At 60.3% G+C, this 68,713-nt stretch overlaps 2 protein-coding genes across 2 annotated transcripts; both read left to right on the top strand.

Moving 5' to 3' along the window:
* The first annotated feature begins 9,170 nt into the window (after positions 1–9,170).
* Positions 9,171–16,359, top strand: FGF3 (fibroblast growth factor 3). Its single transcript, XM_032356261.1, has 3 exons — positions 9,171–9,390; positions 11,413–11,516; positions 15,638–16,359. The coding sequence occupies exons 1-3, from the start codon at positions 9,171–9,173 to the stop codon at positions 16,004–16,006; spliced, it is 693 nt and encodes a 230-aa protein (XP_032212152.1). The 3' UTR covers positions 16,007–16,359.
* A 25,444-nt stretch (positions 16,360–41,803) lies between these two features.
* On the top strand, positions 41,804–44,417 carry FGF4 (fibroblast growth factor 4). The gene is made up of 3 exons (XM_032360238.1): positions 41,804–42,140; positions 42,700–42,803; positions 43,368–44,417. Exons 1-3 carry the CDS (start codon positions 41,804–41,806, stop codon positions 43,542–43,544), a joined length of 618 nt encoding a protein of 205 aa, XP_032216129.1. The 3' UTR covers positions 43,545–44,417.
* Positions 44,418–68,713: the final 24,296 nt, after the last annotated feature.

The following is a 68,713-nucleotide window of genomic DNA, read 5'->3' as shown; positions in this document are numbered from 1 at the left end:
GGGACCAGAGCTGAAGCAGGCACCGTGCCCAGGCTGGGGGGGCACAAGAGCTGGGGAAGGCTCTGGGCTCTCTGGGTGGGACAGGGCGGCCCCCATGGTGGCACCCCGCGGGGGGGGGGTGAGGGTCACAAGGAGGCGTTCCTAGTCCAGTTCTCCCCAGAGGTGATGTGGCCGCAGGGCGGGCGGGCCAGTGTGGGGGGTTGGGTGCGGGGACTGGGAGGAGGTGGCCAACAGGGGGAGAGAGGGAGGGAGGGAACATGGAGGGGACGCTTGCCCCGGACCCGCCCCTGGCAATCCTCCCAGCAGCCTCACGAGGGCGTTGCTGCGGCCGTTTCAGAACGCGGGAAGGTTCCATTGCTACCAGCTCCTGGGTTTGGGAAGCACAGATACGGGGGCTCCTGTGGCTGGGGGCAGGGGCAGAGGAGGGGGCTCCCTGTGTCCCAGCGAGTAACCTTGGCTCTTGGCTCCAGCTCACAGCACGAGGGGTCTCTTCCTGTCCTCACAGGGCTGACCGAGGCCCCTGTGCCCTGAGGCCAGGCTGGTCTGGCGTGGGCAGCACCTGAGAGCCTCCCTCAGAGACCACCGTTCCCAGAGCTGGGCTTAGACGCGGCCCAGATGCCTACTGTCTCCAAACCAGGTGGGGACTGGGGCCCTGCCCCCTGCCCCCTGCTACAGGTGGGTGGCTAGCAGGCCCTAAGATAGGGGGGCATCGGGGAGGAAAGGGGGCTCTTTCTTGTTTTCAAAACTGTTTGGCCTCTCGCGAAAGACCACCTAGTGCGTGGTCCGTCTGTGTGACGTTTTGGAAACGGACGGATTCATGTGTGCGCTAAGTGCCTGCGGACTTGCTGGGGGCTGGGGGAGGGCATTTAGGAGAAGGGAGGGGACTGCGGATGGCTGTCGAGTTTCTCAGGGATCTTAAAACGCCCTGCCGTTGGTGGTGATGACTGCGCAAGCCTGAATTTGCGCGAACCCACGGAGCCTCGCGCCGCAGCTGGCTGCGCCGCTGGTACGTGGGCTCCGTCTCAGTAGCGAGGCTGTAGGAACAAGCCAGTCTGCATATTGTCCTTACAGAGAGCACCCCGATGCCAGCCAGAGGCAAAGCCCCCCACCTGCCCCGGCAAGGCAGGTGACCCAGCAGGCTGTCCCGTGGACCCAGCAAGGCACCCGATGGAGCGGCAGGGACCTGGGTCTCTCTTAGTCACCGGGCAAGGTGACAAGCTCGGCTCCGTGTCTGTCACAGAAAGACCGCATCGAGAAGCTGGCCAGTGGCCACCCAGGGTAGCCGAGAACATCACGGCTTCACAGATGAGGCTGTCGCCCCCTGTTGCGAGCTCTGTTTTGGGGTCTCTGTGCTCCTCGAACCCCTGGGATCCCCAGCTTCATAGCAGGGAGCACTGGCAGGAGGCCTGAGCCTTTGGGCAGGACTCCGTTTTCGTCCAAGGGTAACTGGGCCCAAAGCCCACACCCCACGCCACGGCCTGGCAACCCAGTGAGAGCACCGCGCGGCCCCACAGGTCAGGGAAGAGGCATGGGGGTCGGGGGCAGGCAATGGCGGATCTGCAGGATGGCCGGGGACCGGGCAGCTCTTTCCTAGTCCTGGACAAAGGCGGGGAGCTCTGGGGGCGCAGCCCAGCCCCCCACCCACACCCCAAAGGAGTCCCGGCCCTGGGAACAAGTGCCACGTGCGGGCCAAAGGTCAGGGGCATTTGACCTGGATTCTGATGCCGCTTTTCACCCAGAGCTAGAGCGCCCAAGTGCCGGCTAAGAACATTCCGGATTGAGGGCCCTCAGCCCCAGGGAACGTCTCCTTTGTGAAGGCCAGCCGGCCACCCATAATGAAAATGTCATTGTGGCTCGGAGACATTCTTTAGGTCTGTGTGCATGTCCCTGGGAGAGACGCACGGCACCTCGAATCACCCCGTAACGAGAGCCGGCCCGGAGCGGCCCAGCCTTCCGCCAGCCTAATGACCGCCCCGCGAGTTCAGCCCATTGTCCCATAATCTGCTGCTAAAAGGATTTCAAATCCGAGAGAGAACAAGGCTGAGGCCAATTAGCTACACTGTGCGGGCTTCCGACCGGCAGTGGCCGCGTCCGCCTGGGCCCCAAGTTCTCCTCTCAAGTCAAGTGGGGGCTTTGCTTAAGCCCGTCTGTGCATCCATCCGTCCATCCGTCCGTCCCGGGTTGGAGCGATTTCATCCTGCAGTGCCAGTGTTTTGTGGGTAAGGTTGGGGGGTGAGGGTCTAGGGCCCGGTGTCCCTGAGGAGCCCTGCCAGGCCTCCGCCCTAGTTCCTGGCCTCTGATGCTGAGGGGGGAGCTGAAGGCTTGGGGTGTCCTGAGGTGTCCACCCCAGCAATCTGCAAGGGAGTGCTTGGTCCTTCTGATTTTTTGCTCCCAGGACTGACTCGATGCATGGGAAGGACCGGGGACCTTGACAGCCAGGCAGTCAAGGTCTGACCCCAGCTCCGGGGGCCACACTCCATGGACACGCTCTTGCCTCCTGGGCCCCCCCATCTCCTGCCCTTGGTCTCTGCCGCTGTTAGTCCTGACCGTCGGGGTGCCTCGCCCCCCCCCCTGCAGGGCAGCCCCGCACTCCGACTCCTTCAACAGGTAAGTGACGGATGGATTGGCCTCCCCAGGCCCTGGTTTCCCTTACTGGCCACGTCGGGGTGTGGGTGGCGCGGTTTATTGTTTCCGGTTTGATATCCTTCCTTGTGGATGGCGTTGTGGGGGACATCCTTGGCCATATTTCTTTAGGGACTTTGTGGGATCCCTAGAGCAAGGAGACACAGTTGCAGAGTGGTCTGGTGTGTGTCCCCATTCTGCTCCGTGCAGCGGCCCCGACGACCTTCCCCGTGAGGCGGACTCCTTCCGGTCAACAGGCACCTTCGGCCCCGCGATACCCTCTGGTGAATCGTCCTTAGGCTGGGGTTTCCTCGTCTGCAGTTTTTCAGGAGTTCTGCCAATCGAACATTCCAGAAATCCCCCTCCACGCCTCCTCCGGGGGACACCCCGCCCCCTGCCAGGCAGCGGGAGGGGACGTGATACTGTTCTGCCTCCCCGTGCCCCAGCATTAGCAGGGTCCACGCGAGAACCTCCTTTCCGCCACGGTGCCACTCTGACGACCCCCAGCGTGGGGCGGAGGGTGCTGGGCTTTCGTGCATTCACTTACTCGTTCGTGTTTCTTCGTGGGCGCGGCAGTGAGGCACTGAGAAGCGTGAACCAGCCCGGCCTCCTGTGGCCCTCGCAGCCGGGTGGGTGAGAGGGGCCCGCAGCTGCCCTTCCATGAGGCAGGGACCCGAGAGGAGGGGAGACGCTCGGCCTGGCCGGAGTGAGGGGCAGCAGGGGAGGGGTGCGGGGAAGACTTCTCCAAGGAGGGTCTCTCTCAGCGGGATCGCCAAGTACAAAAGAATCGAAACCAGTCAGAGATGGGGGCAGAGCAATGGGGAAGTCGTCAGAGCCCCCGAGGAGGGGCATCGCCGTGGCTCTGGGGAACTGGGTGATGCTGCCGGTGACCGCTGAGGCCAAGGGTCAGAGAAGGAGCTGGAGAGATGGGCAGCGGCTAGACTGCACCCCAGCGGGAGCAAGGGGTGTGACCTGCACCCGGAAAGCACAGGAGGCTTGCAGGCAGCATGTCAGGGTGCCTGGTAGCTGGTGGCCATGGGGACGGGAGGCTCTCTTGCTCTGCTGACGAGGGCAGAGGTGGGTGAAGAGGGGGCACCAGCTCAGCCTCCAAGATGGGAAATGAGAAACGCTTCTCGTTCACAGAATGCGTGCCAGGCCAGCTCCTGCCTGACCTTGCTCCGCTCCGTCTATGCCCATCTGGCACCCGCCCAGGTCAGCAGCCACGAAATCAAGGGGGCACTTAGGGCTGCCACATCTTGGGGTCCCAACTTTGATTTGTGGGGTCGGTGGTGCTGGACCTGGCTCAGAATGAGAAGGGAAGCTGCATTGCCCAAAAATTGCCCATGCCCACGGGGCTGTGGTCTGCAGACCTACCCTGGACGGCACCTGCTAGAGAGGGCTGGAGGCCCTCAGACTTCCTCGGGAGAGGCTGGGAGCACCTAGGAGTCCCCACAGGTTCATGAGCATGGCCAGTCCCGGGAACACAGGTCCCTCGAAGACCCACAGTCCGGGGGCCGGGTCAGCCCCCTGCTCCAGGAGATCGCCCCTGGGACACTCGTCCGGCGCCCAGCTCCTCCGGCTTCTCTCAGCCGGGAGGACTAAGGCAGAGGCTGCAGGTCACAGACCCAGCCCCACGCCACCCCTCCCCGTCGGCAGGCCCGGGCACACCTTCTTGTTAGCATTGTTTATGGGCTGAATCATGTCCCCCAGATTCCTACGTTGAGTTGTGACCCCCAGCCACTCAGACAGACTGTATTTGGAGACAAGGTCTTTCGGTAAGTGATTAAATACAACACGCGCGCGATCGATGCACTTGCTCCTCCTCACGATTTCTTGCCTCCAGCTCGCTGTACCGGCGGCGTGTACAGAACATGACTCATGTCCCACACAAACTCCCTGTCCAGGGACTGCCCGTGTCTCTGCCGTGTCGACTGTAGGCTGTTGGTAGTTTAATATTGGAGTCAAAGTTCTGCTTGGATTTTCAAAGGCCCGGGGCGGTCGGCACTCGGAACCCCGACTTGTTCAAAGCTCAACGGTGTGCGCAGTGGGGGTTCCTGTCCCTCCTCTCGCAAACCAGGAGGCCGGGGCACACAGAGGTCGTAGACACGGGCCAGCGTCTCTGGAGGCCGTGCTCGGGGTCAGACCGGCTGCCCCATGCCAGGAGGGGTGTACGGCCCCAGGTGGCCTTTGCTGTCCTGGCGGAGGACCCGAGCTGTACCCGAGCTGTACCCGAGCTGTGCCCGAGCTGTGCCCGAGCTGTACCCGAGCTGTACCCGAGCTGTACCCGAGCTGTGCCCGAGCTGTACCCGAGCTGTGCCCGAGCTGTGCCCGAGCTGTGCCCGAGCTGTACCCGAGCTGTGCCCGAGCTGTACCCGAGCTATACGCCCGCGGGAATGCCTCTTCCTCCTTGCACGCGGGAGTTTCACGACCGGGAGGGAGGCCCAGAGCCCGTCACTGATGAAGGGGATGGCCAGACAAAGGTGGGGGGGGGGCACAGGAGGGAGCATCCCTCGGCCCTAAAAAGGAGCAAGGTCCCCACACGCATGTGGGTGCACACGGGTGCGTCTCGAAGCACCCTGAGAAACGCACGTGGGCAGACCCAGGGGGTCTATTTAGATGAAAGGTCTCCAGCAGGGAAACCCCGGGGGGACGGATGCCCAGCTCCGTGCATGAGCTAAAAGCCCCTGAGCTGTCCTTCTTTAAATGGGTGAATTGCAGGGTTTGTGAGTTATATCTCAATAGAGCGCTTTAATGTTAAAAAATAGAAATAAATAGAATTTTCAAAAGACTCGGCTTGGGTGGTAACGCTAAGCCTCCAGCCTGCAAAACCCCCTTCTGGGTCTCTCGTTTGCCTCCTTGGGGTCCCGCGGTGCCCAGGGGGTGCTCCTGGCCTGTGACGCCATTTGGAAGCTGGGCCCAGCCTGAAGTTTGTGCGAGCACGTGGGGCAGGGGGCGTCCTGTGCCCATACGTGGCCCAGGCAGTGTTCAAGCCCCCTGGGGCGCCAGGAACCCCATAACCCCTCCAGCCCAGGATTCCCGGGACATTTGGGGATCTGTGCCCCCCAACCGAGTGGGTTCCTGCCTGGCGATGGAACCCAGCCCTGCCCTTTAGAGAGAAGAGGGCAACCCGCGGCTCTTCCCGGAGTCGACCAGGCAGAGAACGGTGCTGGCTGGGGGCAGACTTTCACCTTCAAGTCTCCCCACATTGCCCCCTGGTTTCCAGCTTAGCCAGAAGCAAAAGGGGGAGACTAAGAGCAAAGATGCCTCCACCCTCCCATCCCCGCTCAGGCCCTGGACGCTGCAGCCTGCCGGGGGGATGGGAGGTAACAGCCTCTCCCCCTGGGCTCCCAGCTGCGTGGTATCCCCGAGAGGGGCTGAGCGGGACCACCTGCGGGCTTCCAGGGCCCACAGCTCCAGTCGGCCTCACTCGGGCCAGGTCCCTCCCCCACTGCCCTCGGGGAGCCTCATTAGGGTGAGGTCAGGGCCTGCCACCAGTACCACCGCTGATAGCTGCCCCCACTGGCAGACCATGTCAGAGGACTGTGCTCTGGACCTGGGGTGGGGTCCCAGGGGGTGACCCAGATACCGGGGAGGGCTGGAAGGTGATTTGGGGGAGGAGTGCCCCCAGAGCAGAGGTCTCAGGGACTGGGGGCTGGCGGCGAGGCGGGGGCTGGGACCAGGCCCGGGGGTGTCCATGCTGGGTCTGGAAGAGACCAATTAGTCAAACGGCAGCAGCGACCATTTGGAAGCAATTAACAGGGTCGCTATTACCACACAACCCCCCCCACACACACCTGGTCCGGTATTGGAGGGGGAGGGGCGGAGGTGCCCCCCTGTGGGTCAAGCTGCTGTCCCAGCACAGCCCAGCCCACCCCTGCACGACTTCGTGCATGTGACTTCCTGCCCTGCCAGGAAGACACCACGAAGCCAAGCACCCCCTCCCTCTGCCCGGCCCAGGGGGGTCTCAGGGCCTCGTACCCCAGCAGTGTCCAGTCAGGCCCAGGCCCAAGGGGGGGGCCCCGGGGGGCTTCCTGGGCCAGGAAACACTGCAGGCAGGAAGGAACCTCTTCCCCTGAAGAGGTTGGGAGAGCAAAAGCTAGAGCCTGGAGGGAGAGAGGCTGCGAGCCGTGGACCGGGGTGCAGGCACTAGCAGAAGCTGGTGCAGGGGGAGAAGACAACGGTGGGTTTCAGACCAGCTGCCTCGGGCTCCAGGGTGGACGCCAACACGAGGGCCCAGAGACGTGGAGAAAACCCTGCCCAGGGAGCTCAGTTGCTTCGGAGGAGGCACACTGACAAAAATGCGTGTTGTCATCCAGGTCCTCTGGGCGGGACCTCGGGCCGTGGGCTCCTGCTGTCCCAGCATGATGGCCGATCCTTCTGGATTCGCCCTCAAAGCCATCACGGTCTGCAGGCGAAACTATGGTCCCCTCCTGCGGGGACGTGCTCTGTGCCGATCCGGAGGGCAGGGACCTCGGTGGCGCTAATTGTACTGAGTTACACTACGTTGGAGGCATCTCATGCACAAGAAGCCAGCATCTCCGAGGGGCAGCGCTACACAGCCAAGGTCACGTGGCTAGGAAGTGGCTGAGCCGTCCACTCATTCAGAGACTACGTACTGAAGACTACGGTGTGTACTCCCAGGCCAGGTCTGGGGGTGGAACCCCAGTGAGTAAGTTCCCATCTTGGCTCTGTCCTTGGGGGCTGCCTGGAGGCTGTCCTCTGTCCTCTGTCACGCAGGGACCTTCATTCAGAGTCTGGGTCTCTAACCATCAGTGGCCTGGTCTTTAGACTGTTGGTGGACTCTGACTGGACAGTTGCTGGCCTAGAGCCACGCCCTCAGGGATGGAGGCAATGGGTGACGTCCCGTGCCCTCCCCCACCCGGGGTCCCTGGGACACTGAGCGTGCTGAGGTGAGCTCACTGAGGACGTGCTGCTCTACTTGTGTTGGACTAGGGTGTAAGCAATGTCCCAATGGGGTGTGTTAGTTCCTGCAGCTCGGAGGGGTCCCCCGGTCCCCTGCACACCTACTCCTCTCCCGGGAAGGACCAAGGTCCCAAATCCTGATGCCTGTGGATAGAACGAGGGATCCCAGCCCAACCAGCTCATCCCAGGCTTGGAGCCAAGGCTGTGGCATAGACCCCTGGCCCCCATGGGTGAGCACCTTTGCTGGAGTTGAGCCTGCGTACCTCTATGTGACCAGCTTCGGGTTGGGGGTGTGGGGAGCAAGAGAACGGACGGCGCTTGGGGCTTTTCCCGACACTATACCCACAACCCTTCTTTACTGCTGTCCCTAGGGGATAGGGCCCCCACCCCCTCCAGGGGCCACCCAGGGGCGTCTACACCACTGCGCCACCGGAGCGGAATATCCGCCCCCTTCGGCCACTTCTCCCCTCTTTCCTCTCCCTTCTCTGTGGTCACCGGACCCCTGGGCTTTTCTCAGATCATTCCCGGGCTCTCTCATCTCTGTCTGTTTCTTGCTCTGTCCCTCCCTTTCCTGCTCGCTCTCTCCTGTTCTTTCTCCCTGTCTTTCGAGCCAGTGTCTCTCGCTGTCTCGGGCTGTCTGTCTCTGTGCCCCTTTCTCTGGCTCTCCCGCACCCCTCCCACTTCCCCCAGCCCCCTCTCTGGCCGGGCTGCCGGGACAGGACCCTCCGAGGCCCGCCCGACGTGCACCAGCCTCGCCGGATCTGCCAGGTCGTGGTGCGCCTCCCGGCCCGGTCCGCCACCCCTCGAGGACGGCGTCCTGGCTCCAGCAGGGAGCCCCGGGCACAGACCCAACCCCGGGGTCCCCCACGCGCGCCCGCGCCCCGGGCCCTCCCCTCCGCCGCCCTCCGCGGCCCGCTTCATTATGCACCGCCTTTAATGGGCGTTTGTCAGCGCGACTTCCCCGCAAGTTGCTTTCGCGGACATCAGTCATCGGCGGCGTTCCCATTGTGCCGGGGGATTGATGGGGGGCGGGAGGGGGTGACAGGGCCTGGGGCGGCCGCCTCGAGGCCTCGGTCTATAATTTTCGGAGGCATAATTGGCCTGGGGGGAGGGGGCGGGGGTGGGGCGGGAAGGGACCTTTCAGAGCCGGGAGGGCGCGCGGGGGCGCGGGGCGCGCGGCGGAGCGGAGCCGCGGCTCGACGGCGCTGCGCCGGGGCAGAGTGTGCGCGGGCGGCGCCCGGCCCGAACCCCGCGCCCCGCCGGGCTCCCCGCCCCTCCCGCGCCCCCGCCTGGGGACCACGTCGGCCTTTTGTTGCCGAACCGTCTTTTCTTTCAGCGCTTTGCGCAGCAACGGAAATTTCACCCGTTCCTGGGTGAAAATTAAAGGAGGTGCCTCTCTCTCTCTCTCTCTCTCTACCTCCTCTCTCCCCCCCTTTCCTTCTCCCCCCACCCCCGCTCCCTGCCGCCCCTCCCCTCCCCTCCCCCACTTGCCGCGGAGCGGGAGTCGGCACCGCCTGGCGCGGGAGCGGACTCGGAGCGCCTCGCCTGGGCCGCGCCGCCGCCCCTTCCATGGGCGCCGCGCTCGCCTGCAGCCGCCGCCGCCGCGGGGCGGGCGCGATGCCACGATGGGCCTGATCTGGCTCCTGCTGCTCAGCCTGCTGGAGCCCGGCTGGCCCGCCGCGGGTCCCGGGGCGCGACTGCGGCGCGATGCGGGCGGCCGCGGCGGCGTCTACGAGCACCTCGGCGGAGCGCCCCGGCGCCGCAAACTGTACTGCGCCACCAAGTACCACCTCCAGCTGCACCCGAGCGGCCGCGTCAACGGCAGCCTGGAGAACAGCGCCTACAGTGAGTGCCGGGCCCCGGGGCGCGGCGGCCGGCTCCCCGGGGAGGAGCGCCCGGGACGGGCGGGCGCGCCAACGCCGCCCCGGAGAGCGGGCCGGAGGGCGCCCGCCGGGGTCCCCTGCCGTCCCGTCGCGTCGGGGAGAGCAGCGCGAGGGGCGCTGGGGGTCTCCAGTCCGAGGGGACGAGCGGTCGGCAGCCCCGGGGCTCCCCGCTCGGCTGGACTCGGGGGCCCCTGACAAGTTCAAGCCCTTTGAGTTTCTCGGACAAGAGGCGCTAGACGAGGCATCTATTATCTTCTTTATTAATATGACGACTTCTCCTTCGGCTGACCCCGGGGCGCCGCCCTGCCCGCGCCTCCGCGCTCCTTGATCGCTGCCGCCCAGGTGGCCGCCCGAGCCGTCGCCTCCACCTGGAGGACTGTGGCAGGGACAGAGCGGGGGTCCTGGGCCGCGGCCGCCGTGGGTGGAGAGCCACCCCCCGCCCCAGGCCAAACAGCAGCCCTCGCGCCTCCGCCCTGGGCCGCAAAGCTAAAGGCAGGGTGGGCGCGCCCCTTGGTGGGGGCGGGGGGGGGGGCGGAGGGGTACCGGTTAGGCCTGGGTCGGGGACACAGGTATGCTCCCGCAGCCCCACACAGCCCCGAACCGTGCTCGTGGGGTCCCGCGGGCTCCGGGGTTGGGCTCCTCCCTGCGCGGGGACCCTGGCTGGAGCTCAGCCTTCCTGAGAGCAGCGCGAAGCAAGGGGACCGAAGCAGCTCGGCTTGGTGGGCAGCAGGAGGTCGGAGCGCCGGTGCGGCAGCGTGGGAGCGTGGCCAGGTCCGGGGTCCCTCTGCGGCACCCCGCGGGTCGGAAGCGGTGCGGTGGACTGAAGGCGGTGGCGGGAAACCGCGGCTTCCTCTAGGAAAGCCACAGCTCTGGGGAGGACGTGGTGGGAGGAAGCCTCTGGATACATGCGTTGGGGACAAGCTGTGTCGCGGCTGTCCCCCTGTGCAGGATGGGGCTGCCGGAGCTCACACCCTCCTCTCAGAGCCACACCTGGTGCTCTCCATATCCAGTCTCCCCCACGGAGTCACAGAGCATGGAAATTCTCAGGGTATCCCAGGCAGGCAGCCTGGAGGCGGAGGAGGGCGCAATCCGCAGCCGCCCCTGCGGGGTATCCAGAGGCGGCGCTTCCCCGGTGCTTGGGTGGGGGCCTCCAAATCCGCCCAGCCTGCCTGGGGGGGGGGGATCTCAGGTGGCCCCGCATTTGGGCTCTGTGATCACTGCCATGCAGAAGCCAGGGCTGCACCCAGAGAGCCACCTCCCCCTCCCCCAAGACGGCCTTGCAGAGGCTCCAGTGCCCCTAGGAGCCCTTCTGGGGAGACAATGGCCCCCCCTTCAGGCCTTTGTTGGAGGACAGCTGGTGAAAAAGCACTGCTGTGTCCAGAAGGAAGGTTAGGGGAGGTTGAAACTTCCTTAAACGCAGTGAGGAGTGGGAGAGCCCAGAGCGGCTTCCTTCTGGGAGCTGCAGTGTCTCATCCCACTTCCTGCTCAGCTCCTGCATCCCGCCTGGACCCTGCCCTGGACAGTTATCTCCTGCCCAAGTCCATTGCCAGTTTGGGTGGCCCAGTGCTCTGCTCTGCGTGGACTGTGTCATCCGCCGGCTCCATCCAGGGCCGCAGCCTCGCCCGGAGAGCTCCCGCACGGCTGTGTGCAGCCCAGGCTCGCATTCCAGCTCACACACGTCCCTGCGGTCTTGGGAAAGTCACCCAGCCTCAGCTCCCTCGTCTGTCAGATCACGAAACTGGCTCTCGAGGCGGCCGACAGGCTCCAATAAGCTTCACCTCCTGCAAGGCGTTAGCACCTGGCAGTCAGGCGTAGAAGCATTGGTTGTATTAGTTCCCTCCCCCGTTTGAATTCTGCTCCTCGGAGAAGCCTTCCCCTGAGCTTCCCAAGTGTCCTCCCCCCCCACCCCCGCCCCCGAGCGGCCTGGGGGCTCAGCTTTCCGCCCTGAGCACGGGAAGTGATGGGCTTTCACAACTCTTCCCAGGTATCCTGGAGATGACGGCGGTGGAGGTGGGCGTCGTGGCCATCAAGGGGCTCTTCTCCGGGCGGTACCTGGCCATGAACAAGAGGGGGCGGCTCTACGCCTCGGTGAGTCCGCTCTCTCCTGTGGGAACGCGTGCATGGGACAGCCATCTCCCTTGGACCCCTCCTCAGGGGACAGAGGGGACGTGGACAGTATAATGCGTTGACCCAGCAGCATGGGGACCTGCAGGACCCACCACCTGGGACCAGGGTCTCAGGCCCTGGGTGTCGACACCCAGTGTCATTCCAGCGGCTTCTCTTGGAGGCGGCTGCCAGTGCGGTTGGCTGGGAGCATGGCCCACGGGGAGGACCCCACTAGGGGTGAGACTCATGTTATGTTCCCCAGTGCCGTTGGGTCAGAAAATGCCCCTCCAAACATTTTCTCTTCGCCAGCACTGCCCTTCCCTCAAGGTCGCTGACAGCACGGCAGAGATTGTCCCCACACAAATTTCCACTGGTGTAAATGGACCCGGCGAGCCTTGGAGCACAGCGTGACTGTGTGTTGGGCAAAACGTTTCTGTGGGCCCAGCAGAGTGCTCTGGAGGGAGGCGAGAGGGAAGCAGGACATGGCACGGCCGGTTGTCCCCAGGATGGAAAGGGGGGACTCTTCGTTCTTAGGCCCCGGCATAGAGGAAGGGACACAGGACTCGTGTCCCAAGCACACAGATTTGGAACCCAATCTGTATACCGCCAGGGGCCCCCCCAACAGAAGAAGGCTCCCGTGACTCTGTAGGCATTGACCATGTCCTTCCCCCCAACGGCAGGGGTGGGGGTGCCTGGGGTAAAATGCGTGTCAGCAGGAAATTTGCTGCCCCCAACTAGTCATTACGTGCAATTCGGCTGATACCTCCTCGGGCAATGAGAGGTTTTCCATCCACAAGGAACCTAGACAGCACAGCCGGAGACCGTCTCCCGGCAGCCCCCTCTCTCCATTCAGCCTGTTTGCAGGGGACACACGCCAGCCTCTCCCTGCCCGTCTGGAAGTTGGGCCAAGTGTGATCGGGCAAGAGCTGCAGGAAAACACTCCTTTCCGCTCCTTATTTTATCACAGAGTTTGTTTTTCTATTTTGCTAAAGGAAATGCAAAAATCAGAATGAACCCATTGGTTTTCTCTGACCTGGGGGCCGCTTAATAGAACCGAGGGACCCTCTGGTGCCCAGCTTCTCCTGCACGTGCTCCCGGAGTCTGCAAACACTGATTGCGGCTTATAAAGACAAGCCCTCAGGCCAGGGCTGGTCTGACTTTTTTTCTTGAGGCAGACTGTGGCTTTCCAAAAGCCTCCGTCCTGGACCCCTGATGCCTAGTGGGCAGAATGGACTTCTGATCCTGAAATGGTCTTAGACTACCTACAGACACCCCTGTCCCTTATGGAGAGGGGCCCCGGGAGGAGTTCTGCTCTTGGCAGTGAAGGGGCAGGTCTTGCTGATGCTGGAGGCCCCCCGTCCACATGGGGGAAGTTCACAGATTGGGCAGGGAGGGCTGAATCAGGAGGAGAAGTGTAAGGACTTTGACACCTCTTCTGGGGTGTGGGGTGCGGGGCGGCCCAGGGCTTTGGGGTACAGAACAAAGCGTGACCTGGGGGATCCCCATGGGTCAGAGTCTACCTGTGGCTGCTGTCACTAGCGCTAACTACGCTGGCCTGCCTGCCTCCTTCCTTCCTTCCGTCCAGCCGTCCGTCCGTCCGGCAATCATTCCTTCATTCACCAGTGCCCTCGGCATTTACCATATGTCGCACTCTCTGCTAGGCGTACGTTTTGGGATCTTACTCGGAAGTGAATCCACTATTGTTGTGGCCTCCAGGAGCTCCCCATCCCCCATACATTGGCCCCCAGGTGACTTGGCCCCAGGGGAGTTGCCCAGGCCGCCTTCTGCACCTACCTTCCACCGTCATTCCCACCGCAGCCTCTGGAACCTCGCTGCGTTCCCGGAGCAGGCTGTGCCGGTCACCCTTCCTTGCCCTGCCCAGACCAAACGCCCCCATCAGAAGGGCCCGGCTCTCCCTAATGACTCCTAAATGTCCCCTCGTTGGGCAGTTGCCTCTCAGCTTCTTACACCTTCGCCGCACCGCGCTGCCCGCAGCCAGCCGCCTTCCCTCCCTCCCTGCACACCCCCTGCCCGGTCCCCGGGGTTCAGAGCCAGCTGCGGGGGCGGTCTTGCCGGTCTCCTGCACCCCGTCCCCAGCCGGCTTCTCTGGAGCGGCTCCGAGTGCGGCAGAGCCTGAGAAGGCAGCGTGGGCTCCCCGAGGCTGAGGTGGGGCACAGGCAGGCGGACTTTCAGCAGGTGGCACAAGTAGAGGGTCCGTGGGGGGCGGGCGGCTGGGGGCGGCCCTGTGGGGCACAGCGTCTGGGGTGGGGCAGCTGGGCCGGGAGAAGCACTGGGAACTGTGGCCACTGCGAGTCTCCCCTGGGATCCCCTGGTCTGTGACCCTGGTCCTGAGCTGACACCTTCCTCCTGGTCATCTGGACTCTCTAGGAGCCCCTCCAAAGTGCAAGATCTGTGTCCCCCAAGGTCAAGGACTTCCCTATGCAGGGCCTGCATGCCTCACTCTTACAGGCTCGCAAGACTGGATCCCTTCCATTGTCCCACAACGTGAAAGCCCACTCTCTGGCATCCTGGTTCCTGGGCCTCAGCCACAGGACAGAAGGGCCTGGGACAAGAGCCTGCGCTGTCCCTGACTTCCGCACAGCTGAGCGTGGGGACCAGATGCTAATGTAGCGCCTGGCATGGGGATCTGTCCTGAGCCCACCTGCTCACCCCCAATGGCCCTTGGACCCACACCATGTACAAGGCCTTGAGCACAGATGGAACAGCCCTGTAGCTCTCTGGGATTTGGGGTCCCCCCCACCCCATGCCCTGTCTTCGTCAGCAGCACCTGTGCCGTGACCTGGGGCATTCTGGGCATCCCCCGAGGGCTGGGACAGCAGACGGGGCTGAGGTTCCAGGGAGAGGCAGCCCCCTCTTCCAGCTGAATGGGAGCCCCCCCACCCCTTCCTCTGCCCTTACGTGTCGTCGGGGAAAGAGAGGTGTGCGGTGCTCTACCATCACGTGCCCTATGGCCCTGCTAGGCCACATGCTGTCCCGTTTGTGGGTCCGGCCCCGACCAACCTGGGTGCCCCTGAGAATGGGCCCGGGGCCCTTTGGGCCACCTGCACTCAGTAGCGGCACCCCGTTTTCCCTCTGCAGATGGAGACCATGAGGATCTCAGGCTCCTTCTGCCCATTATCCCCTGGCCTCCAGCCCTGCCCCCTGGTGCCGGGTGAGGAGGGAAGCCCTGAGGGCACTTGTCTTGTGCACCTGCCTACAGCTCAGACCCAAGCCTGACCTGGGCTGGTGTAAGTCAGACTCACCACCCCTGATCTGGGGGCGCCCCACCAGGAGGTCCAGGGGGCATTGGTGCAAAGCCTGTTAAGAGTCTGTGCCTCTCTCCCTTTGGATGCCTGTCTCTGAGAAGGCAGAGACCCAGGCCCAGCCCATGCTTCCCAGTCTGTCCCAGATGCACACCAGAGTCCCCGTTCACCTCCCCGGGCAGCCGTCTCCTCTAGCCCCACTGTGTGGGGCGCCCGCACCCCTGAGCCACCCTGACAACAGCAGTGTCTGTGCCCCCAGCTTCCGGCGGGGCTCCTGGCTGCGGCTCCAGGTGCGTGGGGTGAGGACCGCGGGGGGCCAAGACGGCCCCTCTCCAAGATCAAGGCCCAGAGCCGGGACTTAAACTCCAGTGCCGTGGAGAAGCCAGGCTCACGAGAACCCCGCCATATCCCAGTGCTCATTTCTCTTTCTGGCGTACAGATTCCGAAAGCAGCCTGGGACACTGTCTGTGTCCAGATGTCCTGCTGACCTCCCCGCCTCCAGCAGAGATGCAGGGCAGGCCCCGTCTCTGCTCTGCTTGTGACAGCCACCCCTCCTTGTCCCGGGACGCCCCCACCCCCAGTCCATGCCCAGGGAAGGGGCACAGGGCTCTCCCCGGGGTCTCAGGAAGGCTTGGCAGAGCAGCTGAAGCCTTGAGCTGAACCCTGAGGGCCAAGTTCACCAGACTGCGAGGGAGGATGGTGCAGCCGAGGCACGGGCGTCCGGCAGGGGGGAGGCGGGGAGGGAGGCCTGGCGACAGGACCGTTGGTCCCCAAGACCCCAGCCCCCAGCCTCCGTGGGGGGCCTCCCCAGCGGCTGACCGAGGCCTTTCGCCCCCGCAGGAGAGCTACAACGCCGAGTGTGAGTTCGTGGAGCGGATCCACGAACTCGGCTACAACACGTACGCCTCGCGGCTCTACCGCTCCGCGCCCGGCGGCCCCGGGGCGCAGCGCCAGCCCGGCGCCGAGAGACTGTGGTATGTGTCCGTGAACGGCAAGGGCCGGCCCCGCAGGGGCTTCAAGACGCGCCGCACCCAGAAGTCCTCCTTGTTCCTGCCCCGCGTGCTGGACCACAAGGACCACGAGATGGTGCGGCTGCTGCAGAGCGGGGCCGGGCTCCGCGGCGGGCGGCCCGGATCCCCCGGCAAGGGGCCCCGGCCCCGGCGGCAGCGACCGCGGCAGAGGAAGCGGAGCCGGCGAGGCGGCGCGTAGATCACCAGGCCCGGCACAGAGAAGGCCGTCCAGGCTCCCGGCAGCAGGTGCAGAGCGACTGTGGGCCCCGCTGGCCCGGCAGCTTCCCAGGACAGCTCCCCCCTTCCCTGCCCCTCCCCTGCTTCTGCCCCGGCTGGTGTTCCGAGGCCCAGCCCTCCCCGATTCTCTCAAACGGGGTCAGATCAGAAGGCAGCCGGGCCTCCGAGGGAGGGCTGCTTCCCGTCCACACCCCCGTGGGCTTCCGCTGGCCGGGCGCCCCCCTCGCCCACGGGGAAAACCGACGGGCGCGCGGGGCTTCCAACCGCCCGGGGAGCCTCCCTGCAGCTCTGCTCTCGGACGTGTGGGCGTTTGTGTAACCGAAACATTAAAGTATTTTATTCTACTTTGTTATTTAATAGATTACAACACAGCCCGGGGAGACACTTGGCGTTTTTACTTGAAACATATTTGCCCGTGATGGGAGCAGCGTCTGTGCCAAGTCACTGTGTTAAGATGTAAGACTGTGTTCTGAGGAATCGAGCTAAAGATGAATTTTAATCCCCGGCTTGGAAAGTGGCTATTTTTTTTAAACCAATAGATGGTTAGCGTGCATCGAAAGAAGAGGCTGATGTGTGTGTGAGTGTGAGTGAGTGTGTGCGTGTGTGTGCGTGAGTGTGAGTGTTCCAGCTAGACTGTACGTATGTGTGTGTGCACACGTCGTGGGGGACAGCTGGAGAGAGAGACGGGGGGAGGGAGAGGGAGAAACTGGTTCACTCTGCTGAGAACTCCGAAAACCTCCCTCCGCCGTGCAGCGGTGTGCTGGTCCGCGGACGGTCCCGAGCGCCTGTGTCACACGCCAGGTAAGACTCTCCCCGAACTCCTTGATCCTCGAACTTGCTGCCAAAGCCTTGAGGCTTACCATCTTCGCCTAAGAAAGTGAAGGAGGCTTGGGGAGGAGACGTGACCTGCCCGGGTCCAGAGACAACGTGTGGCCAAGCTCCGTCTTGGACCGGGTGCCTTCCCTGCCCCCCGCCCCCGTGACACCTGCTCCCCCAACAGTGGTGGTGGGTGGGGTCCCCTGAGTGAGCGCTGCGGAGCATGGGCAGTGGCTCACTTTTCTTGGACTTCACAGCTGTGCAGGGGAGGGATGCCGGGGGGGGACGAAGCTGGTTCCACTGTGGCTCCTGTGTCGCCGGTGACGTCGGAACGAAGTTGCAGTGCGCGGCGGGATCCCACCCACCCAGCCTTCACTGTGACTATTGACGGATGCTCCCTAGGGGAAAAGGGAACTCTCTGGTGCCAGGGGTTAATATTTAAAACCATTTGGAGCGGAGAATGTGCTTTCTGCCACTGGCAGGCTGTGCTCGGGTCCGTCCTGACGGGTCGGCGGCCCAAGCTGCTTCCCCTCGGGCCTGGCTTAGGAGGGAGCTGCGCATTGCATTGCATCTGCTAAGGTCCACCTCCGTTAGTTAGGGGGACTTACTCGGGACCTCAGAAGGTGGCCTTATTTGGAAATGGGGTCATTACAGATGTACTCAAGTAGAGAAGAGGTCCCACTGGGGCAGGGTGGCTCCCGATCCCATAGGACTGTGTCCTTGGGAGATGGAGAAATTTGGAGACAGACTTGAACACGGGGTGTCACCCCGTGAACTTGGAAGCAGAGAGAGGGCGATAGCTTCGCAAGCTGCTGAGAACGGCGAGGATCGCTGGCAAACCAGCCGCAGCCAGCACAAGGGCGGGCATAGACTGGCCCTCCCAGCCTCCGCTCGAGGGAGCCCCGAGTCGTGGACTTGCAGCCTCCAGGACCCGGAGACGGTGAATCCCTCTTCTTTAAGCTGCCCGGGCTGTGGGACTTGGTTACAGCTGCCTCATATGGAGGATAGGAGTCTTCGATGCCTGGCAACTTGGGTGGGCCCCCAAATGAGCGGGACCCTACTGCTGTCAGTCGACAAGGAAGGGATAGACCTCCAGACCCAAGGCCTCGGCCCCCCTGGCAAGGGCTCAGGGGGGCAGCAGCTGCGAGGGGGTCCACCACCGGGCTGATGCCAGGCCCATCGAACCAGGCCTTGGGGGGTCCTGGGGTGCTAAGGTTGGGGCTGCAGAGGGTTTCAAAGGGAGACCTCCACATGCACCCCCATCCCTTTCTCCCTTTCAACCCCAGACCCTCTCCCCAGTCAGCTTAGTGTTTTCTAAGCTGTGAGAATGAGCCCAGAAGGGAAGAAGGATTGAAGATCAGTTTGAAAGCTCGTAGGTGAATGCGGTGGAATCCAGACCCCTCCCCCAGTCACTGTGTGCAGGGACTCGGGGAGGTGGTCTTGTGCCCCAGCGCACCCTGGGGCAGGGGTCCCTCGCTCTGTGTGGCACGTCCTGGGATGCTGCCCACCGCACGGGTGGGAAACAAGGCTCGGGAGGAGGCGGGATGTGTCTGAAGGGACGCAGCTCCTGGGTGGGGGCCAGTCACGGGCACTGCCTCCCGAGCTGCGGTGCCTGGTGTGGTCCCCAACAGGCCCCGGGTGCCCCCACCCCATGCAGGGAGCCAGGCCGCCCACCGACCTGGTCTCCCGAGGTTCCCTCCTTCTAGGTCTCATGTCTGCAGGACTGTGAGGCTGGTGGGGCTCTGCCCGGGGTGTGACGCTTGCCTGGGCCCCCCTGGGGTACCCCTGTCCACGCCCAGGGCTTTATCACACTGGTGGCCCACCAGGGCAGGGCTGAGCTGCTGGAGGTCTGCGTCCCCAGGGACACTGAGGAGGTCCCAGATCTTCCATGAGCCCAGCAGCTCTCGTGTCACTGCCTTGTCACCTCTTCTTGGCAGAGGCAAGGCTCCTGGGAGTCCTGTGGAGGTGGGGCGGTGCGTGGGCAGGTAGGACCCCCTGGAAAGGGAAATCGGGATGGGGGTGGGGCCTCGTGAGCCCGGCACCCTTCACGTTTTGGCCTGGACCCTCCCGTGTAGGCCCGAAGTGGGCAGAGACTGGCATCTGCAGCCCCATAGGATGCCGTCCGAGCCAGGACAGGGGACCCCAGAGGCTCCAGTGATGACAGTCTGCTGTCCTCTCCTGCCTTTGTTGTCACCTCCACCTGCCCGGCCAGGGGACAAGGGAGGGGAGGAAGCAGGGCGCAGGGATTGGAGCAGGGTCTTTGCTTTCGAGGCTCTGGGACTTTGGGTCAAGGGCGTGCAGGGGTGGGGATGTGAATGGGGCAGCTGCCGTGGAGAGCGGAAAACAGCGGCTCGAACAGTCACACGCGGAGCAGGCGCGCGACCTAGCAAGTCTGCCCCGGGGGATATGCCCGAGTGGCCTGGAAGCAAGGACGCCAACAGAGACGGGCTCACCCGCGTTCGCAGCTGTGTGTCTGCAGCTGCGTGTCTGCAGCTGCGTGTCTGCGATAATCAGAAGGCGGCGTCCCAAGGGTCCCTGACGGTTGGAGGGGCAAAGTGTGTCCACCTCAGCGGTGGAACAGTCGTCAGCCTTAAAGAAGAAAGAACGCTGACACCCGCCTCCACATGGATGACTCCGAGGACACGATGCTCCGTGACAGAAGCCAGACGCAGGACAGATGCTGGGTGACTCCATTCGCCCCAGGGAGAGGAGTCTCGTCCGGAGAGGCAGGGCGGATGGTGGGCACCGGGTCCGGGGAGGAGGAGGACGTGGAGGTGGTGTCCGATGGGGACAGAGCTTCCGTTTGGGAAGAGGGACAGTACTGGGGTAGATGGTGGTGGTGGTCACGCAAGACTGGGAAAATCCTTAAGGCCATGAACTTGCACACTTAGAAGTGGATAAAATGGTAAAAAACAAAAAAACAAAAACAAAAAACCAGCTGACAACACGGCAACACCCAGATTGCTGGAGATCCGTAGTTGGCAGCATCGAAGGTGCTAGATAAACTGGGGAGTGGCCAGCCGGTCACCTGCACCTGCGCGGAGCCGACAGGACAGGCGGCAGGTGGCCCCTGCCTGGGACAAAGGCGGTCCTGCCGTGGGAAGCCAACAGACCAAGGACCCACAGCCTGGCCTGCCGAGTCCTGGCCCTGGGCGGCTCTTTCGGGGAGAGAGCTTTGACCGAGCTTCAACTGCTCAGGGTGGGCCTTTGAACCCCTCGGCAGGTTCAGAAACCGCCCGCCTCCCCAGGGCTTGAAGGACTCAGAAAGGTGAACAAGCATGTCTGTAATTAGTGCCCACCCATTAGAGGTGACCTTGCCCGGGCCACAGTCCAGGGCCGACCCCGTCCCTCTCAGATGGCAGTAACTGGAATGCCAGGGTGACCCACACTCGTGCCTGAGCCCCCCCGGGCTGGGCTGCATGTGCATGTGCCTCCCTCCGGGGCTGCGGGGAGGGCAGCATTTGGGTGAGAAAAGAGAGCCGGTGTTGGATTTGGACCCGCTGGTTCCACCACTGCCTTGGCCACTTCTGTTGTCTCACGACTGATCATGGGAACCCAGGATTGGCCCCTGCCTCTCCCCAGCCTTGGTCCCCGTCTGCCGAATGGGCTTCCTCAACGGCCATCGGTACCCACTAAGAGACACAGTAGAGGGTTGGTCCAAAGAGCCACACAGCCCTGCGCGGACCGGGGGGAGGGTGGGCACCGCTCTCCAGCGAGGGCTGCGAGAGGCACCAAAACCAGTGCCTCACCAGGTGCTTTTCTGTTGTGTTCTTGTCTGAGGGGCTCAAAGGTGAAGAATGGATGGAAAGTTTCGTGGGGTGCACTCAGGGAGGACTGATGGCAAAGGTGGGAATTCCTGGGACACCTCATGACTTGAGCAGGCTGGGTGCAGGATAGAAATTTCATACATTCATTTATTATCACGGATAAAATAAATACATTTATCCACCTTTTGTATGTTTGCGACAATGGCGCTGTAATTCTCCATCCATCCACTGAACCCACCCATCCGTCCATCCACGAATCAACCAAGCCATCTGTCCAGCCATCCATCCAGCCATCCAGCCATCCATCCATCCAACCATCCATCTGTCCATCCATCCATCCATCCATCTATCCATCCATCCAACCATCCATCCATCCATCCAACCATCCATCTCTCCATCCATCCATCCATCCATACACCCATCTGTCATCCATCCATCCATCCATCCAACCATCCATCTGTCCATCCATCCATCCATCCATCTGTCCATCCATCCATCCATCCATCCATGGATCCATCCATCCATCCAACCATCCACCTCTCCATCCATCCATCCATCCCTCCATCCATCCAACCATCCATCTGTCCATCCATCCATCCATCCATCCATCCATCCATCCAACCATCCATCTGTCCATCCATCCATCCATCTGTCCATCCATCCATCCATCCAACCATCCATCTGTCCATCCATCCATCCATCCAACCATCCATCTGTCCATCCATCCATCCATCCATCCATCCATCCATCCATCCATCTAACCATCCATCTGTCCATCCATCCATCCATCCATCTGTCCATCCATCCATCCATCCATCCATCCATGGATCCATCCATCCATCCATCCATCCAACCATCCATCTGTCCATCCATCCATCCATCCATCCAACCATCCACCTCTCCATCCATCCATCCATCCCTCCATCCATCCAACCATCCATCTGTCCATCCATCCATCCATCCATCCATCCATCCAACCATCCATCTGTCCATCCATCCATCCAACTGTCCATCCATCCATCCATCCATCCATCTGTCCATCCATCTGTCCATCCATCCATCCATCCATCCATGGATCCATCCATCCATCCTTCCACCCACCCAGCCTTATGGAAGACAGAGGCACAGTTCTAAAGTGGCAGGTTGGGAGCAGTGACCTGGAGGAATCTGCGGGAAACTGGGGCAGTTCCGTGTTAGTGAGGACAACGAGACACCACCAGTCAGAGCCCCATTTTCAAGAACCTGTGACCAGCCAGCCACCGTCTAGCATGACAACATACTCACACACCCCCTACCTTCAGAGCTGTCCTGGGGAGTGGAAAGGTCCAGAATAAAGAGTTAAGGGCATGGTTGGAGGGGAGGGGACAGAGAAGGTGCTGGTTTCATGGAAAGGCCTGTTTGGGATCACAGCCCTTGAAGTTGGGCCAACCTGGGTCTCCTCTGAGGCTGACCCAGTCTCAGGGCTCTGTTCGTGACTTGTGAGGCCAGGACAGGTGTTCCACTCATCTGAGCTTGTTTCTACCTCTGAAATGGGGACAATAAAGACACCAGTATCACAAGGTTGTCCCAAAGAGTCAGTGCAGTGAAAGAGTGAGGGTGCCCGGCACACAGTTAGCAAGGCCTATGTCTGCGGAGATGTCCCCACTTGGGTCCGGCATGGGTTGGACAGTCATGGCAAGAGTGCGTCAGAGCTCCCCTCGGTTAAGCACAGACTCAGTGCCAGACCGTGCCAGGTGTTTTACATGTTCTCCAAACTCATCTAACAGCACAGGTAGCCCTCAGACAACCCTGGGAGGCAGGGGTTACTCTCTCCACCTTCTCGGTGAGGAGCCTGACCCCCAGAATGCATCCAGGACATAGGTAAGATGGCGAGGCTGGTCAGGCCAGACGTGGGACATCCGCCCTGGTGGTGGACACTGGAGCCTACGCCCTCATTCACCTTGCTCAGCAGCCTCAGAGAGACCCTGGCTGGGCCAGGCTGCCCGGACCAAGTAGGGTGGACCTCTGAGGTTCTCCAAGGAGGGTTGGCCCCCTCCCCTGGATCCCCTGCTTCCTCCCTCCAGCCCAGGAGGGATGTGTGAGGGGGGCACCAGCTGGGAAACCTGCCCTGCTCATTAGACGCTTAGGACTGGGCTCCTTCTTCATAACAAGACATTTCTCTCTGACCTCCCCCACTTCATGAACTCTTACCAGGCACAAACAAGTCTACCTGAAAGCTAAAAATCCTTGTCTCAGGAGAGCAGACTGAACTCCCCGGCACACAGCAAGGGTTAGTGGCTTTGTCAATAGTCATCTGTTCACCAGGGAATCCCTCAAGCCACCCCTGGCTCCTACCTCCCGTGCCCTCGCTCTTTCTCCCTTTCCTCACCCCAGCTCCTCTGCTCTGCCTATCCAAACTCTTCTCTGCCACAGGACCTTTGCATATGCTGCCCCTTCACCTGACTGGCTCTTTCTGCATCTTCACGGACCAGGATGTCACTGCCTCAGAGACCTTCTGTGACTCCCCTATCCGAAGCTGGGCGCCCCCTCGTTTTTTCTCACAGCACCTTGTTATCTGTGCTTGAATCGGACACCATCTGTAATTGTCTGTTTAATTGTACACTCACTGCAGGTGCCCACTGATCACCCACCGGAGTGGGGAGGCACCGGCCGATTTATCCACCAACTTGAGTTTGTCTCTGGTCAAGGGCCACTCACAGAGACAGTTACCCCCTGAAACTCTGGCCCCCATGAAAACCTGCACATACATGTTTACAGCAGCTCTATTCCTGGGAGCCTGAGAACGAAAAGAACCCAAGTATCCATCAGCTGGTGAATGCATAAAAAGAATGTGCTATTGCCACACGAGGAAATGGGGCTTGGCCTTAAGATGTACCGACACACGCTTCAAGATGAATGGCCTCGGAACGCACCGTATGCCGCGCGAAGGAAGTCGGACCCAAAGGCCACATACTTGGGATCCACTTATGTGAAAAGTCCAGAACTGGCAAATCCACGGAGACAGGAAGTAGGCAGATGGTGGCCAGGGCTGAGGGGAGTCGAGAAAAACAGGAAGATGGACAACGGGTACAGGGTTTCTTTTGGGGCATGGGGACATCTAACACTTGGTGGCGATGGCCCCCACCGCCGTGAAGCCAAACCCACCGAATCGTGCCCCTTATGTGGGTGAATTGTACGGTACTCAGACTATATCCCGACATGTTTGATTGTCACAGCCACTTCTGCAAGCCCTCCCGTGACAGTTGGGCTGGTCGGGCCCTCCCCAGCTTTGGGGACAAGGCCACTGGGTTGTCCGAAATGGTCTGGGGAGGGTACCCTGCCTGCAGTGCGGCAGCCCGCCGGCAGATGGCAGTAGCTTCAGCGAGGAACCCCAGGTAGGCCCCGCTGAGGACTGACCCCATGACTCTGCCCAAGCCCGGACAGCCATTGTCCCAGCTCTGCTGGTGACCTGTTGGCAACACCTGCTGGGTTACCATGGTCAGGCAGTTGGGGAGGAGTCGGTTGTCAGTTCGGGACTAACCCTGCGGAGACGACCGTAGCCATGCCCGCCCATCCCCGCGTGGCCAGGGAGGTTGCCCCTTGGGAGGGCAGAGGGCCCCCTTCCCAGGCACAAGGGCCAGGGCATGGCAAGGGGCAGGTGGCGGGCCTGAGTCCTGAGCAGAGCACACAGCAGGCACCCACTCCTGCAGACTGGATGGGAGACAGAAAGCCGCCCCCTGCTGGGCGCACAGGGAGGTCCGGGATGATGACCGGCGGGAGGGGGAGGACGAGGAAGAGCAACGGGCCTGTCACTTCGATTGTCGCTTCGATCGATCTCCATGGAGCGGGGTCCTAACTCTTCACAGGTGTCAGCTGAGGAGCCAAAGGCTCAGAGGAGGGCAGCGAGCTGCCCAAGGTCATACAGCTTCCAGGGGCTGGAGCCTGCCTTCAAAACCAGCCGCCTGGCTCAGGTGGTCTTAAGGACGGGCCCGATTTCACAGCTTTGTCTAAACCGGTGGTTCTCAAAATGGGGCCTCCCGACCTGGGATTTGGCTTGAACTGCCTTCCCGGGCCCCACTCCACACTTGCTGAATCAGAGCCCCAGGGGACAGGCCCGGCGATCTGTGTGTGAACAGCCGTCCTGGTGATACGCTGATATTCATGAGTCCTGACTGGCAGGGGTAACCCCACAGTTGCTCACACACAGGATGTTAGCTCATAAGGCACTTTGCTACGGGCTGGGTGCGTCTCACCCATCAGCATACTGAATCCTCCCAGCCACTCTGCGTGGCTGGCCGTTGTGATCCCCGTTTTACAGGTGGGGAGACTGAGGCTCAGGAGTAAAGCCCGAGTCCCTCATGACAAGGCACGAGTTTAGACAAGCTGGGTCTGAGCGGTCGCCCTGCCTGCTGCCCTGGGAACAGATAGCGGCCCTGGGAGGCACGACTTCCCTCTGCCCGACACGGCACACATCCTTTCTCTGTGGCCTAGAGGGCAGGTGGAGACCTGGGCAAAGAAGAGCTACCCCCACCCAGGTGTGTGAATCTGGGGAAAGTCACTGCCACTGAAATGTAGGTGTCATTGTCTGGGGCCCCCTGAGGCCTCCTGCTGGAAGAAGACAGCCTGGAATGGGGGGTCACAGCTCAGCAAAACCGACCAACACCTCATCTGGGGCATCCCTGGCCCTGTCGGCAGCAGCTTGAGTCCTCCGGTGCTCATCCCCCCCCACCCCCCGCCTACCTCGAGGTTGCTTTTGGAATCAAATAGATTCGGACTTTATAGCTCATCTCTCCCCAGTTGGAGCTGCTAGAGTATCTGTGTTCACTCTAAGTATTCACCTAGCTATACAGGTCAGAAAACTCAAGATAACGGTACTCTAAGCAAGATAGATAAATGTGTCTATTTCCCACATAAGAGAAGTCCAGGGTGATGAGGCTGCTCCACATTGATCAGGAGCTCCGCTTCCTCCATTTCTCTCCCTTCACTTTCATTATACGAGTTTGACCTCGTGGTACAAAATGGCTGCTTGGGTTCCAGCCATTCCATCCACATTCCACTCAACAACCGCAGAGAAGACAGGTATATCCCCACCTCACAAGACATGTCCCAGAAGCCACACGCACTAGCACAGCTTACCTCCTCCTGGCCAGACTTCAGTCACACGGGGCCTCCAAGCAGTGACACAACAGACAAAGAGAGAGACGAGGAGAAGGGGAAAAGGAGAAAGGACATTTGGGGTGTCTGCCTCTTTAGAGTGGACACCGTGATTCCTCCCGCGCCCAATTCCTTCCTCCCCTGGCGGCTTCTTCAAATGTCAGAACACAAGAGGAGAATGCTTGGCCCTTTGGATGTCCTCTCTGCGGGGAGAATGGCATTAAGATTTATTGCCAGCGCTGCCTGAGGCCACCTGCTAGAGGTCAGAGGCCCTGCTTGTCTCACATGGGAGCGTCCCTAACCAGGGCCCAAGAGATGTGTGGAGGCTTTTCCAATGGGACCTTGAGCGGCTGTTGTCAGAGGCCCCTCCCTGGGCAGGGGCAGGGCAGGGCAGGGCAAGGGCCGGTACCCTCACCTGTCACTCCCACCCTCCCCCAGGGGTGGGGCCATTTACAGGGAGGCCAGCCAGGCCAGCACCCTCCTCAAAACCACAACCTCAACGGAGGAGCAAGGTGGGGTCTCTGGCCCAGCCACGCAGGCTGGAAGTTCTGATCAGCAGCCCGGTCCTCCCGTGAGACAGGCGACAGGTCTCCGGAGCTGGGCTTTCAGCCGTGCCTGAGGTGACGCTGGCATGGCGGCCACAAGGCGGTGGTCCAGAGACCTGTCCAGAGACTGGTCTCTGGACAGCCCTCGGTGAGCCGGGGGCCGGTGCTGGACACGCACAGCTGGGTTTGACCCAAGCCAGGCCCCGTTTGGGCTCTCTCTGCCGTCCAGTGGCTTCTCCCCCTGCAGAGGGAGGCAGGCAGCCCTCCCCCTCCCCAACCCTGGACATTACTGCGTTGTGACTCCAGAGGGGCTGGGGTGGGCATAGGGGGAGGTGGGGCTAGGGTGGGCTGGGAACGGGGTTCAAGTCCTGCCGGCGGAGGCTCATGGCCCCAAGCGATGACCCCACACGTGCTCTCTTGCTCAGGCCTCATGGTTGTCCTCAGAGGGACCCAATTTGCTGGTGAGGAAACAGCTCAGAGAGGTGAAGCCATCCGCTAAGGTCACACAGCACGGCGTCCTACTGGTCAGAGCAAGGGCCCCGCAGTCAGACAGGCCCGAGTGCAAATCAGACTCCATCCGACACCTCTGCATGGGTGGGGCAGTAGCTATGCTCCTCTGAGCCTGGCTCTCCCTGTAAAATAGGGGGGCCCATCTGCGCCCCAGCCCCTGGCAGAGAACCCTGTAACCCAAGCAGTTCGAGGAGCTCACGTGGGGTCCTCGGACCGCTAAGGCGGGCCAGCTGTGGAGGTCCCGGGCTCCGGCGGCCCCCACCACACGACGGCCCGGGAGAGGCCAGGGAGGCTCCTGGAGAGGGAGGCCATGCTAAGCGTCTGGGGTCCTGCAGGAGGCTGTTGAGCAGGATGAGGTGGGAACTCCAGTCCTGGTCAGAGAGGTGAGCCCTGTCCTTGGGAAAAGCACCACAGTCCAGTGCCAGTCCCCCTCACTGAGCCCTCTCCCTTTCTCCGTCCTCCTGGACACAGCTCAGTCCTCCAGGCCGGGGCCGCGGGCCCATGCGCTGTGGCCGCCTCCAGCAGCAGATGGTGCTGTCTCATTGAGAGTGGGGAGGGCCTGCTTGGTGCCACCCACGCTCCCAGCCGCCCCTCTCTCTCTGCGTTTATAGACCCCACTAACCTCCCCGAAATGCCAGTCCTGTGCTGGCCGTGGCAGAGACTGGAGAGTGGGCCAGTCCCCCAGCTGGGCTGGCGCAGCCCACCCTGGGGAAGCCCTCTTACCATGTATGAGGAACAAATGGCTACTTTCCAATGGTGTGAGCGCTGCCCGTTTCACAAAGCAAGCTGTGAGGCGGGCTAGAGAGGGGTGTGGGGGCGCAGGGGACACTTGATGGAGAAGATCCGTCTGGGGAGGTGACGCCCAAGTAGAGACCTGAGTGATGAGGAGACGCCCTGAAGAGAGGGTGGCCAGCAAGCGCAAAGGCCCTGTGGTGCAGAGAGGCCTGGCCCAGAACCCCACCAACCACGCCCCCCTGAGAGGCCACGTGTGGCCTGGCTGGAGGTCACCAGACAGGTGCTGGCAGGCTCTGTATTTTGTTTCTAAGTGTGGTCAGGGGCTAAGTCTGGGGGTCTGGTTCTGAGGCGGGGCAGAGGCCCCTCTCTGCCTCCAGGGGGCTTTGCCCTTGGCCCACCTTGAAGAAGAGACACCGCCACTCCCAAAGGACAGCCTGTGCCACTCCTGCCCCCAAGGTATGTGATCGCCCAGCTCAGACCCTTCCTTGATCTCCCACAAAGCTGAGCGATGTAAAAATCAATAGAGGCTTTGCCCATTAACGCAGCCAACCCCCGCCCCCAGCACCCACCTGCTGGAAAGCTCCTCACCAAGTACTTCAAAGTAACAGACCCACGTGGAAAACAAAACAAACCAAAACAAAAACCCAGAGGTGTTTCGATGGGGGTGGTCATCTTAGGAAAGGGTTCATGCTCACGATTGCTAAAGTCACTCAGATTTCTAGGAAAACTATCAAGACCCCAGGAGACAAGGGGGCATTGAGGAATGCCGTTCCTGGAGCCGTCGTCGGCCCTGGCCATCCTCAAACCCTGCAAAACCCTGAAGGTCACTGAGACAAAGTAAGGCTGAGAAACCGCTGTGGCCAAGAGGAGCGGAAGAAGACGCGGTGACCAACCGTGCTGGGGTCCTGGATGGGATCCTGGGTCGGAAGAGGGCGGGAGAGAAGGAGGAGGAAACGGGAGGAAAGCCGACATCCGTCGGCAACAGCGCATCATGACTGGTTTGCTGATTGTCACGGAGTTCCCACACGGAGGCCAGATGCCGACAGGGGAGACCAGGTTGGGGTCCACAGGGACATTGTGTAACTTTTCCCCAAACCTAAAGCTATTATAAAGTTAAAAGTTTAAAACAAATAAAAGAAAAATCCAGTTTCAATGCTTCCCTGTCAAGGGGGCAAGGAAAAACCAAAACCAAAACAGGGGGAAAAAAACCCACCCAGTCCTACTGAGGATGCGGCCAAAGGGACAGTCACCCTCTAATGCCACCCGCGCACAGGCCCCTACTTTCAAGGACAGTAAACTGAAAGCCCCAAATTCTCAGCCTGAATCCAGAGATTTGATTTCTGGAGATCACATCCCAAATACAGAGCAAAAATGTTTACCCACAAAGATGTTCACCACAGTATTGTTTATAATAGAAAAGGAAAAAAAAACCCCAAACCCTCAGAAACCACCTAATATTAGAAACAGGGCAGAATGGTTGAGTCAACCACAGTCTGTCCACAGAAGTCAGCAAGTTTACGAAGATCAGATCGTGGTGTGGGAAAACGGGATATATTTATTAAGTGAAAACAAATCGTATTTGCAGGATGATTCATTCATTCATCTGTTCGTGGAGCAAATAAATATTTATTGAGGCTTTGGTGGTGCTAGAGGGCCCTACCCACGAGAGCTCGGGTGTCGTGGGAGAAGCAGACCGCCAAGCCAGCAATTATCACCTCCGGGGCTGAAGGCGCCCATGCAGGTGACCGTGCGGGGATCGTGCTGGACCCGGGGTCGGGGAATGGGTCTCTAATCACACAGGGTTTGGAAGACGAGCTGCCTTTGAAGCAGGCGGTCAGCCCCACAGATGTGGAGCAAGCACAGAGAGGACACAGTCCAGTGAGAGTGGCTGGTCATCCCACCGGGCAGCCACCGTGTAGGGAGCTGAGGTCCGGAGGAACAGCCGAGGCCACCCGGCCTTGTCCATCAGCATAGCGAGCTCTGGAGGGGCCAAGAGGCAGTGACCAGATCAGATTGCTTTACGAGCGTCTCTGGGGAGCCACTGCCTGAGCTCTGGGCCCTCGCTGCCTCGCCTGCATTGTGATGGACCCACGCACCGTGACCTGCGCCCTGGGCCACAGGAAGTGCCCCACCCCCCACCCAGACCTATCAGGGCCTGCATCTCATGGGGCCTTTCCGCTGTCACATTCCTGACCTGGGTGATCAGGATGGACAGAGGCTGGGTCCCTTCTGAGCGCCACGGTCACTGCTCCTGGTGTGTCCACACCCCCTGCCCCCTGGGACCACAATGGCCCGTGAGAAACCAAACATCCCAGGGCTGACTTAATGGCCATCATCTGGTTCCTGGGAAGCGCATAGTCACACAGTCAGGAGCCCAGGGTGTGACCGAGGACAGCAAGGAGCCTGATTTGCCCAGAGCATCTGTTTTAAAGAGGAAGCCCCCCAGGTCCCCCTCTGTCCCCGTGTGGCACCTGCTGCCAGTACACACCCACGCCAGCCAGGGACGAGACACAGGCCCTGTCCAGCCTCACATGGGGCTCTCACCCTCCTCGCCTGGATCCTTGTGGAATCCCCACCGTGAGGGAAAGAGGGGGCTGAGGCTCAGAGAAGGTAAGTGACTTGCCCACAGTCACACAGCAGAGGATTAGAGGGCAGAGGTCTCCGCAGAGGTCTCCCCATCAACACCGGCTGGGCCCGGGTCTGCTGTCCGCACCAGGGCAGCCGGGAAGTGAATCATGGCGGCTCGCCTGTGCCTGATCCCGTTGCCTCCATTGCTTCCTGTGCCCCCCAGAACTGCTCCTGGGCGACCTGCTTGCGGTGAGCAAAATGCCTGCGGCCTGTGCTCAGTTATCAGGCACAGCTCTCATGATGGTTGCATGGACTTAGTGTTCCTGAGCTCTGGAAGTTTCTGAGGACGGAGATGGTGCGTTTTCCTTGAGGGCAGCCGCGGGAGCTGCCCAGACAGTACGCCTGCCCCCCAACCCCGTCCTCTCCACCCGTCCTGTCCCCTGCGAGGGGCCCCGGCCGGACCCCCACCTGTTTGCACAAACACAGTGAGTCTTCCAGGCTCGTGGCCACACCGGCACGCTGGCCTGCTGTCTGGGGTGGTCCCGAGCTCCTCTGGCAGAGGGGAGGGGCCGGGACGGAGGCCAACAGCCCCCAGCCTGAGGTGCTTCCCCTGGGCTCCTTCCAGGACTGTGCACCCAGCCCGGCCCATCGCAGCAAGCGTCGGGACCGACAGAGGACTCCCAGGATCGGGAGACCCCGTGACCCAGCTCCCAGTCCCAAGGCCTCATCTCCTCCTCAGCAGCCACACCACCTCCCTTCAGCTCCCCCACGGTGGAGGCAGGCCCCAGGCCAGCCTTTGGGTTGAGCCGGTCAAGGACAAATGCCAAGGCCAGGCCTGAGCCCGGGGGTCCGGGCAGCCCATGCAGACCTGGGGCCGCCCCAGCATGGGGGGGAGGAGACAGGGCTGGCCACCATCCGAGGCTCAGAAACCAATGTGAGTCCGGATGAGGCCTTCCCTGTAGCCCCCACACTTGGCCCTGTGCTAGGAGCCGGGACTCCCACCTTCGCCAGAGAGCTCCCATTTAAAAAAAAATATTTTATTTAGAGACCCCTGGGTGGCTCAGTGGTTTAAGCCTTTGCCTTCAGTTCAGGTCATGATCTCAGGGTCCTGGGATCAAGCCCCGCATCTGGCTCTCTGCTCAGCGAGGAGCCTGCTTCCCCCCACCCCCCGCCTGCCTGTCTCTCTGCCTGCTTGTGATCTCTCGATCTCTCTCTCTGTCAAATTAATAAATAAAATCTCTCTGCCTGCCTCTCTGCCTACTTGTAAAAATATATTTTATTTATTTGCACCCAGGCCTGCCACCAGGTTCAGTGCCCCGGCAGTGGGGGTGGCGGGAGTTAGCGCTGGAGCAGAAGGGAGGAGCCGCACGTGGCTGGCTGGCGTTTGGGGTAGCAGGTGGCGGGATACATACCTGAGCCACAGCGCAACCTGCCATCTCTGTCGGCCGCAGCCCCGCCTTCAGTAAAATGGGAAGTAGCACCCGGTTATTGTTGGAATTCCTTTCTGGTGTCTTTCCCCAAAGGTCCCCCAGGTAGTGGTTGCATATGACATGAAGGACCGCGAACGTTTGAGCGCACGAACACGTCGCGCCACTGGCCGCAGGAACAAAGGGAAACGGCGGGCGCTACAGTCCGGGAACGGGGCTCCGGGAGGGCGCCCCGAACTCAGGGCGTTTCTCAGACACATTTCCGGGTAGGAGACTCTTCTCCCTGGATGTCCGTCCCCGGGGTGACTGTGCATGGGAGTCGGCTGGGCCGCCACAGCCACGGCTCCCCCCGCACCCGGGCTCTCGCGCCGCCTCCTGCGCTGGCCTCTGTGATTGCACGGAGGAAGCGGCGCAGTCACAATGACAGAGGCCAGCGCGTATGTGCCGCCGAGACACCTCAGAGCACCGGCCAGATTTTATTTTGGTTCCAGCCCCATGCCTGCCCGGCGGCATTTCGGGCCCTCGAGCCGGGGTCTGGTTTTACTTGAATGAGCTGCTGGGGAGAAGTCCCGGCCCCTCTGACCTGGTTCTCAGGGAATGACCTCTGGCTGGGAGCATCTATTTTAAAGGAGGCTGCCATTTGGTCTTCGCCAAAATAGTTGAAAGGAGACCCCAGAATAGCAGGCCGGGTCTGCCCCGGCTTAGAAGCCGCATCTCGGGCTTACAGGCAGGCGCGTGGGACGTCAACAAGCAGGCGGCAGCGGCAGTAAAGGGCCTCTCGTCACCAAGGCCAGGGGCTCAGGAATGGCCTTCGAGCCGCTCGGAGGGCCAGGGCCCCTGGGCTCGCAGCGGTGACTGGAAGGCCCCCCGGGGTGACGTCAGATGGGGGCGCGGCTCAGCACCGCCTGCTGCTTTAGGAGTTCACCTGGGTCATTGTCCCACTGTGACCCATTTCACAGATGGGAGGAGAGGGTGGGAACCTGCCCAGGTTCCGACAGCTGGAGGCAGGGCTGGGGCTGGGCAGTGCGCAGCCTCTCAGGACGCACCTGAGCCCTCTAGGCTCCGCCATCAGGGGCAGCAGTCGTAACAGTGACGGTGGGAGCAGAAACCCTCAGTTACCTCCTGCAGATGCTGCCTCCTGCCGTCCCTGAGCCCGGGAGGGCGCCGGGGCAGGCGTGGGGGACACAGTCAGTGAGGCCGACCGGCAGGAAAGCTGCCTCGGGCGTCTGACAAGAGGTGGCCTCTGGAAGGGCTTGTCCAAGACACACGTGACTCGGAGCGGGTGTCCTTCACCCACACTGATGGCAGAACGGGTACCCCCTCCGTGGGAGGCACAACTCAGTGTCCCCTCCGGGCCTCGGGTCCCTTGTTGGTAAATGGGTTTGGTAATACCCACGAGCCAGCAGCCAGGGTGCTCCCGGGGCCGCGGCGCGTGCTGGGTGAGGGCGGGGCCAGGGAGGGGCCACAAGCCCCCACTTGCCCGGAGCCCTCCGGCTGGGCACCTTTCGTCCCAGTGCCACAGTCACGAGCTGCTCCTTTCTTCTTCCTTATTTTAAAAATATTTTATTTATCTATTTGAAAGGGAGAGGGCAGGGGGAGAGCAGAGGGAGAGGGAAGCCAGACTCTGCTGAGCTCAGAGACCAAGACTCTCCCCGGACCCTGAGATCACCCCCTGAGCGGAAATCAAGTCAGAGGCTCAACCGAGGAGCCGCTCGGGCTCTGTGAGATTCTGTCTCTGTCCCGAAAGGCTGGGGCGGAGCTGTCCTACAGCCGTGATGGGGTTGGACTGCAGAGGGTAAGCAAAGCTTCCCGGAAAGGTCAAGGTTGCACTGAGGTCAGAAAGGTGACCAGCTGGGCTCCCTCCCTGAGCCACACCTGGGACCCAAGCCCCTGTGTCCTCTGGTCTCGCGAATGAAGACGACCTGCTCCAAATGAGCGTTCTCCTAGGACAGCCCCCGCCCACAGAAGGCAGCGGGTCAACTCCCTCCCAGCGCCTCCCCCACTTCACAAGAGCCAGGCTACTGGGTACCCCTCCCAGACCTCACCTCAGGGCCCGAAACAAAGGGACAAGGTGAAGACTGGTGACACTGTTCTAGCTCTCCCACACCTGGGAGCAGCCCCTGCCAGGGTCCAAGGCCACCGCAGGGACAGTGGGCACTAGGGAGGTGGGGACGCAGCCGTCTTGGGGAGCACAGGGTGGCAGGCAGGCTGCTGTCAGGCTGTGACCTGTCCCCTGAATCCCACACCGTTGACAGAGATGCATTTCTCCCTCAAGAGAGGTCCGGGACGGCGAGCAAAGGTGGTGGCAGCCCCCAAGGTCAGGTCAGCAGGCACGAGCTCCTGGGAGGGCTCGGGCCCCTTTACCTGCTCGAGGATGTGCTCATTCATCTGCCCCCTCTCTCAGAGCCGGAAGTCAGAACTAGAGAGTGTCCTGCAGGGACACATCGAACCTGCCTGTGGGAACTGGAAAATGCAGTCCGATGTCTCCCAGCTATGGTCGGCAGGGTCTTCCCACCCCGAGGACCGCCCAGCCAGGCTGTTACACGGTGGTGGTTTCTGTATGTCCGAGGAACCAAGGCTGTAGGTCCCAGGTTTGGAAAGAATTGTGTGTAAAACACACAGCATGTTAGAAGACTTTCACCCCTGTGCGCAGCCAAGCCGGACGGAAGTCACCCCCGAGTCCTCCCCACCTTCTGCTTCCGCCCTGTACGGGGTCTGACCCTGGGCCTCCCAGGAAAAGACTAAAGGGCACAAGTCATCCTCATTTCAAGGTCTGGATGAAAAAGCCTTTGGAGAGTCTGTCTAGAAGCTGAAAACGTCCAGCTCCCGGGACTGGTAATAAACCCTTTGCTGACTCCGCACGCTTCTGTATCCTTGTTGTCAACAATTTTATTTCATTTTATTTCACTTTTTCGCCATCAACAAAGCTTAAAAAGGATCTAGTTGTGGTGTTGGTGGGCAGTGGGAAAAACCATTCTGAAGCTAAATGCATGTGATTTTGAACTTATGCTTCGGCAGGCGCTTAAGTCCCCGAGTGACTTCACGGGAACGGAGCCGCCGTCGCACGGGCTTCTGTGAACGAGGCTCCTTGGCAGCAGTCGTGACAGTGACGGTGGGAGCAGAAACCCTCAGTTACCTCCTGCAGATGCTGCCTCCTGCCGTCCCTGAGCCCGGGAGGGCGCCGGGGCAGGCGTGGGGGACACAGTCAGCAGGGCTGGGAGATAGGATAGGACTGGAGGCCGAGCCCCCACCAGCCCAGCGGCAAGCGATAAGGATCATGTGAAATCATTGAAAACAAACAAACAAAACCCATCCCCCCTCAAATTAAAAATTCATTTCTGATGGGATTTTATTTGTGCTTTTTCTTTTCTTTCTTTTTTTTTTTTTTTTAAGATTTTATTCATTTATTTGAGAGTGAGCAAGAGAGAGAACAGGAGCAGGGGCAGAGCGAAAGGGAGAAGCAGGCTCCCCGCCGAGCAGACAGCCCGATGCGGGGCTCCATCCCAGGACCCTGGGATCATGACCTGAGCCGAAGGCAGACGCTTAACCCACTGAGCCACCCAGGCGCCCCTTATTTGGGCTCTTCACCTATCCATCACCTGGCATTATATTCATAGTTTAGACCAACAATGTATTTTATTTTTATTTTTTTTAAAGATTTTATTTATTTATTTGTCAGAGAGAAGGAGAGAGAGAGAGCACACAAGCAGCGGGAGAGGCAGCCTGAGGGAGAAGCAGGCTCCCTGCCGAGCAAGGAGCCCGATGCGGGACTCAATCCCAGGACACCGGGATCATGACCGGAGCCGAAGGCAGCAGCTTAACCCACTGAGCCCCCCAGGTGTCCCTAGACCAACAATGTATTAATAATATTTGTGATGAAAACAAAAGCCGGAACAAAAGAGCTCACGGAAATGCATGTCTAAAACATCTCAATCCATAGAAATCATTTGGTTCCAGGCAATCTTGATCGGGTGATCAAAAAGATTTTCAAGGATAAAACGGCCCTAAACCGGGGTAGAATTGGTGGGGAATAGAGTGGAAACGTGAAAGCCAAGAATAAAATTATAATTTTTGGCTTTTGGAGTCGAGTTGTTCACATTTATTTCAAAATAAAAGATGGCCGCTATCAAATTATTGCAGGTTTTAGACGCTAATGAATGTGTTTTTAAAAGAGTAACCAAAGTATTTTATTTAAAAATGTCAATTTTGGGGGGCGCCTGGGGACTCAGTGGGTTAAGCCTCTGACTTCCGCTCAGGTCATGATCTCAGGGTCCTGGGATCGAGCCCCGCATCTGCTCAGCGGGGAGCCTGCTTCCTCCTCTCTCTCTGCCTGCCTCTCTGCCTACTTGTGATCTCTGCCTGTCAAATAAAGAAATAAAATTTAAAAAAAAATTTTTTTAAGACAATTTCTTAAGCTATACTCTTTACGATACACTTTGGATTTCAACTTAACAAACCACAGGGAGGCAGCTCCCTCGCCAGCCAGGGTGTGCCGCAGCCAGGTCGGGGTGGGGTGCAGATTAGAAAGGGGGCTGGGCTTTCCTGGCCCCCTCCCCCCGGAGGGCCCCTCCCTGACCTCCTGTCCCCGTTGACCAAAAAACAAAGCTCCCCAGAGAAAATGGCAGTTTTCCAACCAAGGTCAATGGAAATCTAAAATTGAGGTGGGGGCTGGATGTATTGGGTCCTTCGGGGTGGGGCGTCTCTGGCTCCTAAGTAGACAGATTTGTCCTATGTAGGTGACAAGACAAAGTTCAGAACTGCCTGGGAGTCAAGGACACCTGACTTCTGTCTGAACAGAGCCGAGGGCAGGGCAGCCCCCGAACCAAGGTCTGACTTTGCCCCAAGATCCCCCGCAGCAAAAGGTGCAGCCTCCACGCGTGGGACCGTCCTGTCCCAGGCCCATGCAGACACCTGTCCTCTGGCTCCCCCCAGATCCGGAGTGGGATGAGAGGAGCCCCAGCCCTGTCAGCCTCCAGGTGAGCTGAGGCCGGCGGGGAAGAGAGCTGGGAGCTCTGCAAAGGCCAGGACGGGGCTGTTCACTTCAGCCCCGGAAGCCCCGGCATGGAGGTGGGACCTGCCTGCTCAGAGAACACAGGGCCGCCCTCTCCCCCTCCCTGAGGTTCTCTTGGGTCTCCCCTTTGGTAGGGAGGGTCCCAGTTCATTCGCTCCTCCCAGGTGAGCACCATCGTGGGACGTCGCAGACCCATCGACGGAGGCTCAGAGAGGGTGAGTGACTGGTCCAAGGCCACGCAGCACGTCAGGGGAAGGGGTTGGCATCTGGAGGGACGCAGCCTGTCCCGTTCTCGTCCCTGCCGTTGGCCCCACGGGGACGTCCCTGTCCCTTGATTTGGGGTCTGTGATCGATTATTCTGCGAGATGCATGAAGTGAGCCCGGTGATAGTTTTTGGATCGTTTCTGGCTTTGCGGTCCCGGCACCAGAGAACGGGAAAGAGAAAAGACCCAGGTGGGGCACAGATCCCACGCCTCAGCAAGTTGTCCAGAACTTTCCCTAGGCCCAGAGAGTCCGTCCTAGGGCATGGGGTGTGAGGGGCAGAAGAAAGGAAGGCGGAAAGGAGCCCAGATGCCTGGGCGGGTGCTGACCTCCGGAAGGTCGCTTCTTTCACCCCACCTGACCCGGGATGATCCCTCTGAGGGCCCTGCAGGCTGGGCGTGAGCGGGTGGGGGTCCGGCTCCCCCCACACCAGTGTTTCCCATCCACCTGCACAGAGTCCGGCTGATTCTCATTCGCCCACAGAAACAAGAAGACCCCCAGAGTTACTGGGGAGAGGGTGGCCTCGGCCTCAGGGTCGGAGATGCTAGGACCGGCTGAGCTTGGGGCCAGGGGAGCCATTCCCCACCACACCTCCAAGGATAACCCCTCGTCTTCCTGGTGGTTGGCCCCCAGACCCCTAGGATAGGCACTGTGGGGTGAACTAGGACCCCATCCGCGTCCACAGGCCTGCCCTCCACCCCCAGCACCGACTTCTCTCTTCTCGAACACTCAGGAGTCTCTACCTCTGGGCCTTTGCCCTGCTGTCCCCTCTGCCTGGAGCACCCCAGCCTCCCCTTGAGGGGCTCCTTTCCCTCTCGGGCCTCCCACCGAGCACCATGAAACAGGGGATCGTGTTCAGCACACCTGGGTGGGTCCCTTCTGGCTCCAGCTGTCTTTGATTTGCGACACGAGAAGGAACTGGTAAGGCGCAGGGGGGCGGGTAGTGCATTTTATGATTTTCCAAGTGGAAAGCTACAAGGGTTGTGATATCGGGTCCCGGAGCTTGATCCCCGCCCTGGAGCTCACCAAAGAATTTCACCTACACGGTTCGATCCCTAATACCCACGTGTGGCAGACAAGGTGGGGACCATGAGGACCCTGAGGACCATGAGGGGAAACTGAGGCAGGAAGCAGTGTGGCTGGGAGCTTGGGCTTTGATCCAATGGCCAAAGGGCTTGGGTCCTGGGTCTGCCCTCTGTTAGCTTCATGATCTTGCATGAGGTGCCGAGGGATGCTGACGGGCACAGCCCAGCTTCCCTGCTGTAGGAAGGGAGACGGGGGAACTGACCCACCAAGCCTGGCCCCTGACAGCACCCAATAAACGTCCTGGCCACATTCTGGAAAGGTGCTGGGGCTCGAGGTCCGGTTATGCATCTAATCCTCATTCTCCCCACAACCGTGTGGAGGTGGATCCTGAAGCGAGCAGAATGCCCGTGGCGACATGGTGGGGGAGGGCAGTGAGGTCACCGGCCGGGCCTGCCTGGTCTAAGTGCTAAACATGCATCATCTCCTTATAATCCCCCAGAGCTGTTGGGCAGGAGCACTGCGAGTCCTCCATTTGCAGATAGGGAAACTGAGGCATGGCTCTCCAATTCTCCCCGACTTGAATATCTAATATGTACATAGATGTCCCTACCCGTCTATCCCCAGGGCAGACAGCTTTACTGATCTGCACCTGTCACTCGGCCCGGGGCTGGGTCAGCCCCCATGTAAAAGAGACGCCAGGAGAGTAACGAGGGACAGGTCCCATGTGTTCCCTAGAGCCATCAGATTCCGAGATGGAAAGAATGGTGCTGCTTCGTAGGGACAGAGTAAGGAACCGGGGCTGGGGGGCAGGTCGGGGCAGGGATGGGGTTAGTGCTCATGGAGGCAGGGATTTGGTTTGGGAAGAGGACAGAGTTCCAGAGATGAACGGGAGTGCTGGACGCCGGATGGGGAACGTGTTTCACGCCACTGAGCTGGGCACCTAGAAATGATCAAGATGGAAAATGTTATGTGTATTTTACCACAGTAGAAAACAAAAACAAAAAAACAAAAAGCTACAAGGCGTGGGAGGGATCTCCCCTGTCTTTGGATGTCTGAAAGAAAGCAAGCATCCCCCGTTTCTTGGGGTGTTCTGGATGGGTGTAGACACGTCTATACCAATGGCCTTACCCTTCTTCTTGACGTTTGCGGGGAGGATCTATTGTGAGGGCTGCGTGGAGGGAAGGAAGCCGGGCAGGGAAAGCAGTTAAGGGGTTTGCCAAGCGACCCCAGCTCCTGGGCCCTCCCTGTCCCACCCCAGGACAGGGATCGAATTTATACCCTGCCTTTCTTTATTGGGAGTAGTATTAAGCCAAGTGAGTTCTTAACAGCTGAGTGGGTAGTTCTGAGAAGCCCTGTCACTCCTAGAAGACCAGACCCCTGTGAAGATACATCATTGGCTGGTGGGGGGTGGGGGTTCTGGAGGTTAGAGAAGGTCATGGGCGGAAGAACCTTCCTTCCATCCCTCTGGTCCCTGGCGATGATGCAAGGTGAGCCCCACCCCTCCCCCCCAGGATGAAGACATGCAAATTGGAGCCAGGCCCTGTTGGAACCTCACGGGGCTTGCTGCCCAAGCACCCACTGTCCTGGTAAGGCTGACATCCAGCCCGACTGTCCCGCCCACTGTGTGCCCATTTTACAGATGGAGACACTGAGCGCCATCGGAAGTGCAACAGCCAATGTTTCAGGGCCGACAGGGAGGGGGCCTGGGTTCAACCCTGAATCAGGAGGCTGAGAGTCCAGACTGTCCACAGGGCCCCCCATGCTTCCTCGGACCCCAGGTCCTTGGTGAATGGGGGTCCCTAGCCACGTGAACAGGGCCCGTTTGAAGTCCTCAAGGAGACTGGGATCTGGAAACATTAGTCACCTTGGTCCAACGATTCCTTCAGGTTCAAGGGAAAAAAGTCTGTGGGAGATGGGGGTGGGCGCAGGGAGGACCCCGAGAGGGGGTCCTGCCACACCCCTCACCTGACGGCTGACGGATCCTGCTGCGCTTCGGCCAGCTCCGCTGGACCCTTGAGGGGGCCTGCAAAGGTAAGGACGGGCTGAGAGACGCGAAGTCGGCTCCCAGCTCCCGACACCCCTGCTGGCTGTCAGTCCCTCTCAGGACAGTCGCCAAGAGCACCCACTGTGTGTAGGTGGGCCGGAGTTCTGGGAGAGGGACCAGAAGAGCCAGCCGCTGAATTCCTGCAGGGAACTCGCCAGCAAATAGAAGACCCGGAAGGACGCTGCCTGCGGGGATCCTGCGAAGACCTGGCCCGGAGGTACCCCTGGGCCCAGAGGGAGACAGAAAGGACTTGGGACTTGTCTCTCGGTCCCCTGCATGGGTGCCCTGGCCAGAATCATCTTCTTGGGCCCAGATCCAAAGTCTCATTTGGGGCGCCCCAAGTCCCCAGCGCAGCTCTGGAAGGCCCTGGCCTGGGTGGGCACTGCTCCAGGAGGCTGCAGGCCCAGAGGGGAGCAAAGAGCCTCACGGAGGAGGCTGGAGACCAGGTTCCCATCCTGCCAAGGCTCCCCTGCCTGGGCTTCAGGACAAGACACCTCAAATCTCCCAAGTCCCCTCTAGTGGGGTGAATGAGCCCCAGTAGGGTTCAGAGGTTGGGTCCAAGGACTCCTGAGGCAGGAGTGGGTGGGCAGCGGGAGAGGCTGAAATGACCCGGGGATGTCTCTGGCCACAAGTGCAGGGGCAGCAGTGGGGGGTCTGGGACCTGGCAGCCATGGCTGGGCAGGACCTGCTGGCAGGTGGTAGCAAGGCCCCTCAGTCACCACAGAAAACAGGGACTTCCACACCTAGATGAGCCAGCACCTAGCTGGGCCTCTGGTGAGTCCTGCCTCCATCAGGCCATCATGGGCACAGAGGGGAGTGGTGACGGCAGGTGTGCAGGGTGGAGTGCTCCAGAGGCTTGGCCTGGGTCCCCACCGGAGAGGGGGCTCCTCTGAGTGGGCGGGGAAGGGGCTGCAAATATCCTGCCCTGCCCTGAGCCCTGCCACCTGCACTTACCTAGAGGACAATGTGTGTAGAAGGTGCAGGGCTGTGGCCTTTCCTGGGCGCACCCCACCACCTCACCCCCTGCACTCCCTTAGCGGCACCCACTGCCCAGGCGATGACTCTACCTGGCTTCCAGAATTCCATGTAGCCTGCAGGGGGCCAAACCAGAGTGCGGGTTGGGGGAGAGGGGGCCTGCCTCCCCCAGCCTCTGGCGCTGGGTTCTTCCTTCCCTGGCAGGTGCTCACTTCGCTAACTGCTCTAACCTACCCCCCAAAACCCAGGCGGGTCTGCATGGTCCCAGCAAAGGAACCGGGTTCCCGGGAGTGGCTGCTGGGAACCGAGGGTGCCTGGTTAGGGCAGCACTCCAGCTGCTGGCGCAGAGGCAGAGAAAGGGACAGGCGGGGACAAAGTGCGGGAGGCAAAACTTTGGCTGGGAGGCAGGAGTGGCGAAGACGCGAGGGGCGGGACCAACAGGTCGGTGAGCCGGTGAAGCCCGGGGTGGGGGCCGGGGACCCTCCAGGTGGCACTAGCGGCGCTCGTCCCGGCCGCCTCCCCTCCCCCAGCCAGCCCTGATTGGCAGGCGGCCTGCGACCAGCCGCGAGCGCCACAGCGCCCCGGGCGCCCAGGCGAACGTGAACGGCCCCCCGCGGGAGTAGGAGGGGGCGCCCGGCTATATATAGTGGCTCGATCGCCGCCGGCCCAGCGCGCAGGGAGGCGCGCACAGCTCCGCGGGGTCCCAGCCCGGTAGCGCGTCCTGCCCCGCCGCCCGACCTCCATGCAGCCCGGGTAGCTGCTGTCGCCTGCGGGCCCCGTCCCTTGCCTCCCGCTGCTCCACCGGCCGCGCACTCCCTGCCCCTGCCCCGGCCCCGGCCTCGGCCCCGGCCCCGGCCCCGGCCCCGGTCGTGCGCTCCCGCGGGCCGCCCCAGGAGCAGCTCGGCCCCGCGGCTTCCCGCGCGCACCGCCCGAGGGCGGGGATGGCGGGGCCCGGGGCGGCCGCGGCGGCGCTGCTCCCTGTCCTGTTGGCGGTGCTGGCGCCCTGGGCCGGCCGAGGGGGCGCCGCCGCACCCGCCGCACCCAACGGCACGCTGGGGGCCGAGCTGGAGCGCCGCTGGGAGAGCCTGGTGGCGCGCTCGCTGGCGCGCCTGCCGGTGGCCGCGCAGCCCAAGGAGGCGGCCGTCCAGAGCGGCGCGGGGGACTATCTCCTGGGCATCAAGCGGCTGCGGCGACTCTACTGCAACGTGGGCATCGGCTTCCACCTCCAGGTGCTCCCCGACGGCCGCATCGGCGGCGTGCACGCGGACACGAGCGACAGTGAGTGGGGCGGGCCGGCGGAGGGGTCGAGGGGCGCGGGGCAGCGGCCGCCCTTTCCGCCCCGCGCACGGACGGAGGTCCGAGCTCGCACCTGCTGGCTGCCGTGCGAACTGGAACGGACTCGGGTTCGGGTCCCTCCGGGACAGGGACACAAACACTCTCGGCGCCGGGAGTCCCCGGTGGGGGAGACGGCCTGTGCGCACCCGGGCGAACCGGCCCCGCCTCCCCGCCTTCGGAAGCCCGGGCTTTGGGTGCGGAATTCCAGCGCCTGCGCCCGTGGGCACAAGGCAAACGGCGCGGCCAACCGGCACCCGCGGGGGTCCGAGGGGCCCGCGGGGCCGACCGGCTCCTCCTGTGCCGGACTGGGCGCCGCCGCCGCGGGGCCGGGACGGGAGGCCGGTCCCTCCGCGCCCGCGCAGGCTGGCTTCCGGGGCCCCTTTACGTCCACCTCCACCCTAGAAACTGGGGTCCCGGTGGTTCGCAGGAGAAGGACCCGGTCCGGGACAGGTGGGATGGGCCAGGGTTCCTTGCCCGGGAGTGACCCCCGCTGCGCCCCCAGGCCTGCTGGAGCTGTCGCCGGTGGAGCGGGGCGTGGTTAGCATCTTTGGCGTGGCCAGCCGGTTCTTCGTGGCCATGAGCAGCAAGGGCAAGCTGTACGGCTCGGTGAGTATCTCCGGCCGGTAGAGCCCCCTCCCCCGCCGCCGCCGCCCGGGCTGGGACAGCGAGGGCAGGACGGCCCAGGCCTGCATCCCGCCTGCTGCTGGGGTGGGTCAGGGAAGTGGCTCCGCCTCCCCCCAGGACACAAGTACCCGGGGGCAGTGCCGGCCACCCGGGGCCTGTCCCAACAAGGGGCGGAGAGCCAGGACGGGAACAGTGTACTTTCTGCCATCCCTGAGCGGCACCTTCTAGTCCAGGAAGAGGGGACATTGGCAGCCCTTCCCTGTGGCGTCTTTCTGGGGGGTTCCAGAAGGCAGGACTGCATACTGTAGGGGGGTCGTGTGTAGATGAAATTCTCTGGACTCCCAGGTCCAGGCAGGTGGCTGGAGCCCCAGTGGCCATGGACTGGCCACTTAGATGCCTGTGGGGGTCTTGGCACCCCAGCATCCCAGGAGGGACCTCTCAGCCAGAGCAGGGCTGGGTCAGAAAGGAGCCCTTGACAGGTGGCCCTCAGGGTTCCTTAAAGGCCAGGAGAGGGCCCCACCTGACACTGTCCCTTCTCCCGCCCAGCCGTTTTTCACAGAGGAGTGCAAGTTCAAAGAGACCCTCCTCCCCAACAACTACAACGCCTACGAGTGCTACAGATACCCCGGCATGTTCATCGCCTTGAGCAAGACCGGCAGGACCAAGAAAGGGAGCCGAGTGTCCCCCACCATGAAGGTCACCCACTTTCTCCCCAGGCTGTGACTCCCGGCGTCCTGCCTCCAAGTCCCGGACAGTCAGGAGACTTTCTTCAGATGGACGGTCTAATGCAAGAGTAGGTGTAAGATATTTAAATTAATTATTTAAATGTGTATATATCGCCACCAAATTATTTATGGTTCTGTGGGTGTGTTTTGTATTTTTCTGGGAAAAAAAAAGACAAAAAATGACCCCCAAAATCCCCAACCCTGAGTTTTCTGGGTAAGACGGTGAAGACCTTTCCACTGGCTGTATTTAACTTGTCAAAAAGTTGTCACAAGTGTGCTGCTACTCTGTGTTTAAAAATGGTGACATCAGACCCCAGTCTCTGCCCTGCTTTGCAGGGTTCCCCGCACGGCGGTGGTGAGCATCTCCGTGTCTGGAGAGGCCTTCCCCAGGGCTTCGGAGCCAGCAAAGGGACCCTCCCTGCCCCGGCTCTGCTCCTAGCACCCCCCAGCGCCTCGCTCCTTTGTGCCCCGCTGCTGTTCATGGGACATATCGCTTTACTCCGGGTACCGAAAATGCACCGTGGGAGTGCCCCGCTGCCCCTCTGTTTTTAGATCTGCCAAGACTGACCTTTGAACTTCGCTGTAGTCAATCTTCCTCCAGCTCCCCGATGGGGGAGAGACTCTTAGACAACTTTTATAAACTCCTGTTTTCCTTTTTTGGATCAGCCGCAGCCTGTGGTTCTCTGTGGCCACTGGGGTAGAGGCAAAAACAAAGCAGTTTCGTAAATCTGACGGAAAGGCACGGACAGCCCGCCGGAAAGCTGGTCACGGACCGATGGGTGTGTTTGCCAGCCACAACCAAAACTCTAGTGATAAAATACAAGCGTGCGGTAGCTGGTATTTCTGATAAGTAATAGAATATAGGTTTTTGTTTTTTTCTGTTTTCTGGGTGTCGTTTTGTTTTGTTTTTAAATGTGCTTCCCTGTTCTTGGGGAAGATTTGGACTAGAACTTTAGAACTAGCTGTTCATTTTCGGTGAAATGTCCTTGTCATTGTGCAAAAACACTGAATGCAGTGTTTGCTTGGGGAAGGTGCTGCTTCTCTCCGTCGCATTCCCCGGTGAAGTGGATTTCACATCTACCTCGAAAGCCCTTAACCCACTCACCCGGCAAGATCTGCAGAAAAGCTCAGACCCGGGGCAGGCGTTGGCCATTGCAAGTGGCCCTTTTTCCAAATGTGGCCAAAGAGGATTGCAGATCGCGTCGGTGCGCCCCATTGAAACCTTGTCACGTTTGAGCTATCTTTACCCCGTGATTTACTTTTAGTAAGGATAATCATGGTGAAAATATTTGCAGACAGCTGTTAGAGTGCACTGTATGGTCATCAAGTAACCTTATATTTTTTCTTTATATATTTTACAAATGGAACCCCTGTCGCCGCAGCCGAGGTGGAAAGGGGCAGGACCGGTGATGTTTAAAAAAAGTCCCGAGGTGATGGCACACGTTTAATTTTAATGAATGACTTTCTGGCGTTTATACAAAATGACCTTAGCTCACTACCAGACATGCTCCGAATGTTTTGTCAGACTTTAATGCTCTCCTAGGATGTTTCTGAACTGCCTCCCGAATTAACTTTATGGGAGTCTCCAGACAGCCAAGACTGGAAAAGGCTGATTGGAGATCGTGTCTTTCACATTCCTTTCTTAAAAATGCTTTGTTCGGATGCGAATATCGGCTTCAGACACTGTCCCTGACGAGGCCAAGAGGAGGGAGGAAGCCGCTTGTGAAGCCGGAGGGCTGGGCTCTGTACATCGTAACCGGCTGCCCGTGCAGTGAAATAAAAACGTTTTCGGTGTTAAACTGCGTCCTGGGGTCCAGGAGCCTCGCGGAGATGGGGATGCGCCGGTCTCTGCTCTGATGCTGGGGGGCGGGGCCGGAACGCGTGGCCTGTCTGGGTTTTGAGAACTCACCCCGTATTTAAGTCGTAGCTGCCGGGGACGACGGTACGGAGTCTCTTCTAGCCCCGTCGGGTGGTCGGGAATCGGGATGTCTTAAGTGCAGAACGTGGTCACCCTGGGCCGCCGGTGGAGCGTCAGCGAGTCACGTGGGAAGCGTATGGCGACGTCATCGGACCTCTTGAAATACTGCAAAGTGTTCGTGTTGCTGTGATGGGATTTCAGGTTTCTGTACTTCTGCCGTTTGCAGAATCTGTAGTTTTATACAGGTGCTGACCCTGCGCGATGTATGTGCTGTGCACATGGACCTGACCTGAATAAATGGAAACACTTGTCATGTTCAAAAAGAACCCTGTTGGACTTGATGTAAAGAACCGGGGAAGGTACTGAACACGATTAAAACCTGCGTGGAAATGCCGAGCTCTGGCTCCCTCCTGCCTCCCAGTGTCTATTTGAGGCCTCGGCCTTGCCTGGCCTGGCTTCGGGTGGGGGAGACGAGTTTTCGCCAGCTGTGTCCGCACAAATGTGGCCTTGAAGACAGGAGCCTAGTGGGGTGTGAGCGTCACAGAATTCACAAGGACTCGGAATCCTGCAGTTTGTTCTCGTGGTGGGGCCAATGCACAGCGTCCCCCACCAAAGCTCGGGGCGGGCTGCCCGGGAATCGCCAGAGCGTGCCAGTCCCAGGAAGGGCATGGATGAGTTTGTGAACACGGGTGTGTAACTAGTCTCTCCTGGGATGTGATAGAGGTGGTGTGGACGGCAGTAAAAACAAAAAAAAAAACCCTAACCCTAAGGGATCTAGAATGTGGATTTCTCGCCCTCAACAGAACAGGTCCATCACATGACAAATAGATCCCAAAAAGGCAATCAGGACTTCGGGATCTTTAATTGTACCTGTTCTGCTGTCCGAGACATCACCACCTTCTTTTCGATGCCCATGACTGCGATGTGCCCAAGAAAGGGGCTCGCTGTGTTTCAGGTTAAAGTTTTGGAGCCCCTAGTCCCCAGAATATGAGTTTGTTCGGAAATAGTGTCTTTAAATAAGAGGTAACTGTGTTAAAGTGAGGTCATTCGGGTGGCCTTCAATCCATGGGCTGGGGTACTTCTAGAAAGTTCACGTACAGGGAGGAGGCTGGGCTGCGCCCCCACGAGCGGAGAAACGCTGGAAAACACTGAAAAGCGCCAGTCACCGGGAGGACGGCCCAGAGCAGGTTCACCCTCATGGCCTCAGAGGATTTGGGGCTTCCCGGCCTCCAAAAAGGGGACACCTACGTTTCCGTTGTGTCGAGGTGCCCACTGTGCTCCCTCTGTCCCTGCAGCCCGAGAGAAATAATAGGGGCGCTTCCATTTCTCGTGGGGCAGGGCGGTGAGGACTGGAGTGCTGACAGACGTCCAGGCTGGGCGCGTCTTCTCTGTCTCCCGTGGTTCCCAGAAGGTCTCCAGCCCACCGCGGAAGGCTTCATCCAGCTGCTGGGACAAAAGCCTGCCAGGCCCGGGCAGAATCCCACAGCCGGACTGGGCCTCCAGAGTGCAGTGGGCCCGGAGGCCGACGAAGAGGACACGCTCGAGGAACACCCACCTGCCGCACGCCTGGTATGGGCCGGGCGCTGGGCCTAGAGCTCGGGGCGCTCCAGTGAGGACAGGGAAGATCCCGGTCCCCACAGGGCGCCCCTCACAGTGAGGGAGGTGGTCCCGCGCGGGAGGCCGGGAGGCATCTGGCAAGGTAAAGGGAAAGAGGGTCAGGTGGGGAGGCAGGTGGCCTACGGTGGCCTTGCTTCCAAGTGGTTTGGAGCCAAGACTTGGAGGCGCGGAGGGAGGAAGCCATTCTGGGGAAAGCGTGCCCCGCCGAGGGGACAGCCAGGGCCAAAGTACTGAGTGGGAGTCCGGGGGCAGGGGTGGGAGGGTGCCAGGATGTGGGAGTCCCCCGTGGCTGGAGCGCCGGGAGGGGTGGGGAGGCCAGAGAGGCCGGTCGTGGGGACCGAGGACATGGCCCAGTGGGAGAGTCGATGGGAGGGTGGCAGGAAGGGCTGTGGGACGGGGTCCCTGTGGCCACAGGCAAAGACGCTGAGGACAAGGGCAGGCTCTGGGGTTCCTCCTCCGGCCTGTGCCGCTCACTCCTGCCCTCCTCCGGGCCCAGCCTCCAGCCTCCCAGCTGGGCGACCTTGGACCAGCCCCGTGACAGCTCTGAGCACAACAAACACTAACCGCTGCCTTTTGTTACCCTTAATCTCCAAAGAGAGACGGTCGTTATGGTCTTAACGTCCCGATCCCAATCCGTTTTACTGTGTGCGGGAGTCCTGCGAGCAGGGGCCCTCCCGCGGGTGTGCCGGGCTCCTCCGAAGGCTGGGCCACGCTCCGGATTCCTCCTCCTCCGAGCAGCCCGCGCCGGTTCACGCCCGCCTGAAGTGGGAGGGGTCGGGCCTCCCCCGCTCCCGTGTCTCGTCTTTATCGGCTGTACTTTCTAATTGTTCTAACGAGCCCTACGTGCTGCTTAAAACAAAACAAAACACAGCTAACAAAAAGCGTGGGGCCGGGGCACCTGGATGGCTCCGTGGGTTAAAGCCTCTGCCTTCGGCTCAGGTCATGATCTCAAGGTCCTGGGATCGAGCCCCACATTGGGCTCTCTCCTTGGCGTGGAGCCTGCTTCCTCCTCTCTCTCTCTCTCTCTCTGCTGCCTCTCTGCCTACTCGTGTTCTGTCAAATAAATAAAATCTTTAAAAAAAAAAAAAAAAAGCGTGGGGCCACATGAGGCCTGCCATGGGCAGGGGCCAGGGCGGGGAGCGCAGCTTCCCATTGGCCTGCATGGGGCAGCAACTAGGCCACCAGAGACCCAGGATCTCAGACACGCTTGCTGGACACTGGGACGCCCCCTCCCCGCGGGGAACCTCTCAGCCTCCACATGTCCACCCCCTAGAATATCCAAATCCATCCTCCTGTCCCGAAACACAGGCGGACCCCAGGGTCGCCCTCCCTTGCTCCCACTGCCCAAGGTCCCTCCCTGCACGGAGTGGGTCTCCCCTCATTGGCTCTAAAATCTGTTTCTCTGCCTCCACATCCCATGGCCTCCGTGTGTCTCTGAAGTTCCTTCATCTTACAGGACCACGGTAGTGGGTTTAGGGCCCACCCTACGCCGTGAGGACCTGATAATTACGTTTGCAAAGACCCTATTTCAAAACTGCTTCATTCCCAGATTCTGGGGGGACATGAGTTTGGGGGGAGGGGCGAGGGGGCACTAAACCACCCAGGACACCAGGTTGAAATCACAACTCAAGGGTCATCGGCCGTAAGGACCAAAGAATGAACCCGTGTCGATTTTTTGGAAGGTCGAGAGCCTGGGGTACCCGAGGCCCCGACTCAGATTAGCTAGTCTGGTCACTCGGCAGACATTGTTCTGGTCACCGCCCCCCGCCCCGCCCAACCCCGGCCCCATCCCAAACAGCCTCGTCTTCCCATCACAGGCTCCCTGGTGCCTTCAGTCAACATCCCCAGAAGCCAAGCCTGAGATGGTTATTCCTAAGCAAGAGGGTTACTGAGGAAGAGCTTCAGGGGGAGAAAAAAACAACTTAAAAAAATGAGGGCATCAGAGCAGGGCCTAGAGAAAGGGAGACAGATGTGATTGCAGCAGGGTCTGGGGTGTGAGCAGCATGCTAGGGCCGTCCCACCTGAAAGCCTGGGGTCCCTGCTTCTGTACGGCCTTACAGGTCAGGCCCTGCCTGCAGGCTGCCCCAAAGGGCCAGCGGATCCTTCCAGGCACTTCCAGGCCAGGCAGCTTCTTTCCAGGAAGGGTCAGGGGGTAGAGCACGGGGACCTGGCCACTAACCGCTGGGGAATGAAGGCCCCTGGCCAGGGGATCTGGGTGGGGGCCACCGGCATCCACCACACCCAGCAGTTCTTCCTAACTCTCCGGGGTTATCCAAGGAGTCAGGAGGTGCTTGGAGCCGGCAGGGTTTGCGCAGGGTTCCCGGGTCCCCAGGACCCAGCACTGGCCTCGTCCTACCAGGTGCTCACGCAGGCACATCTGAGGAGCCTGTCCTGCCCTCGCGGCAGGCAAAGTTCACCGCGTGTTCTCTAAGGGTCAAGGTCACACACCAGCCCCCGCTGACCGGGAGAGCAGAAGCAGGAGCCCGCCGGTCAAGGAGCCGACGGCGGGGCTCACGGAAGGAGAAATTCCCGGAGTCGGTGTCTGCCGGCGTAGACCGCACCCAGGGCGTGCCCCTCTACTCGTGCGACGGGTTGCTGCGGGATCCGAGAATCGCTAATAAAGCCAATCAGAGTAAAGAACAAAGATCGTATTCAGAACCCGCTTCCTCACTCACCTGCTCGTCTTCAGAACCCGCTTCCTCACTCACCTGCTCGCCGCGAGCCCCTCCCCTTTATTTTTATGGTAAAAGGAAACACAAGTCTACCCGTCCTCGGCTCCGTCGCGGTCTGGGGGTCCTGCGCGTCAGGGAGTCTGCGTCTCCTTCTCTCTCGGCCTCTCCCCCCACCATCCAAACCATTTTTAAGCAGGAGAGTTCGGCGCTGTTGTTAGCACTTGCCCTCCGTTGGGCCACCATCACCAGCTTCCACCTGCACCACTTTTTCATCTTTTACACCAAAACTCTGTTCCCCTTCCCCCAGCCCCTGCCACCCACTGCCCTACTTTCTGTGTCTATGAACCGGACGACTCTGGGGAATCCCGCAGGGTGGGTCCTTCGGTGTCTGTCCGGCGCGTGGCACTCAGGGCAACGTCAAGGTCCCTCCGTGTTCCAGCAGGTTCTCCCCACAGCAGCCTGCCTTCCGAAGGCGGGGTGACATCCTGTTGTGGGGACCAAGCACGTTTGGCTTACACATTCCAACGCCAAGGGACAGGCAGGTGGCTTCTACCTTCTAGCAGTTGTGAACAAGGCTGCCGTGAACATGGGTGTGCACACGTCTCTTCAGGGTCCTGCTCTTAATCCTTCTGGGGATAAGCCCCAGAAGCAGAGTTGCGGGATTCCCGCGTAATCCTAGTTGTAACTTTGGCAGGAACTGTCCTATAGCGTCTGCCCAGCGCGGCTCCATCTTTCCTTCCCACTGACAGGGCGCAGGGCTCCAATGTCCCCACATGCTCCCCGGGAGGTTCTTTCCCTCTCCCTGACCACAGCCCCCCCGTCCCGATGGGTGTGGGATCTCATTGTGGTGTTGATTCGCGTTTGCCTGAGAATTAGCGATGTGGAGCGCCTTTTCATTTGCTTATTGGCCTTTTATTTCTCTGTCTTCTTCCTAGAAGTGTCTGTTCAGGTCCTTTGCCTGGTTTTTAACGAGCTTGTCTTAGGGTTCCAGTTCTCTGTGTGTTCTGGGTACTGATCTCTTACTAGATACACGATGTGCAAACATTTTCTCCCATTCTGGAGGTGACTCTACTCTGTCTTTCCATGCATGGAATTTTAAACTTCTCACGATGGTCAATTTGTCTCTTCTCTTTCGTGGTCTGTGCCTTTGGGGCCGTATCCCGGAAATCCTTGCCAAGTGCAGCATCGTGAAGCTTCTGCCCTACGTTCTCCTGCAAGGGCTTTACCGTTCCAAGCCTTACACGGAAGTCTCCGTTTGACCCATTCTGAATTTATTTCTGTACGTGGTGCTGAATAAGGGCCCTTGCTTTTTAAACGGCAGGTGGTTTGCTCACTCCCAGGCCTCTGTTCCTCTGCAGTCCATGGGTTTCGTAGTGAGCTGCGTTCTCCTGTAGGTGGGGACAGACTGAAATGTCCCCTGGGATGAGGCGGAGGTGTTTCTCGCCAGTCTTGTCCCCCGTGTGGGTGACTCCTTGGTGCCCCTGGGCAGAGGCCAGGGTGCCTTGGGAACTTCTCTGCCAGAGGTGATCTGCAACCTCTCCTCCCTGCCGCCCCCCCACGCCCGCCCACTCACAGGCACACGCACACACTCAAATGCACGCGCACAAACATGGAGTTGACCAGATAACCTGGTGAGTTTCAGGATTGCACCGTGGGGTCAGCCTGGACCGCAGTGGTCAGGTCAGCACTCTGGATCCTAATCCCGATCTCACCTTTGCCCCTCTGGCCTGGGCACATGGCTCCTGAAATGTCCCTCTGTGTTGTCAGCCGCTGGACTGTCCAGCTGGGGGGCTCTAGGCTGGCAGCTGCTGGGTGGAAGGCCTGGGTCTGGGGTGGGTTTTGAGACTGAACCCCGCCGAGTCCCGTTCCTTCAACCGCAGGATGGGAATCGAACTTGTAAGCCCTTGCCGCAGGCGGTTGGGGGCTAAGGGAGAGGAGGCCGTGCTCCCCAAACCTCACGTGCCCCAAGGCCACCAGGGGCTCCGTGCTTCCAGCCCCACGGGGCACTGTTTCATCGGGCCCCTGGGTTCCACGGCCTGACTTTACCTCCTACCTACTACACCACATGTCCTTCTCGGTTACCTATTATCGTCACCGCCAGTCCCTTCCTTATTTAAATGATTTCGTTTTTAAACCCGACAGCACCAGCTTTCATGGAAAAACAGGGTCCCTTGCCAGGCACTGGAGGTCACCCAGGAAAACAGACACAAAATGCAAGCTTCAGCAGCAGCTGAAGGCCCTGGAGCCTGCCCCCCCCCCCCAACTTTTTTTTTTTTTTTTTTGTAAAGGGAGATTTGCAAGTGTTAGAGATGTGTTAAGGGCTCACTATCACCAAACAGAAACTTTCTCCTCCTAATGAGCCTGGCCTCAAGGGAGCATCTCACTGTGACATTCCCTGTGATTTAATGCCACTCAGGTCCCACCTAAAATCAGCTCCCCTGCTGGGGGCCAGCAGGACACTCTGCCCTTGGATCCTACCTTCCTAATACACACAAAGGGCAAAGACCGCGGGGGTCTCTGGGTGGACAGGGAGCTGAACCCCAGGGCGTCCTGCTAGCCTGTGGCTCCTTCGGTGCAAGTGGCCAGACTCTTGGATAAAATAGAAAATGGTAGCTGTAGACTTCTGGAGGTTTTTGAATGGCCATGACTGTCCTTCCGCTGAGTGTCCCCTCTCCTTCTGACTGCTCCCCCCAACCCCAGCACAAGTGCCCTGGATGCCTTCCAAGCCTGGGTCGTGAGAGGCCGCCCAGCCTCTGTCTTGGTCTCGGGACCCCTTGTGCCTGCAGCCTGGGGCTACCGTGTCAAGGCCCGTCCTCCCCACTGTCCAGCGATGGTCTTGCTGTGCCTGGAGTTCCCGCCAGCCCAGCCCAGGCCGAGGACAAGGAAAAAAACCTCTGGCCCCTGGTCTTCCTCTAACCAAGACTCCGGATATCTTGCAGCAGAAGAGCTACCCTGTTGTGTCCGTCCAACAACAGACTCTGTTAGCCCAGAAGGATGGTTGTTGCCTTCCGCAGAAAGTTTCAGGGGAGTTGGTTATAGGGCAGGGGATGTGGGGGAGCAGATCCAGTGGGACATAGCCCAGGCTCTCTCTGCAGCCCACTCGTTCCCAGGGGCCACGGGCCGTGCAAGGCACGCTGGACAGGCGGGCATGTGTCTCCTCACTGTTGGGGGGGAGCACGGACCCCTGGTGGAGAGCAGGGCTGGCGTCTCTGGAAGGCTTGGGGCAGAATCCAGGCTTTCCTTGTGCCCTGATGGAACTCCAGCCTCAAAAGCCAGCAAATCCTCCGAGGGTCTCCCAGATGGCACACAGCACACGGTCCCTTCTAAGTCCTGAGGACCGGGGGGCGGGGGTCCCCGCATGCAAGCTGAATTATTCCGAGTCCCAAGAGGCGCAGAGACTGTCCCTGGAGCCTGAAGAGGGGACGGTTGGCCCCTTCCCTCAGGTGCTGCTGGGCTGCCAGCCATCCTCCACCGTTCAGTGAGTTTTAAATGTTCATTAGATGGATTTTTTTTTTTTTTTTGAAGGCTAATGGCTGAGTCTTCCGTCTGTAGGACCACCCAGAAGAAATTTCCTCCAGCTAGTCCATTTCCCTGCCTTCCTTGGGTCCTGCCCCCGGGGCCTTTGCACACTCTCCTGTCCGCCCTCTGGGGGCCAGCTCCTTCACAGACCTCACGGAGTAAGCTGGCCCTCCCTGTCCCTCTCCCCTTGGGGCAACTGCGTAGTCTGAAACGACTGTGTTCATTTCTTTTAGCATATTTAGGGTCTGTCCCCTCTTAGCTGCCCCCTCTTAGCGAAGTGCGCTGCTCCGTGGCTCAGGCCTTGCCTGTCTGGGACAGTGCCGCACCCCGGGGGGTGGGCAGGGCACACAGGGGACCCTCAGTGGGTGCTTGTCGCATAAACGACAACGAAAGCGCGATATCTGAACGTCCAGCGATGACTGGACTGGAAGCTGTCGCGTGTGGCTCAGGACGGCTCTTGGAAGCAGAAGAAATGTGCTTTAAGGAGACACGAGGAATCACTCAACTGACGCTTGTTGCTTTTTGCACGGACCCAACTTGGATGTAAAGGAAACCCTGTCTCCAGTCTACAGCCACAGCGCTGCAGTCCCCTCACATTGATAAGTGGGACAGAGACGCAGATCAGATTACGTGAGATCCTGATTAAGTGCTGGATGGGAACCGTTTTGGTCTCTCCGCGTGTCAAACGGTGCGGACTGGTGGGTCCTGGAAAGGCGTGCGGGGCGTTCTCCGGTCCCAAAGGACAGGCAGACTCCGCACCCTGGTCTTCCTCGGCATGACTCCGCTCAGTGTCCGTGACTCACCTGCAACCGTTTCTGAAACCGGCAGGTGTCCGTGGCCCGCACTTTGGGACACGTGGAAGTGGACCCCAAACTCAGCAAGGACGTAATGGACGGGACTCCGAGACGCCGCCGTGCTCCGGACACAGGCTGCAGCAGATGGCCCTGCTTCCCTGGAGTGTTCTCAGGGGCGGACCACGGACCTGTCCACAAAGAAAGCTTCGCTACCCCCCGCCCCGCAGGACAATTATGGTGTAATAAGGGGCTAAGTGAGCAATGATGAATTTCATAATTTTTTTCTTTGGAAAAAAAGAAAAAGACTGCGGGCTGCTACATTAGCCCCAGGCAAATCTGGGCTCGATCGGATGGCCTGCTGCCATCAGTGGGACAGCAAGGGAGCAGAGGCACAGGGACCCCCGTGGCCCTCACCGGAAGGAGCCCAGGCTGGCCGGCAGGGGCTGGGCCACGTGGCCCGTCATCCCTGCCCCTGTCCCCACAGCCAGCCCGTGAGCGAGGCCGTGTCTGACAGTCATCGTGCGGGCCCCGGGGGAAGAGGAGGAGGGCACAGGCATCTGTACAGAGGGCAAGGTGAGCCCAGGGCAAGGTGTGGGGACAGGCCAGCCCCGCTGGTCCGGGCCTCCCCAGACACACTCACACCTCCCAGGGAGGCCCCTGGCCTTTCCCCAGATCTTTGACACCAGCCCCGGGAGTTGGGGGTTTCCAGAGGGGAGCAAACAGTACCTGGAGAAAAGCCCAGAGCCTGCCAAGCCCCCCTGACCCTTTGAAAGGAGCCCCAGGGCTGGCCTGATTTGTACTTCAGAGCTAATGTGATTAGAGATGTGATTGTCACTAGCATATGTTAATAGCTCCACACAGGCCCCTTCACCTTCTGGAGCCCAATGTCTCTAGAGCTCTGGGGGGTACCAAGGGCTCTGGAGGGCTCTAGAGGTCCGGGGGGGGGGGTGTTGTCTCTGGAGGACTCTAGGAGGCTCCAAGCGGCTCTAGGGAGCTCTAGGAGGCTTTGGGGTCTCTAGGAAGTTCTGTGGGCCCTGGGGGACTCTGAGGGTCTCTAGGGCACTCTGGGGAGCTCTGGGGATGTTAGAAGGTTCTGAGGAGCTCTAGGGAACTCCAGGAGGCTCTAGGGGGCTGCAGGGAGCTCTGAGGCCTCTGTGGGGCTGTAGGGGCCTCTGAGGGGCTCTAGGGAGCTCTAGGAAGCTCTGAGGGTTCTGGGGCCCTAGGAGGCCCTGGAGGGCTCTGGGGAGCTCTGGGCAGAGCCTGGGCTAGGCCTGGGGCTTCCCTTTTGCTGAGGTCCTTGCTCTTTGGGTCTTACAGCAAGGCCCTAAAGCCCCATGAGGTGGTCGCCTCATTTCCCAGGTGAGGAAAGTCAGGATAAAGGCGAGAGTTTGCCTGGCCGGTGTGTGGAGGAGCACCAAATTGCTTTAACCCCGGGTTCTCCTTAAACCCTTCTCCCCACTGAGAGGCATAAGAGACTCTCCAGGCTGGGAAGATAAGGAGGGTCACAGGTGTCTGGGCCTCCTCTCCACGCAGCGCGTCAAAGAAGTCAAAGGGTGTTTTGTACAAGTGTCCCGGGGCAGCTGTGACAAACGACCGCTCGCTCGGTGGCCGACAACAATAGAAGGTGATCCTTCCCCCACCTGGAGACCAGAGGTCCGAGATCAAGGTGTGGGCAAGGCTGTGCTTTTTCCGGAGGCTCTGGGGGAGGCTCCTTCCTCTCCAGCCTCCAGGGCTGCGGTGCCCTTCTGGCCGCTGACTTCCTCCGCCGCCGCCTTCTCTGGCCTTCCCCGTTCCATCTCTGCTTCTGCTTCTCTTCTCTCACGAGGACACCTGCCATTAGATTCGGGGCCCCCTCCAACCCAAGATGATCTCACCTCAAGATCCGTACTGTAAGTACATCTGCACAGACCTTTTTTCCAATTAAGTTCACAAACACAGGGACCTTGCGGGGGTTAGAACTTGGACACATCTCCTGGGGGGGCCCAGACAGGAGGAGAAGCCCATCCCCACCTCAGCCAGCCTCCTGGGCTCCTGATGGAAGAGGGGGAGAGCCGCTGGCTGGCCCCACCCAGCGCCGTGGCCCCGGACATGGAGACATGGCAGACAGAGAGGGGCAAGCCCGGGCATGGGCACTGTATGCGATCAGAGCAGAGACGGAAGCTGGTCGGGGTGGGGGTGGGGGGGATTGGGGGTAAAAACCACAGCTCTCTTCATCCAGCCCACCAGGTCCCTGCTGCGTTCCCAGCCCCGCCTCCCACCCTGCCTGTCCTTGCCTTACGCCAGGCCATACCAACCGGCCCCAGGACCTTTGCACCTGCTCACTCAGCCTGGAGTGTTCTGGCCCCGGATCTTCACAGATGGGCTCCCCTGCCACCAAAAGCCTCCTCCCTGATCCCAGTTAAAGCTCCTTCCCACCTCCCCAGCCGTAGTGCCTTCCCAAGTCCATCAGCAACCCAAACCATCGAATTCAGGTCTATTGTGGGTCCCTCCCCAGACTTGGAGCCCCATGGGAGCAGGTCCGGGCCCACGTCCTATGTCTCCTTCACCACTGCAGTCCCGGTGTCTGGAAGAGCGTCTAGCGGCAGGGGACAGTGTTGGGTGAAGGAGTGAGCACAGAGAGGCCTCCCGCATCCCTGCAGATCTGCTCGCAGGCAACTCTAGTCTGGGACAGTGGCCCTATCTGCTATGCAGCCTCTGGCAACCTTGGGGACATTCTGGTTCGGGCTCCCAGCAGGGCCCCCGCACCCTGGGATGGCTTGGTCCATCCAGGTCAGAGCTGGGGGGTCCCCAGGAGGGCCCAGCTGCCTTCACACCTAGCAGGCAGGGTCATCCTGGCTGCTGGCTGGAGTCTGTGGTGCCCTACTTGGAGCCTTTTGGTGAGAAATGTGCATTTTTGGGAGCAACATGGCCTCAGGAAATCTCCATCTATTCATGTGCAAACATCCGTCTGGTTTCCAGTGCTGGGGTTCCACTGAGAAGGTCCGAAGGGTGGGGGAACAGAGGGCACTGAAGCCACTGAGGGAGAGAGAGCGGGGAGACGCCGGCCTCGTGGGTCTGGGGCGATGGACCCTCTCCCCTGGGGCTCTCGCCCAGTGGGCCACTGGGTCCCCAGATTGCTGCAGTCCCTGCCTCCATTCCGGGCCACACTAGATCTGGTCCACACCTTGAATACTCCCAGTGATGGGCTGCTCATTCTTGAGCCCAGATGGACTTTGCCTGATGCTCACTCATGGCTTGGGTTGTATAACAGGTCCTCTCCGGGGACACACACGGGTGTCCCCAGGAGGCTCGGGTACCAAATCCTCAAGAATTATCAGATAACATCCAGGATGCCCAGTTAAACTTGAGTTTCAAATAAACAACAAATACCTTCGTAAGTATAGTATATCCCAAAGTAAGTAAGTAATATCCCAAAGATATTTATACTTTGGTGTAAGTATATCCCAAAGATTGCACAGCTTACTGAACTTGGGATATACTTATAGTAAATTCTTCGGTATTTGTCCGAAATTCAAATTTAACTGGGCATCTTATTTTTACTTGCTACGTCGGGCAACCCTTCATTCCCAGCTCTTTTCCCTGGAGCCTTGGGAACCCTTCCACACTCAAGACAGGTCTTACGGAAGGACCGTGACCCTCAAGACCAGGATGGGGGGCACCGGGGTGGCTTAGTCGTTGAGTGTCTGCCTTCGGCTAGGGTCAGGGTCCTGGGGTCCCAGGACTGAGCCCCGCATTGGGCTCCCTGCTCAGTGGGAAGCCTGCTTCTCCCTCTCCCACTCCCTCTGCTTGTGTCCCCTCTCTCTGTGTGTCTCTCTCTGTCAAATAAATTAAAAAAAAAAAAGGTCAGGACAGAAGGGTGAGGCCCAGGTAGGCTTTGAGTTTTGGGGTTCAACCTACCTATTGGAGTCCCGTTTGGGGGGATTCCTGACCCAGACACTGTGCAGAAACGGGATCACCGCTCCCTGTACCGTGAGAAAAACTCACGATTCTTGAGACGCCACACGGTGGGTCCTCTGGGACCCCAGACGTCTGGTGCTGTGGGAAGAGCAGAGGTGCTCGTGGGGCCGACCTCCAGCTCTCTCCTCCCAGGCTTTGCTCAAAAGCTTGGCCAGGGGCGCCTGGGTGGCTCAGTGGGTTAAACCGATGCCTTCCGCTCAGGTCATGATCTCAGGTTCCTTGGATCGAGCCCCGCATCGCATCGGGCTCTCTGCTCAGCAGGAAGCCTGCTTCCCTCTCTCTCTCTGCCTGCCTCTCTGCCTGCTTGTGATCTCTGTCTGTCAAATAAATAAATAAAATCTTTAAAAAAAAAAAAGCCTGGCCAGCTCCTGCCCCCTGCCCCCTCCTCTTCTGGAATCTCCATCTCTCTGGCTGGGCCACCAGCCTCCAGTCCCCCTGGCAGGGAGGGGAGGGGGACAGGTCAGCCGATCACCCACTCTTGCCCCGAGGACCAGGTTCTGCTCCATCCTGTCTGCCCTGGGGTGTGTTCGGGATCTGGCTCAAATCCGGGCTCTTGGTTTCTTTCCTTGGGACATTGCCGGTTCGTGATTCTGAGCAAACTGTCCCAAATCAGACTCTGGAGACAGGACACATTGAGGATCGCCCATTCCCACCCCCACCCCCTGACCCTGGGCACCATCCAGTCTTCCTTCAGGTGCCACTCAGCTCTCAGCCCAGAGGGGCTGTGGGGCGCTCAAGATTGAGCCAACATTTCTCGGTGCCCACGCTGTGCCAGGCACTACCACCCGCAGGTGGACCTCGGGTCGGGGCCAGTCAGAGGGCACGGTGGGACGGAGGCCAGAGGCTATAGTGGCAGGTGGACCGCAGACGGGCCAGGCAGGCACAGGCTCTTCGTGGGAGGGGGGTGGGAGCCGCGGGTCAGTCGGAGCCCAGGAGGAGCCCGAGACGCTTGCAAGGAGAGGGTCGCCCTGGTTTGTTGGGCTGAGAACGGGCTGTGGTGGGACAAGAAGGAGAGGCCAGTGGGGGGTCCTGAAATCCCGCAGGCAGCGGGGCGGTGCCTGGGACCGGAGGAGAGCCGGGAGAGGGGAGGGGTGGGCGGCCAGCGCGGGGAGCGAGTTCTCTGCAAACACCGTGTTGTCCCAGCTCGTGGGGAGAGCAAGGCCGCCTCGCTGCCCTTGGCTTTGATGCCCACTGAGCCTTCGGATCGGAAACCCGTTTGTTTTTCTCCTTTTCAATGAATGACTTACTTTCCGGCTTATGAAATGCACCCACCTCACTCATGAGCTCATGGACCCAAAGAAAGAACGGAAGGAATTTCCCAGCAGGACCGGTGCCAATCTCACCCCCTCCCCACAGTCAGGCATCTCTGCCCGGCCCCCTCAGCCCTGCCGGGGCCCAGCGCCCAGAGGTCCGAAGCCGGCAGCCACCCTGCGGGGCCCCACAGGCCTGTGGGTGCAGATTCCAGACCCAAAGATCCACCCTCGCCTTCGGCCACCACATCCCGGAAAGGTCCCCTGCCCGGCTCACCCGTGGGCTGGCTGCTGGCAAGCAGAGCCCAGCGTGGATTTGCAAGGACCTCAGGCCATCAGCTGACCACTCGGGGCCCAGCAGGACAAGCCCCAACAAGAGGAGAGAGAAGGAGGTAGTCGGAGGCCGGGAACGTCCCTGACCCCGGGGAGGGGGTCTGCCCAGCTCTGCTGTGCAGTCTTGGACGAATCACTTAATCCCTCTGTTCTGTACGCCGTCCAGCTTCAAAACAGCACTTAGGAGGCCGGGAGCCTGAATTAAGCTGCGCTGGCGAGGGCCTCCCAGGGCTGCAGATAAAAGCTTCCCGCCCGAGTACAAAGTGTGTCTGCCAGGAACCCTCTCGGCCCAAGCGCGAGTGCAAAGCCGTGCGAGCCGGAGGGAGGAGGGGGCCAAGGTTGTTTGGCCCCTAGTGCCCACCTGGCCTGCTCTGGGGCCATGCTGGGCCCCCGTAGTGCCCAGGGCTGGGCCAGGGCAGGGTCTCTCTGTCCCGTCCCCTTACTGGGCCTCACTGGGCCACACGGTGGGCATGTAGCCTTCCCCGGAGGCTGCTCTCAGGGCAGAGCAAGGCACAGCTCCGGAGCAGGTGCGTCTGGAAACCTGCCTTGGACCCGTGTTCTCAGGGCCTCTGTGTCCCCACCGAGGGCCACCTCCATGCCTCTGCCCTCTCTTCTCGGGCCCAGACGGCCCCCTTCTCTCTCCTGTGCTTATCCCATGTGAGGCCCACCTCTGGGGAGCCTTCCTTGCCCCGCACCGAGGGTGACCTCCGGCCTCCGTGGCCCGGTCCCCGGGTGCTCAGGAACCCCCGATGGGCCCTCGGCACGCGTGTCCTCTCACCCCGGTTCCTCTGAAGTTGTGTCCCTTGAGCACCCCCCGACCTCAGACCCGGGACCTGCCCCTGTCCCATCAAGGTGGAGATGCTAGCCTTCTCGAAGCATCCTTCTACCCAGAAGGAGCCCAGTCCCTCGGTCTGGAACACCCAAACTCCGCTTCTTTGTCTCTCTGCCTCTTGCTCCCAGCCCTTGGCTCCCACGGCTTGCCTCAGCCCTCACTCAGCCACGCAGAGGGCTGGGGACCCTTCCCAGCTCTTGGCGTCCACACTTTAGAAGGAAGGACAGCTCTGGGCGTGAACAGGCTTTGCACAACCCAAGTCTGTGCACTGAGAGCCCTGCCCCGACTCCTACCTTCACCCCCTTTATTGGTGGGGCCCTGCCAAAGCCAGCCTCCTGGCCTCCAGCCCTCAAGCCTGTACCCTCGAGCCACCAAGTTCTCCCCAAACTAGCACTGACTCTGAAAACAGCCTCCGGAGGCACCAGGGCCCGCTCCCGCCCCACAGGCTGAGACCAAGTCCCAGAGACAGGCAGGATGTGCCCAGCGCCCGGAGTGTCCTCCTCACCCTGCAGGTGCCCATCACCCCGCGAGAGCCAGGAGGCACTGGGCGGGAGAGGGAACAGACCCTGCGGTGACCCATGGGGCCGTGTTGGTGCCGCACCCCGAGCCCACGCGCAGCCTCCTGGCCTTTTGCCGGAGGGCCGTGTGCCCAAAGCAGGTGCCTGTGCTGGTGGGACGGTGCACCTGCAGCCGCTGCGGGGAGAGGCCGCCCCTCAGGAGCCGACACGGGGGGTTTCTGCAGACCCCAGCAATTCCACTCCAGAGACGTGCCCACAAGGCTGGCGACCGATGTGCTCACAGAAACCTGTACACGATGTTCAGAGTGGCAGGAGGCACAGCAGTCCAGGGCTGGACACAGCCTGGATGCCCAGGCGACAAGCGGTGAGTAACGGGGGCTGTGGGGTCCGTCCACACCACGGACCATCGCTCAGCTGTACACAAGAATGGGGGCCCGACACCTGCTACACCGCGGAGCAGCCCCAAAGATACCCACGCAGCCAGAGGGACTGCACGGAAGGCCACATTCCAGGCGACTCTGTTTGCAGGACGCGTCCGGACTCGGTCAGCCCAATGCACAGACAGCCGGGGGCGCGGGGGCCACTGTGGATGGGGTTTGGTTGTCCCTCCCCTGGGGGTTGAACGTGTCCCGGACTTGGACGGCGGTGACAGCCGTGCGACACGGAACGTGCTAACTCTTCCGAACTGTGCGTGTTAAAACGGTTAAAAGTGGGAAATCTTATGTTACAGGCATTTCCCACAATAGGACCCGTCACATGTGACACAGGAGACCCGCCAGTGCCCACGGGAGGGACCATTAAATAACAGTTCACATTCTGGGATACGAAACACGATGCAGGAAGGCAGGTTGGCAACGGTTTGAATACACAGTGCTGGAAACATTTAAATGTGTGTGACCATGGGTGGAAATTCTGGAAGGATCCTCACCAAACCTCTCATCCTGATGATCTCAGCGACAGGATTAAGGAAGGGGCGTGTGTGTGTGTGTGTGTGTGTGTGTGTGTGTGTGTGAGAGAGAGAGAGAGAGAGAGAGAAAATGTGAGCATTCTAGGTTATTTCTAAAATGTCCACATCCAACTTTTGTAACCAGAGAACGTTTCAGATACACACAGAAGAGGAAGCGTCTGGATCTCTCTCGAGTCTTACCATCCCTTCCCTGGGGGAACGGAGGGGCCGGAAGTTCAGCATCCGCTGTTCTTTCCAGGCCGCGGGGGTCGTAGGGCGTCCCCTCCCCTGTCTGAGTGGCCTGCGCGTCTCCCAGCCACTGTCCCTTCCTGCCGAAGGGCCCAGAAGCTGAGGAGGGCCCCTTTGGGAAGTGGGGGAAGGTATCCCAGGGAAGACCACCGACTTTGCTCTGAGGACCCGCGGTAGAGCAGGCGTGCACTCACGCCTCTGCTGGCCCGGGATGTGCCTGCTCTGGAGGCAGGTGGGGGCAGGAAGCACGCAGGGACAGGAGGGAGCACGGCCTCACACCAGCCCTGGCTTCCCTGCCGTGCTGGGTGTCCTCGGAGCCACCAGAGCACTGGACCTCCCACCGGGGCTGAGAGAGGATGCCGCAGTGGGGAGCCTCAAGTGCTCTCCTGGAGAGGGCCCGTCTTCCCCAAACCAGCCCTATCCTGTCCCCCAAATAACCCAGTGCACTTGGTGTCTTGCTTCCTTGCCGTGGACTTGACTTGAGTCTGGTCAGCTGACAAGTGATGAGGCCCACTGTGTGTGCGGCCTGGGGCAGGGTGCTGGGGTTGTAGACAAGACTCAGACACGGGGCCGGATGGACCTCTGTCTGATGGTGTTTTCTGGGAAAGCCAGCTGAGAAACTAGATATTTAAAATCTAAGTTACTCCCCTACCCCAAAACTCCAGCGGCACTCCACACAAGGTCCACACTCATCCTGTAGGACCGGCTCTTGCTGGGTTCTCTGACTCTCTGTCTCACCTGCTTCCCCTGATCACCACCCTCCAGCCCTATTGCCCTTTTGGACAGATCTGATGCTCCAAGCTCTTTCTACCCCAGGGCCTTGGCTCTTGCTGTTAAACACGACCTGCACATAGTAGGTGCTTGATAAGTGTTTGTTGAATGCATGGGTGACTAGAAAAAATGGGGGGTTGCTGATCCCCCAAATTCTGCCCAGACTCCCGCAACAGGGCTCTGGTACTTGCTTTTAACTGTTGTGAGAATCCACGGTAATTGCTGGCTCGGTGCTAATCCTGAATTAGTGAGGCAGTCCTCGTTCTTTGGTGTTCATATTCTCTGAAGTTCGGCTCAGAAAAAAAATTAAAAGAAAGACCCCCCCCCCATCCACCCACCCACCAACCAAAGAAAGGCACAAGCGAGCATCCTAGAGTTTGGGGCGAGTCAAAACCAAAGAAAAAAGCAGAACCTGGCCCCGCTGTTTCGCCCAGGCCGCCTTTGAGGGCCAGCTGTGCCTGGCGTGTTTGTAGTTGGGGTGGCGCAGCCTGCCAGATGTTCCCTGCGAGGACCGCCACTTCAAACACTCAGGCCCCAGCCCATTACCTGAGCAGACTTTGTGTATTTCAAAGGGAAGCCAGTTGAACTTTCCCTGTAATCATTAGGTCCCAACTTGCCTTTCATGGACCATTAGGGAACGCTGCAAGGGGGGCTCCCGATCATTACCAGGTTCTGATGGCCTTGGGGTCCACCTGGAGAGGCCCACCGCAGCCACCTGCCGGTGTGAGCTCCCACAGCTCCGGGGACGGCCGGGACCCCCGTCTGGCCACGGCGTGGACCGGGAGGGCGGAAGCCACCTGAATTCACCTGAGCGGCCGTGGTGTCAGACTCAGGGGCGAAAAGCCTCACTGGGAGACCTGGGCCACCTCCCGGAGCCTCTTGGAGCCTTGGTCTGAGGAGTGTTGGTTACAGATAATCATAACAGAACATCTCTTGCAGGTGTGCTGGGAAATACGGGCATTTCACGCACAACGGACCACAGAACAAATGTGTGGTGGGTTGAATAGGCTCTCCCCATCCAGAGCCTCAGAATGCGACCTTATTTGGAATAAGGATCTTCGCAGAGGCCGTTCAGGTAAGGGTGGAGAGGAGATCTTCCTGGCTTGGGGGGTGGGGGGTGGGGGCTAAATCCAATGCCCGCTGTCCTCAAAAGAGGCAGAAGAGGAGAAGGTACATAAGACAAGGCCACACGTTGGAGGAGAAGACAGGTGGGGGGAAGCAGCCACAGCCCAGGGGTGCCTGGATCCCCGGGAGCTGGAAGAGGTGGGAAGAACCGTCCCCCAGGACCCTCGGACTCTGGTCCGCAGACCGGGAGAGAACACATTTCTATTCCTGCAAACCTGTAAGTTTGCAGCTGTTTCTCACAGTACCTCTGGGAAACAACTTAAAAAAATGCAAGTTGTTCTTGCAGTGTCACTCTAAGGAGCTCTCTGTGCGGCTGAGTCATCTCAACAGAAACCTGGGCCTGACGTCCCACGGGGGCCTCTCTAGACCAGCAGGACCCTTTGCTGCCAACACGAGTGAAGTTAAGCAGAGTCCAAGGGAAAGAGGTTTGAGGAGGGGGGGACAGATCTGGGCTTGAAGCTTGGCTCTGACCCCCACCTGGCTGTGGGACTTTGATAAGTCACGGTTCCTCTCTGAACCTGAGTGTCGTCATCCATGATGGGGGGACCCTTCCGTCCACTAAGGAAACCAGACTGGGATGTACAGTATTCTGCACGTAGCAAGCGTTTGATCAATGGGAAGAGTGTGCTAGTTGTCTACTGTCGCGTAGCAAACTGCCCCAACAGCTAGGGGTAGAAACCACGGTGAACACTTCCTACCTCGTGTCGTAGCTGTGCGTCGGCGTGTGCTAGAAGCTCAGCTGGGGCTTCTGGCTCACCGTCTCCCATCATGCTGGCAGCTGGCCGGGCTGCAGTCTCTCCTGAGGGCTGGCCAGGGGCTGAAGGACGCCCCTCCAGGATGGCTCACGGCTGTTGGCGCACGGCTGTTGCGGGGAGGTCCCGGTTCTGCAACACATGGGCCTTCCCGGATGGCGGCTCCGGTGACCTCACAAGATGGCGGCCGTCTCCCCAGAGCACGCGATCCAGGGGAGAACCAGGTGGGAGCAGTCATACGTTGGAAGTCATCCACAGTGTGCCATTTCTGCCATGCTGCTGGTCCCGCGAAGCGACCCTGTCTAGCGTGAGATGAGGCCATCCAAGGGCACGGATCCGGGAGCCAGGATCAGTGGAGGCCGTCTTGGAGGCTGGCTGCCATGGCGTCTACGAAAAGCAAGATGTTCTGGAGAGGCCTGGAGGACAGAGGCCCACAAGAACCGGTGGGCTCTCTTCTCTAGACTTGGGACTAGCCTCCCAGGAGCTGGAAGGCTAATCTGGCCACATGCCTGGCAGCTGGGCTGTAATTTTTTTTTAAAAATATTTTATTTATTTATTTGACAGACAGAGATCACAAGTAGGCAGAGAGGCAGGCAGAGAGAGAGGGGGAAGCAGGCTCCCTGATGAGCAGAGAGCCCGATGCGGGGCTCGATCCCGGGACCCTGGGATCATGACTGAGCTGAAGGCAGCGGCTTTAACCCACTGAGCCACCCAGGCGCCCCGACTTCCCTCATGCAGACACACTGGGCCAGCTCTGTTGTCTCCAAACAGTGGGGTCACAAAGCTCATGGGACTGCTGGCCCAGAACCCGAATCAGCACCCACCCAGAGGCCCCGCCCTTTCTCCTGGGGCCCGGCATAAAAAGGTGTATCAGTGTTGGCCGGGAGATGCACCCGTTCTGGGGGGCATGGGGCAGGGGGGCGTCTAACAGGCAGGACTGAAGGCCTGCGGCAGCACCGCAAACACGCCCCAGGGGCCCCACAGCAGGCTCACTGGCCTGTGCCTGTGAGCGTGCCTGAGTGAGGGCGTGGGGTACGCATGGGTGCACATGAAGGCATCTGCACTTGGATTCACACACAAGCCTGAGCACAAACGCCACCGGAGTCCGTTCCAACCTGAACGTGTAGGCTAGACGTTGCCCTTGACACACGCACGGGTGTGAAGACCAGGGGAAAGCAAGCACGCGGCTTCCCACCTCCAAACGTAACAAGCCACAGGGTACCAGCAGCTGGGGACACCGTGCGCCCTCTCTCCTAGAGGTAACCGCTGTCCGGAACTTGCGCACTGGCTTTCCTCCTGCCTGTCGCTGGCTGGAAGGTCAGCTTTTCACGGCTGCGTCCCATGACTGTCCCAGGATCTGTCACGTGACAGATCGCCATTCCGGACGCCCAGAACGTTTCCTCTTGATGCAGCCGCTGTCCCCAACAGCCCTGTCTCAGCTCACAGTTCTCCCAGGGCAGATGCCCCGGGAGTAGAATCACCCGCTGGAGGGCTCCGCACACCTTCGCCTGTACCAGATAATGCCACGTTGTTTTTCCTGATCACTGATGCCCCGACAGCGGGCTCCAAGCGTCCATAAGGGGGTACAATTTTGGGGCCCTCTTGGGGGGGCCAATACTTGGGTGGGTACATCCCGCTCCATCCCCCCCCCCACCCCCGTCGCCTGTTATCTCCCAGGGAGGCAGCCAGTGCTGGGACAGCGTGCAGCCTGGGAGGGAGGCAGGTCCGGCTTGTCCGTGTTTCCGAGCAGGTGACGTCCACTCTCTGAACCTGGTCTGGAAAGGGAGAAGCGCTGCGGGGTCTTCGTGGGGCCGCCGGATGGGCAGCGCCCAGCGCAGCTCCCGGCTCCCAGGCCGTGCCCAGAAGGATCGCCGCTACCGGCCTCCTGGTGAATGCGGGGTTGTCGTCATTCACGCACTCCTTCACCCCTTACCGAGCACCTACTACTGGGGACGCGGCTGGGACCGAGCCAGACCGCAGTTGCCGCCCCGCCTGGAGCGGACATCCTGGTGGGGAAGACGGAGTACGTTTGCGAACACGCAGCCCGAGGAGGGTCGGGACTCCGCGTGCGTGTGAAAGGGTCGCAGCTGCAATGCCAAATGCGACGTTTTAGTTTAAGGTTTTATTGGTGAGGAAGCTACTCCTGCCCCACGGTCAGGTGCGCGTAATTGATGGCACCGGTCAGGTCCCCACCAGGCCGGTCCGTGCCCCGGCTGCAGTGATTGGTTCGGAAATGGCACGTGACCCAAGGCGCGTCCAGTCAGGGGGGAGCCCTGGGCTTGGGCTCTCTCCCCGCCCACTGAGGGGTGCGCCCTTTGGCCACCTGCAGGGAGATGGTGGGGCCAGAGCCTGGTGGCCTGGAGGGAAGAGGCAGGAGACCAGCACAGGGAGCGGGTAGGGCTCAGGGACACTCTTTGAGCTCCTGGAACAAACCAGACCTGACGTGAGCACTACAGACCTACTTCTTATTTGCGTGAGTCAATAAGTCCCCCACCACACACACACTTTTTCCCTAAACGGTCTGGGTTCAGTTTTCCTTCACCTAAGGCCAAGAGGGGTCTAACTCCTCCCCGGCATTGGCCACCAGGCCAGTGTGCCTTTTTAAGCCAGTCGTGTCTCTCCCCTCCTGCCATCCCTGCCTTCAGGGACAGGTTAGATCTTCCAGCTGTCCACCTCTGGGGCTTTGGGGCCCCAGAAGCCTCCTCTGTGGTGGCTCCTCCCCCACTGGGAACCCGGTCACTAGGAGGGGCTAGACCTCTGATGACAAGGGCCAGGAGGGTGGCTCTTCCTCCCCAGGGGCACACGGGTTGGCCCCCCGGCTCAGAGGTAGCCCACTGCCCGCCGACATTCCAGCCCCCGCTGTGGTCACTGCCAAGCCGTCCACACACACTCACTTCTCTCATTCTGAGAACGTGGTTGCCGTGCACGCGTGGGAAGTGGGACAGAGACCGTGTGGCTCATTAAGTCAAAAACGTATGCTATCTGTCTCTTTTCAGAAAAAGTTTGCGAGTCCCTCTCCTAGGAGATGGTGGAGCCCAAGCTCGTCGGAACCTGGAGCTCCCAGCCGTCGGGTGACAACCCCCTCGGGACACATCCGCATTAGACAGGTAAGCAAGAAACGAACGTGTATTATGTCAAAGCACTGAAATGTGGCGTCCTGTTACAGAAAGCGGCATTGCAGGGGTGAGGACACAGCAGTTTGAACGTGGGGCCAGGAGCCGGGGGCCTCGGTGTCAGGGATCTGCTTCTGTGCATTCGTCCATTTGCTCAACCAGCAGCCTGAGCGCCAGTTATGTCCCCGGCACGTGCTGGATGCTGGGACCGCCGCGAGTCTGGCAGGATTTCCGTCCTCTAGACCTTGCCATTTGATGAGTTTGGGAAACTCCTTCCCACACACACTGCCACCCTGCTCTGGGCTCGGCTTCCACCAGGAGATGAGGCATCTCTCTAGAGGCCCGGGCTCCTCTGATCCTCTGTGATTGCCCAAAGCAGGGACTGTGGATTGACTTGCGCCCCCCAAAAAGACATACTCAAGTCCTACCCCGTACCTTGAATTTGACCTTATTCGGAAACAGGGTCTTTGCAGAAAGAATTGGTACGTTAAGATGGAGTCACACGGGATCGGGGAAGGGGCATCGTCCAACGACCAGTGTCCTTATACGAGAAAACAGGGACACAGAGACACACAGACACACGTGAAGACGAGGATGGAGATGGGGAGACCCAGCTACCAGCGAAGAAATGCCTAGGATTGCCAGCAACCCCCAGAACCTGGGAGAGGCGGGAAGGTCCCCCTTGCAGCCTTCCGAGAGAGAGCATGGCCCAGCCAATACCTTGACCTTGAACTTCTGGCCTCTAGGACTGTCAGAGAATACATTTCCATTATCTTAAGTTTGTGGTCACTGGTTATGGCC

Source organism: Mustela erminea, chromosome 9, assembly GCF_009829155.1.
Source record: "Mustela erminea isolate mMusErm1 chromosome 9, mMusErm1.Pri, whole genome shotgun sequence".
Lineage (NCBI taxonomy): Eukaryota > Metazoa > Chordata > Mammalia > Carnivora > Mustelidae > Mustela > Mustela erminea.
The sequence above is the reverse complement of the archived record's forward strand: the minus strand, read 5'-3'. Positions and strand labels throughout refer to the sequence as shown.

Excerpts from the sequence above, each read along its gene's own strand:
- FGF4 (XM_032360238.1), top strand. The coding sequence starts at position 41,804 with ATGGCGGGGCCCGGGGCGGCCGCGGCGGCGCTGCTCCCTGTCCTGTTG. Across the intron at positions 42,141-42,699 it reads GCACGCGGACACGAGCGACA|GCCTGCTGGAGCTGTCGCCG; the intron begins GTGAGTGGGGCG and ends CTGCGCCCCCAG. Across the intron at positions 42,804-43,367 it reads AGGGCAAGCTGTACGGCTCG|CCGTTTTTCACAGAGGAGTG; the intron begins GTGAGTATCTCC and ends TCTCCCGCCCAG.
- FGF3 (XM_032356261.1), top strand. The coding sequence starts at position 9,171 with ATGGGCCTGATCTGGCTCCTGCTGCTCAGCCTGCTGGAGCCCGGCTGG. Across the intron at positions 9,391-11,412 it reads CCTGGAGAACAGCGCCTACA|GTATCCTGGAGATGACGGCG; the intron begins GTGAGTGCCGGG and ends AACTCTTCCCAG. Across the intron at positions 11,517-15,637 it reads GGGGGCGGCTCTACGCCTCG|GAGAGCTACAACGCCGAGTG; the intron begins GTGAGTCCGCTC and ends TCGCCCCCGCAG.